Source organism: Tenebrio molitor, chromosome 3, assembly GCF_963966145.1.
Source record: "Tenebrio molitor chromosome 3, icTenMoli1.1, whole genome shotgun sequence".
NCBI classification, from domain to species: domain Eukaryota; kingdom Metazoa; phylum Arthropoda; class Insecta; order Coleoptera; family Tenebrionidae; genus Tenebrio; species Tenebrio molitor.
In genome coordinates this window covers 18,560,107-18,612,240 of record NC_091048.1, presented here as the reverse complement: position 1 = coordinate 18,612,240, position 52,134 = coordinate 18,560,107, and the positions used below count along the sequence as shown (strand labels likewise).

The window sequence follows — 52,134 nt, the reverse complement described above, 5'->3', positions numbered from 1 at the left end:
CAGGCAATGTAATCGTTGTATTTTGAATATTTTAAATATTTAACTTAGGTAATAATTTTGGAACTCCAGTAGTACATATTAAAATTTTCACTGGAATCTGCAGAACCGACTATTTCGAAAAATATTTTGTAGTGACCCAGTTTAAAATTTAAATTTAAATTTCCGGTACCGCCACAACAGCGCGCCAAATATGAAGGTACTAGCGGCTAGACTAGGAACTAGGAGCGGAAATATAGCGGGGATGAAGCGGTCTCTCGCGCGCGTGGTTGAAGTGGGGTAGGTCACTTTTTGTTTGGTTTTTCGAAACGAACAGACCTGGCGAAGAGCGATCCAATATTCCAAAAATCTGTAAGTTACATCTGAACCGATTACACTACCGTTCCGAGTAGATATTTTGTGTCTCCGTGAAGAATTCGACGTTTTTTAATTCACCTGGGTAATTTATCCCACTTTCGTTGCCTTTTTTTTGTGTTTTGTTTTGGGACCAGGACCACGTGGTAAGGGTATGTTGTAGTTTTCATTTTGTTGCATGCTGTTGCTTTAAGAAGCGCCCATTTGTTAATTTTAAGCGTTATCTTTCTTCCGGGAGGTTCATTTTTTTGCAATCTTGTAATTTCGAAAATTAGTAGCCGTCGTCCGGACCGCGTGCGTCCATTTTGTTTTTTCTTTCACTAACATTGTTTAACGGCACTCGACCCGCCATATTTTTGTTTAGTATTGCCAACGAGTATTGTATTCCTGTTTAAAGTGTTTTTATTTTATCGTTATTTAACTTCGCGCTTTGTTCTCCTTTATTTCCTCATTGCTTAATGTTGCGTTTTGTTTTGCTTATGTTATCCTTGTTTAATGTTGTGTTTGTTTTGCTTATTTTATCATTGTTTGATGTTGCGCTTTGTTTGCTGGATTTTCTCATCGTTTAATGTTACGCTTTGTTCGATAGAGTTAAACTCGGTTTTTTTTTCCTTCGTGTTGTTGCTAGATTTCGGAAGAGTTAAAGTAAAATGTTGTAAGTGCGCCCCTGTGGGAGCTAGGTGACAATCAGGAAGTCGTGGGGTAGTTTAGTAAATTTCTGTGGAAGCTACGGTTATTTGAAACCGTTAGCGGGGGCGGACCTGAGTCTTCGCTTATGCGGCGGCGGGATGTTTTCGTGAAGCTTCCGTCGAGGTTATAGAGATTTCGGGGGTTTGTCGGGAAACGGTTGGTTGGGGACGGTGGAGCTAAATATTCGCTTATGCTGTTTAGTGATGCTAATCGTACGACCCCGAGGCGCTCTGTCACTCTTGCTTGGTCGGCGAAATAGTCTGACGTTCATTAATACCCCGAATATCTATAAACGTCGCTTGATTTCAAGATGACTCAGATTATTCTTCTGAGTCCCCTCGCGGCCGAAAGTTTGTTACCTCCAGCTCTAGGCTACCGTTGGCGTACCTTGACCGCGTAGTTCCAAATTAAACATTGTTTGTCATTAATCGAATTGTAAAATATGAGTAATACCTGGGATACGGTTTTTGAAGAGGGTTTTTCATCCGTCCCTGTCTGTAATAACTGCACCATAATTTGTTTACTTGTTTTGCAAGCGTTAACTGTCATTTTGTCTGTCATGTGCCCGTTTTTCTGTTATGTTAAATATTGTTGCATTCATCTTGTCGTTTATCTTTGTGATGTACTCAACTAGTTAATTTCTTGTACTTCGTTAACTTAAGTTCTGTCCTTTGTATTCGTTTCAATTTCTTTTTCATCAAAGTTATTACAGACATTTTTAATAAAAAGTATTTTGCGTCCCTCACATGTGTGTTTTATTTGCGGCACTCTTCCAACTGGAACCCTCACCGTTTGCATTCCGAACCTTCCGCCAAAAGAAAATCACAACGTAGGGCTCCTCCGATTCGATGACGATCACGACCACATTTGTTACCGTTTTGCGCAGGTTCAAATATTTGGCGGAAAAAGTAATGTATTCAAATCATTACAATTTGAATCTCTGGACCAAAATAACATTGGTTGATTTCTTTTTTTTTATTCGATTCGCAGTTTGAATATTTCACTATGGAAACACCAGTAACAGAAAATATTTGCTTTTAATTTAGACCTCGATATGTACTATGGCGGCCAAAAAATTTTGGCCGTCACTTTCTTGACATTCAAGTAAAGTGTAAATAAGCCTTTAGGAATCGTAACCCCACTTTCGATTCTTGTCATTTTGACAATCAATTTCAACTGTTTGAAGCTCAGATATTCCAAAAATCCGACATGAATAAACAAAATTAGAGCAATCGTACATAGATAACCTGAGGTAAACGTTCTGTGTAGCAGAAATGACAAAATGATTTTGAGTTTTGAAATTTACCACCCAAAAAATAACGTTCATAATCAAGACGGTAATCATGATGACAATAAAGTACGGATTACAATTTTTTTTTTTGAATTGACAGACAATGACGGCCAACATTTTTTGGCCGGCATAGTATAATGATAATGAATCAGCAACTTTACTCCCTGATTGTAGGGAGTAAAGTGGTTCTTTTTTCTCCTTGGGCAAAAACACATAGCCAACTCAAGCTTTTATGTCAACTTTTTTTCTCACGGGTAAAAAAGCATAGGGCAACTCAACCTTTTATGATACATATTTATTTATTATTTCATATTAAATTTCTTTTTTATCTGAAGTGCAGTTTGTAGCCCGACGGCGAAGCCCGAGGGTCCTACAGAGCACCGAGGGTAACAATCATGCACTCCCGAGGTGCATATACTATCTTTTGCACGACCCAACAATTTTAATTGAACGTTGAGGACCTCATCTTCATTTGACATTTTGTTCATTCGAAATTTTTTTTTTTTCAGTAAACCTGACTTGTGTCAGTCAACGAGACATTTAAACTTAACTTGGCAGTTAAAGATAATTTACATATTTTCGGATTTTTTCAATTAAAATCGTTGGATCGTGCAAAAAATAGTATATGCACTAATCTACTATTGATTATTATCAGTATCGCCATTATAAACTTTAAATTATAAACACTGAATTCATAAAAAATAGTACCTATAGGTACAGTACACGCCAAGGAAATATCTTCAAATATGACCTCGTCAGCTAAAGTATCACTTTCTTGACTCTCCATTCAAATAAATTATATTACATACTCATAATAAGTACCTATATTAACTTGAAGTTTACATTAAATATCTGAAAGGGGTTAGAACAGTCTTTGAAAATATGTAGGTATTGTAGGTATATGAGTTATTTATAGACCAAGGGATGTAAGTGTAGGTAACTTTTTTTACCGAGAATGGTAAATAGCGAGCCGCAGGTATACAAAACCATTCGAGGTAAACAAACACACCTCGTTGCGAGGTCCCTAATAAAGAAATACTAATTTAAATTATTTCTGACGTTTGCTAGAATGTTGACAGTTCTGGCATTCCTTGACGTTTAATGCCAGTAAATAAAATGTTGTAATGTTCACCTAAAATGTTTATTACATTATAACTTTTCTTTTGTTTTACTTACCTTTCACGAATCTTTTTGTAATTTTTGCCATTTGGCCATGATTACAAGTGCATGCACCGTAAGTGATTCTTGCGTAGTTGGTTGCAAAAAAAAAAACGGAAAACGAAAATTTTCCTAATGTAAATTTGATTTTGTCAATTTGTCAATTAATTGTCTACTTGACAATACCTATCAAATAATTTAAATTCTAACCCAGGTATTTCTCGTAAGAAGGTTTCACACTATGAAAAAAATGGTAAAAATGTGTCAATTTTATTTTGACAGTTCCCGACCAACTGTACTATTTAGGAACCTCGTAGTATCGCTCCTATCACACCCATCTGTCGGTCAAAATGTTCTTGTTAAAAAATAATCCATCTCTTTCGCGCTTATGGTTTAACAGTAATTACTAAATTTAATTAGAATATACATTTTAACATACATACATTTTTCTCTGTGTTATGAACCCATTAAACAAACAGATGCAATGCATTTCAACGGGATGCCAACTTTATTTAACACTCAGATTAATTTTTTTTAATTACCAAGTAAGTGCATTATTTTGTTTTTATGAAGTATACCATTATCTGGTCACGCAAATGTTATTGCTCCCAATTTTTAATGCATAGTTTTATCCTGATGTAGATCTAACACGGCTCAACACTGTACATCAACTTTCGCTTTTAGATGTACAAAAAAAAGTACCTGTAATTACGACAACCGTAACAAATGCTTTTTTTTTATATTCGACTACACCTAAAATTCGTCCAAACTAAAAAAGACGAAACAATGTTTTTAGAATCTGCGTCTCTAACGGCCGTATTCACCAACGCCAGTTAATGTTAACTGTAGGTTAAAATGCTTCGTTACTTTAGTTACCTATTGTTGTAACAATGTTTTTGTATATTTTAACCTACAGTTAACTTTAACTGGCGTTGGTGAATACGGGCCTTATAGGTCTATTATTGTATTCCAAGAATCGTTTATGGCTATCTCTTAAAGCACTCGTAGTTTAATAATCTCTAAGAAAAATTTTATTAATATTTCAGTGTATTATTGTTATTTACACCAAGAAACTTCCAATATGTATTAATGTTCAAACTGTACTTTTTAACATATGTTGCAGATATAGTTGCATCCGTTACCTTGAATTACCAATTATGTAATACAAAATTCCCTAGAATTTGAAAATTTAATTTTTGTATTTAAAAATTAAAACAAGGGGGCAAATTCTAAAAAATAACAAAAAAAACTCGTTTTATAAGGGCATTGGCGCACTCGTCCCATACAATACTCCCCTACGGGTCGTTTTCTACACTTGGGACTCGTGTGCCAAATCAACCCTTATAAAACTCGTTCTTTAATATACTAGGTACACTGCCCCAAAAAAGTTAAGGATATTCTCGATATGTGAATGATAACGCTCGTCTGCACAGGATACGATTGGTTTTGGAAACCTTAGATTTGCAGGAAATTCAACATTTTCAGCTACCTCCACGATCTCCGGACTTCAACCCCATTGAGACCTTGGAAACACTCGCGCAGAATATTTGCCTTATCCAGAGAATATTCGGGAATTGAGTGATTTGTTTCCTATTTGTGGCAACAGATCTCCCAGTAAGATATTGACAACTTAATTCGTCGTATTAGAGAAGTTATACGGGTACGAGGACGAAATAGGTACCGATTATTTGAAATTAAAATAAAAACTATTTAATTCAATTTAATTTCAAAGTTTTTACTTTTTTTTTAGTTCCATTCTGTATTGATTTGACTGAAAATGAATGGAATTACACATGTGTATCGATTATGATCCCTGTCCTTAACTTTTTTGGGGCGGTGTATTAGTATCCTGTTAATGACTTATTTAAGAATTTCAAGTTACTGCTACTGCTGTGATTTTATTTCGTGTGATGTTGTCCTGCCCTATTTTGGAGGAGAAAATAACTTCTTTTCGTTGTAATATGCAAACCATCAATTTCATAATTTATTCGGCTTCTATTGTAAAACCACTGTTATAAATATTAATGGCTAGTAAAATATTCTATGAGAAATAAAATAATTTAATTTGCATATTTTTATTAAGTTTTAGACGGGTATCCACCTGTTTCCTTTCGTTCCAGTAGGTACTGACAGATTTCAAAACTTCATTTTACGAATATGCTTATAGGCGGTTATAAATTACTGTGGGTCAACAAGTCCAGATTTGTCAGTGTCCGGAGGTGCCCGTTCTACTCGTATATGTGTACCTATATCTCTTTGCTCCAGAAGAATTATAAAAAACCTAGGATACGTTTCATTTGTTAAGATAACGTATTGTGGCGATCATTTTAAAAGATTTATTGCATTCAACAGCTTCTCCCCAACGTTATATTGAACCAAACCAATTCATATTTCCGGCGAGCACCAAATGAAAATTTTATTCCCAACTCAACGTTTCCCTTCAGGTTTCTCCCTTTGAGTTTCATTACGGCTTCGACTTTCGGCGTCCTTCTTCACCATCATGTTAGATATATTTTTACCAAAACCATAAAACATGTAGGTATAAACACATTGATCCAATTAACACCAAAGTGTCAAGGTTACCAACTGACGCATCTCGTAAAATATTGAAGTTTTCTTTTCTGCGGAGCACAATTTTATTAGAGGGAAAGTTGCGGCGATGCGAGACGAAAAGTCTCGTTTCCACGGCGAATTCTGTGCCAAGATGTTTTCGTTGGAAATCCGCATCTGCGAATTTTCCATCAAAAATTGTGAAAAAGACGCAAAGCTAATTTGGATGGTGATCAACGATAAAATCGACACTATTCGATCGTTTGGTGGTGAATCATGTTCCCGGCGATGTACGTCGGTTTATCTATCGGCATTATAAATGGCTGCTTTATTCGTGAATTTATAAGCGGTTTTGCTCTAAATCGCCGGCCATTGGTGAGCACTCTGGCAAATGAGAATTATTCACTGATTTAAGGCGATATTGGCCATTTGCAATGCGGAAAAATAACCGTTGGCCAAACATTCGAAAAACAAACGAAATCGATAAAACCCTCGCTGTTTGATATAAGGGTAGACGTTTTCTCAGGAATCGTAGCGAATTAATCGAGTTACAGCGACGACGAAGAGATGCGAGGCAACATATTTTGTTCGTGGAAAATTCCGTGTTTCCGGGCAAAACGGCGGTGCATTATTAATGGTACACTATGATACAAAAGTAATCCGCCGAATCGTTTAACTCATTACTTACTTTCGTTAATCGCGTGAACGCCAATTTTTTGTTAGGTTCAATCACGCGATGACCCCGATAAGCATCTGAAAAAGGTTTATTACTAATTCTTTTATCACAGTCTTCATCGGCACGCACCAAACAAAATCATCCCGTGTCAAACTATGATACTGTGACGCAAACAATAGGAAAAAAACAGACTTGATATAAAGAGATTTATTATCATAATAACAGTAACATCAATATTTTAGTGAGGTCTAAACTCCTTCATTATTTTGAATCTACACATCAAAATCTTTCGAGAAAATTAAGTATTAGCACAACAATCGTAACCGATAAGTATATATTCTTTAAAATTATGACTCCATCTAGATCTAAAATACAAATTATCAGAGAGTTAGTCATCTTCTTGTGTAAATAATCGAATAAATCACTGCTAAACAAACCTTAAAAATTATTTTCGTTGTCTACATAAAATCTGTTATTTACAAAAGAAGACTGCAATCTATAAATATACTGACTAGGAACCAAAGACAAAAATAATCTTGTTAAAGGTACAACGTGCTCAAAAAATTTAACAATATCATTCCCACAAAACAAGAAGCGTCAACAATAATGGCGTAACAGGAATGTAAAGTAATACATGAATAATACTAGAATTAATACGGCGTGTTCATAAAATACATGCACTGTTCGGGCAAAGAGCAGAAATAAAAAATATTGTTAATTGTTCTGTATCTTCTTGTGGACTTTATTTCGTGCATGTGTTTCAGAAACTCGCTCAGATGACTATAACATGCCTAAAAACCAGATCTGCATAGTAATAAATAAATGTGGTAACGAAACCATTGTATACAAAAGCGCCCCCGGAGTTCGGAAACAGGACGTCGACTTGTATTTTAAAATTTGATTTTAGACGATCACGAAATAATGTGCAGTCTTTTTCGATTACTATAAAGTTAGTAACAATATTGGAATATGTGCAATTTAAATTTCGAAACCTGAAACGCTACTCATCGTCCTGATTTCTAGCGTAGTAAAAATTAACCGCCCTACAAAGATCGTAATCAGCGGCGAGAACAACCTGTACCAACTGTTCCCTCGGGGCAGTATCGCCTATTATGTCTCTCAATTGGCTGATGCAATTATCTAGCCTGCCGGTGTCTTGGGCGATTGGAAGATCTTCGATGGAACTGCTGTTCGACTGTTGATACTGCAAGAACGTGAGTGTTACTTTGCCAAAAAAGAAAAGGAAATTGGGCTTACGTCCGATTGAAAATTTTGACAGTCGGGGATTCGGTGTCGTTCTGATGTGCTCGAGTCGGGACTGGTGGGTGTAACCGACGAAGGCAGTAATTGTTCCATTGTCGTCGACTTGGCCGGGGGCGGTTGCGTCCAAACACAATCGAATATTTCGGCCTGCAATGCGATCGGCAATTCGAAGAATATCTCGCATTCGGTCAGTTCGTGATGTTGCGCTATGAAATTCAAGCAGAAATTCTGGAAGCACCGCAATCAATAACGGCCGCTAGGCGAATAAATATCACTTTACTTTTAAAATTCGAGCGTTGTACTGGTCGGCCATGTTGAAAAAATACAAAGCCGAGTCCAGATCTATGCTGTGTTGCAAGGCGTATTCGCAGGTCTGCTTCAAAGAGTCAACTTCGTATCGGTCGCTTAATAACAAAAGCTCGACCAGTTGCTCGATGGAGAGGGAGTCGTCTCTGAGACGACCGCTGTACAGATACTCCAGGAAAATGCGGAACAGGAACGGACTAGTATCGTGGATAATTATTTTCCTGGAAGCAAAAACATCAAACGTCGAATCGTTCGTGGAATGAGAGATGAAAAGCGCACACTGATATTTCACTGGCTTCGACATCGTTTCTGCACGGCTCATTAAAGCCAACCGAGAGATTCAAAGAAACAGAAATATAGAAAACACTATCTACGAGGGCTTATGCCCATTTCGCTGGATTACTTTTCTCCAAATGAACAAACGCTCGGTTATGTCTTGTAGTCTCTTTCTTGACATTTATAAACCTGAACTAATTTTTGGAAATTACGAAGTGTCAGGCCAAGGAGAAAACAACCACTCTCGTTTAGCGACAACAAAGTAATTAAAACAAGAACATGCAGAATCTTGAATTCACAATGGAGAGACTACATATTTAGGTGATTCAAACTTTCAGGTGGGTTACTGGGTTTACACAAACTTGCAAGAATTTAGCAAACTTTGTTTTCGAATCGTTCAAAGTTCTGTCTAGTTTTAGTTGGTTATACACGGTAATCATTTGGTTGGGTACTGCGGGAGCCTTTTAAGAAACATTGTTAAGCTCGTACCCATTTAACTTCGCTTATTGAAACATAATAACTGCACTGAATTGCAATTTCTCAATTGAAAGCTGTTATTGCAGTTTGCAACTAATGTAATTTGATGCCTTTCAAATGCCATTTGCAGAAACTGTCGAATTCATCGTGGAAAATATTAAATGAACAGTTATTACAGGAGACAGACGGAAATTTTAAAATTTTGTTATATGTATTATGCTTCAGTGTTCTAGCTTCATTTAATGTTATTACTTTACGTACCTAACAACATGTTAAAAATTGCTGCCATCACGTAATTTATTTGAAAATAGAGACTTTACAGCTGCTACTGGAACACCTATATCAATATGTAGTTAAAATAATACCAATGATAGCATATTCTTCACATCAAATGTGTGATTAGAGCCTTTTATGTCATATGGTTATTACACCAGTAGACATACAAGGTGATCAACAAGAAAACAAATCAAGAGTGCTACATAGGGTCATCAAGCAGTATGACAAGGAGAAATCAGCATTGGCGGAACACAAATTCGAAGATGGAGACCACACGTTCGACCTTGAAAAAACAGTAGTACTGGCTAAAACAACTAAATACCATCAAACATTAATAAGGGAAGCAATCGAGATTAGAAAAAATCCAAATAATTTCAACAGAGACCAAGGTGTTGAACTTTCTAGCACGTGGAATTCCGTTATTCGACCATGTACGCACCCCCCCACTAACTTCACTCACCGAGCCACGCCTACCACCCCCACCATCAATCCCACGGGGACCACTCCCACCACTAACCATATAAATAGTCCAACACGGAATAGACCAAACCAGTTTACTTACAAGCTACGAAGAAGATAGCAGCACAGCTATCGAAACGTCAGCTACCCAGCAATCCAGACCACCGCGGCACAACCCGGAAAACAATAACCCTATTGACAACGGCTGTGAAAACCTGCATTCGATTATGTTTTATCTTTAATGGTAAAACCCATTTTACCACTTATTCTGGGATAATTGTTGCTTACAATTACAAGAAACATGCGTAAACTGTACTGAAATCTAAAACTTTTTTTCAAGGTTAACGACAACACCGTTGACGTTTCTTCGACAGTTGAACTCAAAATCTGCTTACCAGTGGCATGGCGTTTGGCAACAAAGCGGGTAAATTACCCATTCTTACAAAATAATGTAAAATGTTGCTCTTGTTTATTTTATTTTCTCCATTATCAGATAATAATAGTAAAATGCATAATTATCTAAAATTCATGAGGTATGAATTATTATAAAGTACCGTTTGAGATCACAAATTGTCTACCCCCATGCATTGAACGCTTATTTGCATAGAATTCTGCTACGACATGCAATACCTGCTCTGATTTATTTTCTTTTTGATCACTTTGTATACAGTATGCCACGGATTGAGTTACAAAGAGGTATGAATGACAAAAAAAAATTGTTGATCACCTCACGAGAGCAAAGATCCCAGTACCATAACATTGAATTAAGTATGTTCTCTCTTGTCCAAATTTGCAAGATAAATGCCAATAAAAAAAGAACTGTAACAGCTAGCGAAAAAATGAAAACTACTTTAGGAGCCTGAAAACAAGCAGATCATTTAAAAAATTAAAATTAAATTAGAAATAAACTTTTTTTTCTCTTTGTAACTTAATCCGTGGACATACTGTATTATCCATTTGTCAACTAAATTAATTTTTTTTAATATTTATGATACAATAATTTCTTTTTAGTCTGCGATTGCCCTGACAGCGATGTTGATAAAAGAATGTTATTATCAGACATGTCATTTTTGGATGGTACAAAGTTCTGTCTTGCTTTGAAGTCACAACCAGATAAAAATAATTTCAGTCTGTTGTGTTCATATCTTTATTACATTTTATTGTCGTAACTTTTAGAAACATCATAATTTAATACAACAATGCTTCAGTTTGCTGAAAAATGTTTAAAAATTATTATCAAAGGCCGCGTTTTTAACTACTGCAACGTTTTTAAGTTTTAAATTATTGTGTTATCATAATTTTACTCGTGATACCAACACACTTTATGACTTTACTGATGGGTGGCAAATAGATAATACGCGCGTCAAAGGTGAAAGGAAAACATTTATTTCCCTTGCGACAGATTGAACTAGCAGTTCTAGCATAAGTGGAGTCACAGAGACCACGTTGGTTATCTAATTTTCCTGCATCTCTTTGTTCATTTATAATAATTTCTGATGCTTACGCCAGACAGTCTGTTTTCGAAATGGGAAAGAAGAACATGATACCTTTCCATCATCGCTGTTCATATGATTGAAGCTACGTTACACGTTTTCAGAATATTTGTTTTCCACAACCTTTCTTTCTCTATTCTTTTATTGATTCTATTCAATTTTCGAAAATTGTATGAAGTAGAGCAGTAATAACTGCGATTTATGTTTTTTACTGATCAAACATAATTTATAAATATGAAAGTACAAATAAATAATTTTTATTTTTAACTGTTGCTATTTATTAACATTTTTTTTTTGGTAGGTACATGTACAGAGTGACTTTGAAGATTGTGCGGATATTTTAACCTGTGATAGAACCCCACAAAAGGTAACGATTGAACCAATAATGCCTTATACAAATGTTGGTATTTTTCGAGAAAAGGGGACTAAAAGTTTTTCACAAAAAATTTGGGAGCCACTGAATTTTATGAAAAAATGGGTCAAAAAAAAAATCATAGGAAACTTTTTTTGTTGTGATTTAATTCAAAATTAAGTCACTTTGACAAGAACATCAATCTTAACCTCAATTTAAATCACAATAATGTTTTTCACCAACCTGGAGTAAACCGATATGGTTTTTGATCTATGGCGAAGCCCGTGGACATTCAGAGCTAGCACGGCAAATCTATGGTGAAAGATTTCCTCAAAGGATACATCGCTTGATACTTCCCAATGCATGAACTTTTGTAAACGTTGTGCAGCATCTTTGCGATTTCGAGCGTTTCGAAATGAATAAGCGTAATCTTGGCCGCCAACGAGAAGATCGAATTTTAGTTGGAGAAAAAGAAATTACTCACGAGTTGGGTTGGGATTGTTGAAAATCACCTCGCCGTTTGAATGACGGTTATCCCGAATTACTCGAGGAAATTCCTCTAGCAATTCGACGAAAAATGTGGTACCTGACGATGATGCACCGCCTCATTACGTTCAAAACGCCGCTCAGGAAATTCGTGAAAACAGAAGCATTCTGATAGAGTTCGGCTTTCTTGGACACGTCGTATTGTAAATGATGGCAGGCATTTCAAGCAACTTGTTTGATGTTTCATTTTATGCTTTTCCTCACAATTACAGTATTTTCACTTGTTTAAGCCTTTGTTGTTTTGTGAATAAGTTGCAGGCACTATTTTATCATCACCTTACAAATTTTATCAAAAATTCAGGACTTAAACTATAAAAGTCAAACATAACTTCGAATGACATAAAAATTACTTGACTTTTTAGGTTAATCGTTCGTCAAAACTGCCCGTCAAATTTGAAATGTTTCAGGGTTTCCCAAACAAAGTGATTTCTTTGATTTTCTTGTATAGGTACCATTAACATTTGTATAAGGCAAGTTGGGCTATAGGGTATTCATTTTAAACGTTGGGTAAAGTTGTAAACTCAAAACACCATAAATTACGAAAGCGGCAAATTTTCATTGTATCGGTACCGTAAAGAAGGAATCCCTCTGTTCATATAAAACTAGTACCACGTCGTACTTTCACCATCTTATCGACGAGCAAAAGAAAGAGACGTTAAAATATCCACAAGTAAAAAAAAATTAAAATACATTTTGTGATCAGTGACCAAAAAAATGTAAAGAGATTGTTGATTTTAAATAATGTATTTGACAAATAAGATTACTTAATAAAGAAATAAGAGTAATTAGTAAAGTATCCATTACATGTATCTTTTAAAGTGAAAAATAAATAATAAAATACGTAAACAAATAAAAAATTAATCGTCATCTGAATCAAATTCACTAGATTATTCACCAGTATTGGCAACAAATGTTAATGGTTTCACTTGGTCTTCTAAAAGTTGATCCCGATCCCACCATTCTTTAATTTTGGACCCGAATATATTGAACACAGTTTTAGATTCACTGAGTTTCGGACAAGTGTCAAAGCAGGCAAGTTTTATTACAAAACCCAACATTTAAAATGAATGCACTATATTTTGCCTTCTTTTAACACGTACTATAGGGCATTCATTTTAAACGTTGGGTAAAGTTGTAAACTCAAAACACCATAAATTACGAAAGCGGCAAATTTTCATTGTATCGGTACCGTAAAGTAGGAATCCCTCTGTTCATATAAAACTGGTACCACGTCGTACTTTCACCATCTTATCGACGAGCAAAAGAAAGAGACGTTAAAATATCCACAAGTAAAAAAAAAATTAAAACACATTTTGTGATCAGTGACCAAAAAAATGTAAAGAGATTGTTGATTTTAAATAATGTATTTGACAAATAAGATTACTTAATAAAGAAATAAGAGTAATTAGTAAAGTATCCATTACATGTATCTTTTAAAGTAAGTAAAAAATAAATAATAAAATACGTAAACAAATAAAAAATTAATCGTCATCTGAATCAAATTCACTAGATGATTCACCAGTATTGGCAACAAATGTTAATGGTTTCACTTGGTCTTCTAAAAGTTGATCTCGATCCCACCATTCTTTAATTTTGGACCCGAATATATTGAACACAGTTTTAGATTCACTGAGTTTCGGACAAGTGTCGAAGCAGGCAAGTTTTATTACAAAACCCAACATTTAAAATGAATGCACTATACTCAGGTTAAAATACTGTGCCTTCAAATAAATTCGGAATTAGAGTAGGCTATGATTTATATATTTTAATATTGGTAATAGACGAGACGTTTAACACGTGTACTGTGCTGTCCAAGGTCACTGCTGTGCCTTTATGAATTGCATGTTACCAACTTCATAATAATATCACAGCCAACTCTAATTCCGAATTTATTTGAAGGCACGGTATCTGCACAACGTTCAAAATCAGACTGCATACGTATCGGGTATTCATTTAACTTTGACCGGAAATTTAAATGAACACCCGATACATAAAGTATGTATGCATAGCGGGTGTGATGGAAGTCCACGTGATAAATTTAATCACCAATAGAACTCTTTGAAATAAACATTTTTACATATTGATCTTTTTTTAATCGAATATTTTTTTTAGATTTTTCTAACCGTTAATTTGACACTTCGCTCATGAGATAATCATCAACTGAAACGAAATAGTGAGTGAAAATGTTTTTGCGCGATAAAAACTTCACAGTTTTTACTTTTTTTTTTTCGAGTATAGTATTTTAATCGAGTAATTTTTTTTTTCGTGCTTCGTTATCAATGGATGTGTAAACATGAGCGGGTATGAATTTTAGGGCTCAAATTATATCTAATTTTAACTCTGTTTTGAAGGATTTGCGGAAAAAATGATCAATAATAGTACCATCGTGATCATTGAAAATTGGGACAGTATGTTACTGTAGACTGGCAGTTTTTTAAGTTTAATTGCCAGACAACAAAACTCGAATTATAAATGGCAAGTTTACTTCGACACACAAAAAAAGCTTGAGTGTAATTCGGTAAGACAATTTAATGAATACGTAAATCACTATGATGCAGACCTACTAGAATCAGACGCTTTCAAAAGTTAGGTTCCGTTTTGTCGCTGGAAAAGTTAGGGCAAACGTTTTTCGCTGTCATAATGACAAAAACACCGTTGCTTTTTAGTGTATGAATTAAATTGTCACTATAAATCAATTTGATTGGTCCAAATTTGAAAAATGCTGCAATTTGATTGGTTAAAAATTTTCGAGTTGGATTGTCGGCGTAGAATGCAGTGTTGGTGGATTTTTGATTTTGAAACAGATTATACAGTAGTACCTCGTTAATCCGGACTAATTAAAACAAGACTCATCCGGATTACTAAAAAATCCGGATAACTGGATCATTCGAGTAAATACAAAAGAATCGGTTATTAAGAACGTAAAATAATGTTTATTATTAAAATAAGAGTACCAACAAGTACAACCATGGAATACATAATTATGAATGATATACCGGTTGTTCTGGAAGTCCACGTTATAAATGGACATTATAAATGGACGTTATAAATAAGACACGTTAAAATGGACTTTTTATCATTTTTTCCGCAAATTCTTCAAAACAAAGTTAAAATTAAGTATAATTTGAACCGTAAAATTCATACCCGCTCATGTGTTTACACATTTGTTGACAACGAAGGACCAAAAAAAAAAAATTATTCGACTAAAATACTTGATCAAAAAACAGTAAAAACAACAGTGGTCGTTCTTTCTTTAAAAAAAAACTGTAAAGTTTTTATCACACAAAAATATATTCACTTACTCTTTCGTTTCAATTGATGATTATCCCGCAAGCGGAATGTGACATTAGGGGTTAGAAAAATGTAAAAAAGATTATTCGATTAAAAAAAGGTCAATATGTAAAAAAAAATTATTTTAAAGAGTTCTATTGGTGATTAAATTTATTACGTAGACTTCCATAACACACTACGTGCTTTCCCTTTGGAGCCATATTGCATTCTGCCTATTCCAGACAAGTTAAAACAAGTAAATTCCGATTATTCTAAATGAAGTGTGACAATCCGGATTACTGAAACTTGTCAGATCCGGACTACAAGGTACACAATGGAAAAAATAGGAGGTTCGATTTACTGGATCATCCGGATTATTGGATGTTCGGATTAACGAGGTATTACTGTACTAACAAAATCAATAATAAAAAATATAGGTTGTTTTTTAACAAAAGTCGATGATTTCATAACATGAAAAACAAATGACATAAGAAACTGAAAATATGCTGAAAATATTCGCTATACCCCTTCGAAATTTTTTCCAAAAAGTTCATATCAACGGAATTAGATACTGAATCTATGCGTTACTTAAGGCGGGGTTGTACCTAGCCGCGAACACAGAATCTTTGAATATGCAACCATGATAACGTTTTCGGGGTCTGAAGTGCGAGGAGGGTTGGTTAAGAAATCATGCAGAGACCAAGGCTGGAATGGAAATGTTCGGCACACGTTCGGCACATTTAGGATATGCTCGAACGTACCTATTTGTGATTATATTTATAATACACCGTAGTAAGTAAAATCGACCTCTGGGGTGTAACCAAGTGAACAATAATTGTTCAACAATATACGAAATGAATTATTGACGATTTTTTGAGTAGGACGGAAAGTCACTATGTATTTCCAAAAAGTAAAAATTTAAATTTTTTGTTGACAGATTTGTACATAACTATAATATATTATACACAAAAGCACAGAATATTTTTTCGTCTTGATCACATCATGATTTTTTCAATTTATAGAAGACAAAGAAAATTAAACAGAAAGAGGAGCAAAATCATATAAGATTCCATGAGATGACACAAGAATTTTATAAATCTTTGGTTTTTGTTATTATTTTTGCAGTCTATAACTTTACATAAGAAAAAGTCATACATATTATGATAATTGACTATAATCAATTAAAAAATAAATCGAGTCGGCGTGTTACCTATGGCAACCCATGCTATAGCAGGCTTATGAAGCTATTCCTTAAAAACTCACAAATATTTTAAACATTTATACCATGGACAAAACGTGCAATTTCGTCAAATGTGTAAAAGAAAGTTAAAAATGTTAGATATACATATGTATATGTATATAGAATGCAGAACGGAGATATAACAAAAATTGCACTAATTTTTCGAATGAAAATATGTTAGTACATATGTAATAATTACAGGAAATAGATAGTGGGAGGTAAATAGATAAATTTATTCAAGAGTAAATTTAATGAAAATGCAAATAAAATTAGGTACTCATATTAATGTTAGCAATTATTACTAATAATACTAAAGAAATAAAAACAGTACTCTGACAACAAAAATAAATTCTTGCAGTTAACAAAAAAGAGAAAAACCAAGTAAAAATATTATAACAGAAAACACAACTATTGCCTCCCCAGAGACACAAAAGAAACTTCAAAAAAACAAATTATTTATAGGTACCGCTTGTAGATTTTTTAATTCCACCAGTCCTAATACTTATAATTATTGTCTTTTGGCGTTTATCAATTCCGGTAATTGATATGTTAAATAAAAATGTTTAAGTTTTTCTTCCATTTTTTCATGCCAAAATTCGGGATCTCTAAGTATGTTTTCCGATGAAAAGCCATGAGGGGTCCAAACTATGAATATGCAATATTTTCTGTCGGTGACTTCAAGTTGTCCCTGTATTTGGTAATAATAAGGATGATTTTTTTTTAGAGATAGTTGATTGTTAGTGTCAACATTACAAAATTTAATGATTTTTTTACGAACTGCTTCAACAGGAGAAAGATGTTTTCCACTAAATGGACACTTAATTTCAACTATTCCCTCATTTCCTACTAAAGCATCAGGAGATGCACCTAAATAGGGCAATGTTTTGGTAACTCACAGTGGCTGTGTTGACATCCATATAAGATTCGTCTTTAGGCTCAGAAAAAAGTTTTTCTACCTTGTGGCACATATCACATTTGAACACCAACTCAAAACAACTTCCTCGTCTAATTTCTTTTTGAAAACTCATGTTGTTTCCACTACAACCAAATAAACCTTCTGAATGGTGTCCAAATGTTTTTAATTGTTCCACAAGGAACGCAACGTCGAAAATCCTTCTGCCTTCAATTGTAGCAGAAACAGCATGATCCGATTCTACTATTTCTGTATCATATGGCAAATCTAATAGTTCATTATCATTACTAAGGAGAGCCAAATTGTTATTTAAATGTTTATAATAACTTTTCCATCATACCTATTTTGAGAAGTAATACTTTCAACTTCTTCTTTTTTAGATTGAGAATCACTACTATTGTCTTGAAAATATGTCTCCATGAAATCATATCTGCTTTGAGTGCTATTGCTCTCGGAGTTGTTGCTAAAGTAATAAGACTTGTCCATGTGTATAAAGACAAATAGAAAACTTACTCATCACAATTTGTAAAACTTGAAAGCTCTCCTTGAGTCTCATTATTATTTTTACGGCTTTGAGATCTAATATGCAATTAGACAAATTAAACAAAAATTATTTTGTTTCAATTAACGTTTATTAATACAGGGTGTCCCAAAAATGGCGTACTAACGGTGCACTACGGTGTAGAAAAGATTACCGTAAACGTCAGAAAAATGTTAAAAAAATTCTAGTGGCACTTGTCAATTCTTTTGAAATATATGTATGAAATTGTAATGACAGTTACCTCTAATCGTACATATTATCACAAAGTACAAGATCACTCACTACCAATATTTAATCCTGCATAATAGAGAATTTAGAGCTTTGGAAATCGAAAAAAATATTTTAAATCCACTACGGTAACATTGCAAGGTAATGATGTACGAATATATCTTTTTCTAATTTTGACATATAAAGTGACACTTTTCAAAATTAATTGACATTTGGAAACGTCACACTTTTCGTAACTGGTTACGAAAAGTAAAATCTTTCCTAACTGGTTAGGAAAAATTTATTTTCTAATAAATTTTTCCTAACCAGTTAGTCATATTTTTTGTTTTTAAGCAAAATAACCGTGCCTACTTACCTACTTGATATTTTAACACAATAATAATTTATTATTCATTACTTCGTTTAACGTTTGAAGAAACATTTTTTTTTGTCAAAATTAGAAAAAATCTTGTATGTAACACGTCAGGAAATGCAATTTTGTGTAACTCGTGTGATTTTGCGGGATCTCGCTGCGCTCGTCCCGCAAGTATTCCACTCGTTACACAAAATAACGCATTTCCTAACTGGTTACATAAATAGCTATTGTTTACATTGTATTACCGTTAATAGTAATAATAAAAATAATTAATTTTTTTGTCGGAAACATTTTTTCCATATTTTTTTCATGTACATTTAAGCATCCTCGATAAGGTAGTAAGTAGTTTGTACGCCAATTTTGGGACACCTGTATATTATGTATAATAACTATTATTAATGATGTGATAACGTTTGAGTGAGAAGAAACATTATTAAGTTCGGATAAGGTATTTGGGCTTATAGATGATGTACAAACTGTTTTTGGGAGCAGAGATTATGTAGACATTATAGGCATATAGGTTTGTTTATTATTATTTCTAAAATAGTATATTATGTTATGAGGAGCAAAAATGAAGTTTTATGTGCTGCGGCTGGTAGATTGGCTGCCGAACGCAGTGAGGCAGACAAACCAGCCAAAGAATTTAAAATGATTTAGCTAGTTTACTTTACTGCCGCTCATCAGCGGAGATAATAACTTCACGGACGCTCTCAGCGGAGATAATAACTTCACGGACGCTGGTCAGCTCGTTAGATTCCATGACAATGAAGTGACACTTTAGCATTATCAATACAGCAGTGCAATGTCATACTTTACGGACGTTTGAAGAAAAAATTATTTTTATTGCAGTTGGTGAATATTTTTACCTGTATTGGCTTGCTCGTTTAGCACGATTTCGTTTCGAAAGTCTCTTTTTTGAGAGTCTTAAACGGCCCATTTTTATATTAATTTATTGGTTAGGCGAAAACGCGGGAAAAACCATTTATTCCACTACGATCGAGACTACGATTCACAAGAGATCTTTGCGAGTACACGACGGCGTGAGGCCCCTCTTGCGTCGCCCCTTCACCTAGCCCGAGTGAGGGTAAGCAAAGTTTGAGCGTGCAATTTCGGGCTGCAGAGTGTTGCAAAATTCCGTCTCATTACTTTATTTGCTCATCATTTGACAAAAATGATACATAGATATCTTCGTAAAAGATGAGAGATGGTACCGACGGTGTTATTATTTGAAAAAAAGCATCAGAAATCAACAATATTATACCGTGAAAGTGACAATTTTTCACCAACTTTGTATTTTTTTTTCAAATAAACTAATTTCAAAGCGCAAAAAAAAAACACCGTCGGTACCTCTTTTAAACTTTTGTCTGTGTCCACAAAAAAATTTGCTGCTGTAGGTGGAATAATAAGGCCACTAGGCGGTATTTTGGAAGTGCCTAAAACAGCCGGATTTTTCTAGGTACAACCTCGCCTTAATTTCCACACTGGATGTTTTGTTTTGTTGTTGTCGGGTATTAGTATTGATATCTAATTAGCCCAGAAGCAAATACGGTTGGTTTGGAAGCGAGTATGAACCAAGCTTGGAAGTAAAAAGTTTAACCGACTTCTTATTGTTAATCTTTACAGAAAATATGGCAGACACAAATTTAACAACAAAATATAAAGTTTTGCAAAGATTGTACCGAAAATAAATTTATACAGAAATATTATATGTATACATCGAAGGACAAATGTCCTTTTTGCGCCTATAAAATTGGGATGATGATTTTAAGCGGGAAAGAACAGAGGTGAGAGATAAACTCCGTGTTGGAAGACCCATTTCTGTATCCACTCTAAAAAATATCAATGTTGTGCGTGACACGACTTTAATGAATTCAGAAAATGAACACTTTTAACGTATCATATGGTGCATCATGATAAAATTATTTACGAATTGAATCCCTAAACCTGATCGCTATCGAAAAATTACTGACAATGAGAGGCAAAATCCAACAGCTGTTTTGAAGCTTCTTCTTACGTTTAGGGGCATATTGTAACTACGAAAGGAACGCGAATCCATCATTACGATCCAGAAAGAAAAAAACAGTAGAAGTAATGGCAACATTCTGGTTCCTTCCATTCAAAGACATTTCTTGTTCAGTCTTCTGTTTTTACGATAAAGATGGAATAATTCTGACAAATCACTTAGAAGAAAGTAAAACTACGACAGATGTATAGTATTCCTTATTTCTAAGAATAAGGAAAACAATGCAGTAATGTTTCCAAAGATGTGCTTTTCTTGGAGGAGGTTCCAAGTAGCAGTGAGGCAATTTCGGAGAATTCTGGCCCAAATTGTTGAAATAGAAGTTCATTGTGTCACAGAAAATGTAATTATTTTTTAGATGTTGTGTAAAATGCATTCACGTTGTTTTGGGATAATGGGAGGCTATGGAAATTTTGTATTTAATTTGGTAGTAAAGCTGTCTGTTGAATTAGGTTATGTTTTTCTAAGTTTGAGGTTATAAATAGCGTCAATGTCTAGTGCACTGTTGTCAGTTTTACTAGTTTGCAATAGAAGAATCCTCAGACATCGCGGAAATTCAGCAATAAAGTCCATTCAAAAATCAAAAAACCACCACCTGTTGCTTTAGGTTGGTAAAATTTAAAAAAACCCTAGGTAGATATTTTTTCATACTACGTTGGTAACTATAAATTATGACATTTATTTGATTCAAAATAAAATTCAATTACTTTGAATTTCGGTCATATTGTTTTATTAGCAGCACGTTTCATTTATTTATTGATTCTTATTATTTTTACTTAAACATGCCCAGAAAAACAAGACACTTAATAAACATTTAACCTCAAAATTACAAGTCTCACCAAATTTTACACTAGACAGCGTTGCCGATAGTAATTATCGAGGAAAATGCGACGTTGGTGGTTTTTTTATTTTTGAATGGACTTTATGTTATGTTATGTTCATTTTCATAGATCCGCATGCCGGGCACTTTAATGACGGAAATCAAACAGTGTGTCCAACGTTAAAAAAGTAAATTATGGCCTCCATTATGCCAAAACAACGTGAACGGTGTTAATGGTATATTTATAGTTATGTATAATATTAAAGTGTGTATTTCCTATTTGTCAGATAGTATTGAAATTTTGAAGAGCCACAATATGACGTTAAGTATTTTAATATGTGCTAAATATTTTTTTGATATTTGTACGGTTGGCTTCAAAAAAACGGGGTAATTGTTCACTTTAACTACTTCTGAATTTTTCGCCTCAGGGCGTCCTCCTAGATCGTGTCCCACCATTCAAACCTTGTGCAAATGCCTTTTTTCTCTCTCTTCAAGGTCGCGCCAAGTCTTAGTATAACTAAAGGGTAAGGAAAATTTTCATTTGCACAAGGTTTGACTGGTGGGAAACGATGTAGGAGGACGTCCTGAGGCTGTGTAGCCAGAAAAAACGCGAGAATTCCAGAAGTAGTTAAAGTGAACAATTACCAAAAACGGGAACTGTCAGAAAAAGTTCTGTCAGATTTTATTAAATTTTTATAGTTTGAAACGGCTTTTTAGAATTTAGGTTAAAAAACTGCACTTATGTGTCAGAAATACTACTGTCAAACAGACACAAATTGACATAAATTGAGAAATTAAATCTCCAATTCACATTAGGTCAAATTTCATTTCCCTTTTTTTTGAAGCCAACTGTATTATATCATAATTTAAAAAATCAATGTTAAAAATCATGTTTTTACCATGTCTTTAATAAAAAATAATTAACATGAATAAGCCTTATCATTATTATAATAAGGCAGAATATAGCCTAAGGGAGTCCGTTTCGGCTCAGGACGCGAGGGTCGCGGATTCGATTCCAACCCAGGGCGAAATTAAAAAAAGAAAAAAAAGGCTATATTCTGTCTCGTGATTCGGAAGTCACGTTAAGCCATTGGTCCCGGTCTATTGGGTTGGTCATCATGCCCCTCATAGATTTGTAAACCAGTCCTAGATTGTGTAACAAATTATTTTTTTTTTTGTTACAAAAAGGAGGCACGGCATCGAAGCGGGATTTATTTGTTATTACCGTAGAGGGTTATTACGGATATATCTATCAAGTAATGATAATTCGTATGAAAGCACTATTTATATTTGTATTAAATTTAAAAATTTTGGACTTAGAGAACACATTGGTGGTTGAAATTCAAAAAGGTATATTATTATACTCATGTCATATCGCGAGGAAATTCCTTAATATTGCACTACTACTTGATAGTATTATCCATAATAGTGTATGTACTCCGGCAAAATTGCCGTGCCGCCGGGTGGTGGAGGGTTAAGTTAATATGTATTTTTTTTTTTGTGCGCACACTCTTTACACGCTATCCAGGTCGGATTTTATTCATACGACATCACGGATTACAGACAACACTGAAATCAAGTTAAATAAAGCTATGAACTATTGAAGTTGAAAATATCACTCTCTGTTAGTATTATTATTTTTAGTTTAACGAACTGAATATAAATATGATGTGACTGCTGAATGAGGAAAATTTCACATGAACTTCAAAAAATTTGTGGGTGTACACATATCCAACGGTATATCGAAATACAGGGTGTTCCATTTAAAAAAATTGACTAAATAAAGAGTTTGCCATTGAAGCGCCCTCTACGTAATTAAGTAAAAATCTTAATGTTTTTCAACAAGGTAATAAAATTGACGATATTTACAATGTTCTAAAAAATCCTAATCTAAATAATTATTATCTGTTATAATTTTTTACAAATTTTCAAAGTTTGGTTTGTCCGGTCACAAAAGAGCGTATAGTTTACAAACAGTAGAAGTTAGACCCATCAAATGTGGTATCTTCCTATTTGTTTTGACGAGAGCTTTCCAAAAACGCAAAAAAATACTGGGTGTTCCATTTAAAAAAATATAAGTTTGTGTTGTCACCGATACACCAAACACCCTGTATAATCTAAAATATTTTTAAACCGTGCTCATAACTTGTATGTATAACATGAAATAATAACATTTTTCAAAGAACTTATATTAACTTAGTAAATCTACTTTGCCAAACCGTTGGAACACCCGGTATATACCGGGTGGGGCATCGTATACGCGCACGCGAGAAATCGCGACTTTTAATTAAATAAAATTGTCGAAATTTTTCAGACTTACCTGGCTATTGGTAAGGTACATTTCATAATTTTTTGATAATTTTTCACTTACAAACAAAGCCAAAAAAATTAAAATGTAAATTTCAACCAAAAAGTCAAATTCTGATTTTTATACTAACCTACCCAGATTCACTTCCTATAATTATTTACGAAATTACGGAAAAAAATACCAATTAGATTTTGAATTAAACGCAGTTTTACATTTCAACTTTCAAAATCATTTTTATTTATGACCTGCTACTTGTACTGTCGTAAATTTAGGTGACAATGGAAACTGTCAATTTTATGGCAAAAAGGTTTAAAACGGTCGGCTATACCTTTGTTGGGAAATTATAGAGTGCATTTCAACGAGAGGTACACAGGCGTGGCTACCGAGATGCGCCAGATGTAGGGGAAGGGCGACCCAAAATCGAGTGCATTGTCGTAGTCCAGTTTTATTTTTGTTTTTACTTTCACAACACAGGAAATATCAGATTTTCACAACCGGGATTAGAAATCAAGTTGTATCACATAAAAGAGAAGACGGTGAAGAACAATAACCTGACTGTGATTTGCGACAAAATGGCGAAAAATCAGCTGTTGAAATGAAATTAGAAAATTCCCTGGACAGTACAAACTAACGCCGCTACTGTCTAGGTAAGCCACGCCATCGTAGACCGAAACATATTTCTACGCAAGTTTATAGACGTGTACCTCTCGTTGAAACGCACTCTACCATTGTGCCGTAAATCACCCGTCTGGTTTACGTTTAAATAAAAAAGCGAATTATTTAGCTAACCAAGTCAAAATTTGTAATTGTGCCACCAGGGTTTGATGGGCTAGCAGATACAGATTCATTTAGTGTAAAAACTTTTTAGGTAAATTAACAGTTAATTTCAGAAAACTAATAAAACTGTTATGGCCTTATTTATTAACAAAAAAAATTTAAAAAATTCTCAAATACATATACCTTATCAATAATTAGTCAGGTATATAAAATTTCGCCAATTTTATTTAATTAGAAGTCGCGATTTCTGGCGTGCGCGTATCATGACCAACTTCATTCATATTCGCTTCGCTTCTATATGGCCGTCTCAATTTTGAATTTTACATGCAATCAAATGTTCCCGTTTGATGGACATCTACTAGCGACCTCCACTCAACAAACAACCAAACTACAAATTATGAATTTGACATTAACATCAAGGTCAATGACCTCATTTTTATGTTATTACTGTTATTAGCCCATTTAACGAAAACACGAAGACGAAAATGTTTGGTTTAATTTAACTACCTAGATGACAACACTAACAAAACACATTTTTAAAGGTAAGAGCAAAATTTATAACCATTTATAACTTCAACACTTTTCGGCTCAGTGGTTTACTGTTTAAGCTCAGAGTCTTCAAAGAATCCGTTTTTTCTACACAAATATTATTGAGGACTGGTTTCACAGCCGTTTTAATAATAATCTTGCAGACTGCAGCTTTGTGTTGTGAACAGGAAAACACAGAATTTTGAAAGAGGTGATCATATAGCAAGTCATGCAACTGAAGACATGGTTTCTCATACTGTAAAAATGGTAACAGTTTTTGTGCTATATTTGCAATTCTTTGAATAATGCCCACAAATGCATTATTGGGATATATCAATCGACCCCGATCTTGAAGGGCTATTAATCTTAATAATGGTCCTGGTATGGTGGTAGATAAGAGTGGAACAAGACATTCATCACAGTGAAATTGATCTTCTAACTTCTTATGTATCCTGAGAGAAATGCTACTGATGCAGAAAAAATATTACTTGCAGGTGTAATATTTTGGCTGAGACTGTGTATGCTGGTTCTAACATCAATAAGCAATATTAGTTCTTCAATATTTGTAGTCACACATTCTCCGTAAGTTTTAGAAGGAATCTTTGCTTGACTAATGAAATTAATGTTTTGAGCAGTATTTGCTGATGAAGATGCTTTTACAATTCCACAATGAAGAATTTGTTTAATAGTTCAAGCTTAGTCTTCAAAGAATCCATTTATTCTACACAAATATTACTAAGGACTGCTTTCGCAGCCATTTTAATAATAACATTGCATACTGCAGCTTTATGGTCTGCACAGGAAAACTCTGAATTTTGAAGGAGGTGATCATACAGCAAGTCATGCAAATGAATACATGGTTTCCCATATTGTAGAAATGGTACCTAACAGTTTTTGTACTATATTCGCAATTCTCAATAATGCCTACAAATGAATCACTGGGATACAGCAATTGACTCCGATTTTGAAGGGCTATTAATCTTAACAAAGATCCTAATATGGTGGTGGATAAAAGTGACATAAAAGATCACTTTGACAAATATGTATTGTATATGTATTGTTTTGCAGGGAAGAAGCAGGTTCATTTTCATCTAGGGACGGTCAGGATATGAATTCGTACAAACAACAACAGGGTTCTAAAATAACTAAAGAAAACATTTTGCATGTTGTACATTTGAGATCTGAATTCCTACAAATACGAATGGGACAGCATCTTTAGTGAGTGTCACTTTTTTTGAAGATGATCTGTAATTTTGTTGAGATTTATAATACCATTTAATAAATTACCTTCTATAAGAAATTTTATTATTCAAAAAATACTACAAAATCTTTTAAGAGACTAACAATTTGTTTCTCTGATCGGGATCGCTTGGAAATCGGAAAAAAGGTTTCAAATTTCCACAAATAAAACACTTTCTGCCCATTTTGTTAAAAAAACAACTTAACAGTCCCGAATTTATTTAAACTTTAGAATGAATAAGTTGTCAACTTGACGGAAGATGGCGACACATGATGCACGTTTCATGGACTACTTTGCAGGAACAAATTTTTGCTAAATTGAGACGGCCATATAGAAGCGAAGCGAATATGAATGAAGTTGGTCATGGCGCGTATACGATGCCCCACCCGGTACAGGTCGCACAACATAGCTTGATACCTACTTGGGAAATGGATGCGCAGTGAAATTATGGGAAGTAATGGGGAGGGACCCACTATGAACGAAGCCGTGGAAGGATTTTCGGTCTTTCTTGAAAGTCGGATTTCTCATTCTATCTGGGCATCTATCAAGCTACGTTTCGCGACCCGTATAGGTGTCCCTAAAAAAAAGACGAGTCCATAACTCCCTTATTTATCGGTGGATTTTAATTATTTATACACCAAATTAAATGGTGATGAATAGGCTACATAAGGACCTAATAAATTCACTCTAAGCGCTTCAAGGTGCTAAACTGTCAAAATATTTGTTTTCAAATGCGAACCCATACTTTTTTTTAGTAATTCTGATAGAGATTTTTATTCTGAAAATTGCAATGTAACATCACATAAGAAAAAAAAACACTAACTTTTGAAACAAATGACGAGCACCAAGTAAGAAGCTATCAAAATGCATTGCATTACAATGTAATAACCAAATTGAGTTATCTGGAAAAACAAATGACAAATAATAATAATAACATAATGGGATTGCGCAGAGATGCCGCCAATGTTTGGCGCAAAATGGAGTGCAGTTTCCATAGTAGCGTTTTTTACATTTCTTTTTGTTTGTATTTTTGGTATATACGGTTGGCTTCAGAAAAAACGGGAACTGTCAGAAAAAGTTCTGTCAGATTTTATTAAATTTTTATAGTTTGAAACGGCCTTTTAGAATTTAGGTTAAAAAACTGCACTTATGTGTCAGAAATACTATTGTCAAACAGACACAAATTGATAAATTAAATTTTCAGTTCACATTAGGTCAAATTTCATTTCCCGTTTTTTTTTGAAGCCAACTGTAAGTGTAGACTTGTGATACATTGTTGTTTTGTGTTTTCAGAATAAAAATATCTATCACAATTTTTTTCTGTTAACTGAACATTTCATTATTAATTATTATTTAATTTATCACAATTTGAAAAAAATAAATAATTTGACAGTTTAGCTTTGAAGCACTTATACGTGAATTTATTAGGCCCTTTTGTAGCCTATTTAATTTGATGTATAAATAATTTAAATCCTCCCATAAATAAGGGAGTTATGGACTCGTCTTCCTTTTTGGGGACACCTATATTAAAATAAAAAAATATATTAGTATGTACAGTCGATGGACAAATAAAACTGGGACAAAAATGACAATCACATAAGTCAAAATTTACAAATTTGCATCGTTTAATTACGGCCTTATCACAAATAGGTTAACTTTGGAATGACATATTGTATAGACACTGACAAATATATTGACAATTCAATGGTCTGATTTACACAGATTAAATTTTAAGTGTCCCAGTTTTATTTGTCCACCGACCGTACAATTGCGGAATTAAAATTTCGGGCAGTATTTTTCTGTCACTTCAACAAAATCTTTGTGAACCACCTTTTACTGTCATCATGACAGACATTCAAAAATTAAACTTTACCTGTGTCAGTCACGCAGTCAATTTTGAATTTTGAGTTAATTGCACTGAGTTTAATTAAATCATCGCATTAATATGTTGCCCACCCGTTATTATGCCACAAGTCACAATTTTTGAACGCTAAAAAGACAAAAACATAACAAGAGTAAAAAATGAGGTTATTAACGTAAAGGTTGTTTTAGAGTTTATATCATAACATTGACAATACTGCCCTAAATTTTAATTCCGCAACTGTACATTTCATCAAATTCAAATTTTAAAATGAACTTCACCAACTTTCTGACACATGGCTAAAAGGTATTCGGTTTGTGATTATTACCTGTGGCTCAATTTGTCGAATTTCGCATCTGCTTATTGTCTTTAAGTCGTTGATGTTATCTAAATCTAGTGATATCTTTTTGTTTTCATTGATCGATACAAAAAATGTTTTCACAATTTAACATTTAAAATCTTTGAGTTGTCTCCACTGGACGAATGCAAAAGTGTAAGTAATACACCAAAATATGATATCTATATATACAGGGCAAGTCACATAAGGTTTATTTCTGAATTTATTTTGTACGCAACCAAGAATACTAATTACGCTGACCACTTGATACACATTTATAATGTGGTTTTATTTAGTAATCCACGTAGGTATGTAATTTGGCTAAAAATGTCAAAATGACAGTTGATTAATTTAATTTTTGATTTCATTAATCAGAACAGGAAAACGTCATTGTGACATTTTTAGCCAAATTACATACCTACGTTGATTACTAAATTAAATCACATTATAAATGGTATCAAGTAGTCAGCGTCATTAGTATTTTTGGTTGCGTACAAAATAAATTCGGAAATAACCCTTATGTGACTTGCCCTGTATAAAACAAAGTCGGGTTAGTTACGCTATTTATAACTCAAGAACGGCTGGACAGATTTTTATGATCTTTATATTGTTGGATTTGTCTCCGCCCCGATTAGCAGAATAACTATTAAAACATCGAATAACTAACGAAAAAAAAATTATGAAGAAAATTCATTTTGAAAGGTTATGTCATATGTCACAATCTGTCATTGTGCGCGCATCGACAATTTGAACTTAATTGAGATTTAACGTCAGCTGAGTTTTAACACCAAGTGTGATCAATGGTGATCAACAACACCTACTTTTGCATTGTACAGGGTGCGACAACATAACTTCCTTTTTTTGAAATGGGCGCTATTCAGACTGTAGGGGTCGTAATGGGACGGGAGTGGTCTCATTCGGAAGCCGTGGTTTTCAAGATTTGTTCCCTACCCTGCCATCATGCGTTGGAAGAGTGGTAAGCCTGCGTTTGCCGTCGAGGTCTACTTTTCAAACTGATTTTCTGTAATCGGAACGCTTCCAAAATCGCTTCAATGTTGGGTCGTGTCCCGAACCAGAAATCAATTGTTACATGGGTCACTACGTTCAGACCATGATTTCAGACAAACCGGGAGTGCGACAGGACGAAGAACTGGAGTCTCACCTCAATAAGGGGCAATTTGTAGTAGAGAGCCCGCTCGCCGGATTTGTCCCCTTGCAATTTTGTTTGTGTTTTTTTTTTAATCTCGCGTTTATATCAACCATCAAAGGACCCTACAAGACCAACATCCGTACAGGAACATACCCGCTGCTATGTCATGGCTAATGCTAGAAATGGGCTTATTCACTTATTCAGTGTATCGCACCTGTATCTAACTAATTATGCATTTAAGTACGTCAACTGTCTGTAATTATTTAAATGCTACCCCAAGTAATGCTACGTCGCGGGGGAAGTTGTTTTAGGGTTGAACATTTATTGCTGTGCGGCATACCTAACCTTGAAACTATCAAACAAAAACAAGTGAACAGTGCGTCCAAACCATCAAACCAACAAACCAGTGGAACAAAATCTTCATCTACAAAATGTTTCCAACAAACACGCATATGCTTAGTAATTCTCTTCCCAATTTTTAATTTAATTTTCCATATTTTCTTCCCATCAGATGTTCACTGCATCCCAACCAAACTCATTAAAATATTCAATCCGTTTATGGTGATTGTTAATTCCGAATTATTTTTATACAGTGAATTTTTTTGTCAATGAACCATAGAGATTTACAAGTATAAACTTTATTTCGCGTCAATGGTGTTTCTATTGCTAATTTCAAAATTATTTTTCCGACATGAAATAAAGTTTACACCATGTCAATCCCTATGGTTCATTGATAAAAAATTCACTGCATAGTTAATTACAACTCGGGACACAGCAATTTGCTCTACTACTCATTATACTCTCACTTCTTGCAAACGAATTTACCGAAAAAACTTAATTTTTCAGTACTCAATGAATTGTCGTAAATTCATGGGAGTTTTCATTTTGATTATTCATTTTATCTTAATAAAAAAAATTCATTCAATTCAGCTAATAAGTTAACACAACATTTATTGATTCTGAGGCGGTACGAAGTTCGCCGGGTCAGCTAGTTTAGATATACAAATAGATTTGTCAGAAGATTTTTCCCAAAAATCAGGGGCATCCATTTAACGAATTTCATTTTTTACTTTACAATCGCAATGTTTATCAGCACTCGAAAATTTTCTTATCATTTTTTTTTTATTTTGCCATGTCAACCCTTTTTGTGTCTGTTGATATGTGGATGGGAAACAAGATAAAACGGCAGAAGTACGTCTCTCATATAACCTTAAGTAACTGTCCGCAATTACCAAACAATTGCTGCCTAGGGAGACATCTAGTTTTCATAGAGCTGTTGTTAACAAGTAACACAATGAAAACGGTATATGTATTCAGGAAAACTTTAGTAATAAACAAATACGAGTTGTAATCCCACTTTTGTTGATTTGGTAGTGCTCAGTGCGATATCCCTTGAGGGTAAAAATTTCGTTACTATACCTAAGTAATCAAATGGTTTTTTAATGATTATCGTGTACACGTACCAATCAATATACTGACCTAATATGATATTTTACTAATCGATATTAGACGTAATTACATAAATATGTAGTTTCTTCTGCTCAATTAAGCTGCACACATTAAATATTATCGTTGTGGGGAAAATAATGAACAAATAAAGAAAGACTTACTTGTCGATGGCTTCTCTCATTCCTGATAGTAGCGCTCTCCTAAACCAGTCACATCTAGCGGCTACGATAACTCTGTGGGCTTTAATAGTGCACTGTCCTTCTTCAGACGTCTCATTTTCAGGTTGTTCCGTACTGACTCCAGTTCCAACAATTTCGAATTCCATATCGGTATCGATTGCACTTTTAAACAATTGCAAAGAGAGTTTCGACAATAAACTGTTGTTGGAAGAAGGCGGAACACACATGGATTCTACTAAGTTCAGCTGAAAATAATTTTCTGAAGTATTTATCTGCTCAATTGTCGGCTATCAATTGATTACCTTGTAGCCGTGATGATGTTTGGGCGTTGAATAACACGAACTAGGAGACATTTTTTGACAATCGCTCGAGTGCGCCGCGGTGGAACTCGCTTCCAACAAACCTAAACTTTGTAAAGATTGATTAAAAGCATCTCTTTGGACTAGTTCGCAGAGTTGTAAAACAACGTCTTGTAACATGTCCCGGTGCGCTACTAGTTTTTGTAAAATTCCAGACTGGAAATTTTAATGAAAAAAAATCTCGGTCGATTTTTTTTTGAGTGGAAAACTCACGACTTTGCTAGTGCCAACTTTGAAACAAAACTTGAACTCCCTCCATTCAAGTTTTTCGTCAAAGGCCGAAGTGACGTCTTCTAAACGTAAAAGGAAAATAGGAAGCTCTTCAATGAGCTGTTCTAGATTTCGAGCGATCGAACGAACTTTCTGTGCAGTAGACATGTCATTGAAATTCTCTCTGAAAATTCAATCGATAAATTGAAATTTTCTCCGTATTTTCGACGTACTTCTTGTGAATCAAGAGTCCGAGGCTGCAGGTCAAGTGCTCGTGGAAATTTCGCAATTTCGTCAATTCTCTTATGTGTAGAACGTTGCGTAACGATTTGCCCAACATGTCTCCAACTCCTGACTTACTTCTCGAACTATCGTTGGGCGAAAGCACTTGAATGATTTGTTGTAAGGCTTTTTCCACTTGAACGAATAAAGTGGAAACTGTATCTAATATAATTTCAATCTGAAATATTCAAATTTAATTCGAGACATACAAAGTTGTAAGAAATACTTCAGGAACTAAGAAGGTCGCAACTTCAAACCGCTGAGCTACTGACATTGAACTGAAAGTTACTTTTAAAGCTTGCAGAAATCTTTGCAGTTGCATGAGGAATATGGGAAGCCTCGATTTCGCATAACATATTATTTCGTGTCTCTCTTCTCTAGTTAATTCGTTTTTACGCTTAGTAAACAAATCACAGAGCAGAAGCAATTTTGCACCAGCTACAAAAGGGTCTTTCAATAAAGTGTTCTCGACAATTTTATAAAGACTTTACCAACTGCTGCATCCCTGATTGATTGTTTGACCACAAAACAGAGTTTTGCAGGATTTGAGGTTATGTTTTCAGAAGACAAATGATTATTTCTTACGTTAAAGTGTTCGATAATTTGATTCATGCTTCCATGCATATCATTAACTAATCCAATTATTTCTAATGAGAAAAATCTTGTATTATAAAATTGCTTCTCTTTGTACAAGATACTTACGTTGCTTTAGTGCCATATTTTTCAAATACAAATTACATTTACTAACGAGCTTATTTAAACATGGGTATTGGGACACAGCATTTAAAACCTGATGAGCAGTAACTTCTGTCAGATTGTCTGGCAGGCATTCAGCATATAGAAAATGTAAAATTGTACCCAACACATCTTCAGGGAGATTATTAAAAGGGCAGAGGTCTGCAGACCAATCAATGCTAGAACCTTGTAATTTTAAAATTGAAGAATGAACCTTAAACTGCAACAAAAATAAATAAAATAAAAAAATAAACATATAAGGTTTAACCAACTTGTTTCTTATTTGAAGATGTGAGAGTTAGGTCTGAAAAGTATCCATCCTCCAAAGCAGGTAATAATGAAAATGGAACAGAATGGTATTTATGTGTTGATTCTTCATACACTCGTTTACAATGCAGCATACACCATGCCTCACAGGTCATACTGAGATTATCACGTGGTTCCATTTGATCACACTAAAAATGATGAGTTTACTAAAATGTACCAAGAGTAAAAACTAACATACTCGAAATTCCAACACATGGCCTGCATAGGCCCCAAATCGTAGTATTACTCCGGATATTGATGTGCTGTAAATTTCGTAAGTTTCACAGCTGAACAAAGGTATAGATTTAAGTTCTTCTGGGACTGTCCAAATGACATCTCCATTCTCATCTAACCGAAATCGAACACTGCAAGAGGTGATTTATTGTGGCTTCTTACAATAATCTTATTTACCCTTCCAATCCTCGATTGTCACTGTAAGTCCCATAGATGTATCCGCAACCGATTATCTGCAAATTTCATACGCAATTTTGTAAAATAAATAGGTATGACAGCTGTCAAAACAAACAAAACGTCAATATAAACAAAGCGTTAACATTCATTTTAACGCACAGTTCCTTTCAAAATAAAAAAACCTGTACGATGACATTGACTTTAAAATTTGTATTACGTAACTAATTGCAAAAATCCTACCTCCCAGGTTCCAATAAAAGCATGAAGAGCCATACCGATTTGACATTTGTGTCTATGCAATATGCATTTGTCGCTGATTAGGGATTTTGTTGCTAGCTAACCAGTGTTGGCAACATTGAATGAATTTTCACAACAGACTTAAAAAAAACTACACCTCTTCCCAGCGACGTAACTAATACCGAGCGATCATTTAAAAAATAAATCGAGTTTGCTTTGGAGCCTATGCTATAGCATGGGTTGCCATAGGTAACACGCCGACTCGATTTATTTTTTAATTGATCGCACCGTAGTATACTTCTTCATTTATTTTTATAAATATATACTCTCGTGTCGGAAATAACGTTTTTCATGTTATGTGTAACTAGAATTTTCAAAAGTAATGTTGAATGCCTAAGGTTGGTTACTTTGAATTGAGAGATTAAATCTAAATAAATATGCCGCCAGTAACCAAAATTGATTGTGAAACGAAAAATTATCTATCACTTAGAGAGAAATTAGTCATTTGTTACAGTTAACTTCCTGCCTTACATTTTTGGGATATCTTTTGTTTGTCACCAGAAACTACATAGCCTCCAACCTGACCAAATTTATGGCAACCTAGTAACGAATATCCCTAAATCCTAGGGAGTAATTTATTTTTGACACGAGAGTTTTTTTTTTAGTTGCATCCTCGCATCATGATTAAATTAATTGAAGAAAGAAAATGAAATAAAAATCTTGTGGAGAAATGCAAATACTTTATTGTTTGTAAGTTGTTAACACACTGTTAAAATGAAAAAAGTATTAGAATATTAAATTGGTATAATTTTAAAACACTTGTATCCTGTGGTTTTCTCGATCACACACCAAAATGTGTCCATTCGGCGTCATTGCAACGCCTTCCAATCCTTTAAACTCTCCTTTACTGATACCCCAGCATCCAAATGCTCTCAAGAAGGTTCCATCGGGATGGAAGATCTGTATCCTATTGTTTCCAGAATCCGCAACACAAATGTATCCTTGGTCATCAACGGCAACTCCTCTGGGAAATTTAAACTGACCATCCTCAGATCCTTCAATGCCGAAAGAACTGAGAACCTTGCCGTTCACATCAAAAATTTGTATTCTGTGATTGTTAGAATCTGAGACGACAACCCTATTTGTATTTGACACCGCAATGTAATGAGGATGTTCCAGTTGTCCTTCTTTACAGCCCATGGAACCGAATTTACCCACAAATGTGCCATCTGATTGGAAAACCTGAAACGAATAAATTATGTTGTTTGATAATAATTCAATAACGCTTTTATGATTATACCTGAACTCTATGGTTTTCTTTATCACAAACGTAGATGAAACCTAAAGCATCTGTGGTAATTCCCCACGGATAATTAAATCTTCCGTCAGCAGTTCCTTGACTACCGAAAGATCTCAAAAATCTTCCCGATGGATCAAATACTTGTATTCTATGATTATATCGATCCGCAATAATATATTGCCCTATTCTATTAACGGCGACTCCTGCAAGACAATCGAATTCTCCTTCGCCGTTGCCATATTGTCCGAATTCTTTCAGGAATCTGCCGTTTGCATCGAAAACTTGAACACGATGGTTTGAGGAATCTGCGACAACTATGGAGTTATCGGGACCAACGGCAACGCCGCGAGGCCACGTAAAACATCCGGCTTCGCTCCCCCGACTACCAATTTCGAACAGCTGTTGGCACTTCTGCAAGTATTGACTCCTAGGGGAGGTACCTGCTACTGCCACTGCGATACCTACAAATACACAAAGAAATAGAATATATCTTCAATCAGCGGTCACGCAGTTTACTGTATTAAACATACATAAGAGATCTTAAACGTATGAAAATTAAGACATCTCTTGGATAAGCTTAGTTTGCTCTGGCACCAGAGGAATGTCAACATAAGGTTTGTCAACATTATGTTGGACCAGTAAAGGTGCATTTTAACCAAATACACATACAATCTATCTAATAATGATACTCACCGGCCGCTGCCGTAGCTGCTGTAGGAGGGGTAGTGGGGGAGCCTTGCATGTTTTTTTGGTCGTCATCAGAGCTCCCTAATTCTGTTGAAGACCTCAGTGGGAGACCCAGGGAAAGTCTCCTCGCGGTTGTAGAACTACTCGACGATGGTGTCATCGAACTGGCACTAGAATCTTTATCTTTACCGCTATTCCTATTGCCGTACTTGTTCTTCAGGTATCTGGCCCAAGAACTGAGCGCTGCACCATCTTTCTCGGTTGTACTCGATCTATCCGGTGAATTGTCGCGCGATTTTAAGGCGTGCGAAGATCGACTTCTAGCAAGATCATGACCTGATGATGTTGTAGAGCCGTATCCTCTCGATGCCAAATACGCCGTTGGATTGGAAGAAGTCGGTGGTATTGGTTCATCGATGTCTTCTTCGTCACCGAATTGTTGACTACTTCTGCTTCTAGCTAAACGTTGTCTGCGTTCCTTCAGCGCCATGTACCTGGAACGACCGCTGGGATATTTGCTGTCCGAATCATCTCCCAGGGTTGATCCGTATTTGTGATCTTCTTCGTCAGGTGGTATCGCCGCGGAACTTTTACTTTTATTAAGGAAGCGACTGGTGTAGCCATATCGGGGTGGTTCTTCGTCTTGTACTGCCGATGTTCTTCTTCCGTATCTCCTAGGCGGAGATTCTTCTTTGGGGGCGGTATATCTTGATCTACTGTACGTCGTAGTGTCGTCACGACTACTTCTGCGTGCATTCTCAGCACTGCCATCTCTAGCGTGAGCACTACGTGCTAACAATGGACCAATATCAGTCTTGGCCATTTCTTTGGGCTCTGGTTTCTTCGTAGTGGTATTGTCTTCGGAGTCATCATCCGAATCAGATTCTTCTTCAGAAGTACTTTCAGTCTCTTCGTCGTCTTTGGGGGCTGGAGTTTGAGGCGTTGGAGTCTTGTTGTGAAGAAATCTACTTTGGAACGGTTTTTGAGGCTGCGCTTCTTTGTTCGATCCCGTTGAAGATACTCTCGTTCTCGTATCTGGAGGAGTGTCTACACTTCCTCTTGATAAATATTTCTGCTTGACTTCTTCTGTTGTGAAAGGAGCTCCTGTGTTACGTATGGCAGTCGACGAGGCCGTAGACGATTCTGTTGAAGTGTTCGAATCAGAGCTTGCCGAGCGCGTTGATTTTTTATGTCCCGCGTCTGAAGCTCTTCTGGTAGGTGCTGCAGTTTTACTGGCAGCAGTTTTTCGTTGCGTTTGTTGTAACGATGTAACAGATTCGTCTGATTCTTCAGGACTGGAGATGGCCTGAAGAAAACATTTTGTTAGGATCTTGAAAATTTATCTTCATGTTTCACACACAAAACACAAGGAAGAGTGGATAGTACACTTGTGGTAGTAGAGACATGCCAATGTGTAATCGAGTTTAAATGTGGACACAATCACAATGGACGGGAAACAAACAACACTTATTCTAGATTATGCTAAATTGATTTAATCAGGTACTTGTACATGAGGTTACGGCTCATCTAAACTCACCTCTGGAGCAGGCGTTTTTCTTTGAGTCGTAGAGTGCCTTTCTTCAGCAGCTGGTCGCGTTTCTGTTTCAGTTGAAGTAGTGGCACCTTTATTTTGTTTCTTAATTTTAGCGATTTCATCTTCTTCGCTTACTTGTCTGTTAGCCGGTGGAGGTGGTCTCTTTGGTACGATCTTTGGCTGAGTAGCCGGTTGAGGCGGAGGAGGCGCCTCCTTTTCCTTCTTTTTGCCACTTTCATTCTCTTGCAATTTTTTCATCACTCTAGGCGAATCTGCCAGTCTAGTTATGCCGCTAAGCGGGCCGCGAGCAACATCTTCAGTATCTAGAACCCTTTCTCTTTCGCTTTTTTGCTGCTCGGTGAATCTCACACCTCTTCCAGGTTGTTCAGTGTCCGAATCGTTGTCTTGATTGTGTCTACGAAATCTGCTGTATCTAGATCTCGCCGGGCGAGTCTCGTCGTAATCGTCTCCGTAATCAGTTCCTCCTCTGCCGTATCGATCACCGTACCTTTCTGTTTTAGGTCTTTCGCCGAATTTTCTGCCGCTAAGAAGCGACTCATCTTGGTTGTCGCCGTAACCTCTGTCGTAACCTCGTTCCTCCTGTTGTCTGAACTGCGTGGCCAGTCTGTGGTCACTTTTAGATCGCATCAAGCCAGGACCTGGCGGCTGCAACATTCCTGCGCTTTGACTCAGGTGTTGGTTTGCCAAGTTTAGATCTCCGTAACCGGCGACGTGCAGAACGAGTTGATTCGGGTCGTGGGCCAAAACCAGACGGATTCTCCTCGTGTAGTCGGTGTTTTCGTACTCAAAGTTGCGGATGAATTCGACGGTCTTCAAGAAAATTTCTTTGGCGTCCATCAGCTCGCAGTCGTCCCAGATGTCCACACTCTCGTTCATGTGTTTGTCGGCCAAGTCGCAGTTGCTCAGAATATTTGAGATTTCCAGTTCCAGATTCTCCTTCAGATTAGTCAAGCTTCTTAGTTCCGTTCCTAAGTAACGATCGATCTCCCCTCTTAAATATTCGGTACGGTCCTTGAGGGCTTTGGAAAGTCTCCTGTAAATCTCTTCGACTTCTTCGCTGACCGACGAGCAATTCGATTGAATATTTTGCGTATTTTTTTCGACTAGAGCTAAAGTATCTTGTAGTCTATGTAGTCCTCTGCGTATTTGATTGTTTATCCTGGAAATTTCCCTTCGGAGTATTTCCATGTGCGCGCCTTTGCATTCCTCGCAGATTTTCTTATCACAGTGAGAACAGAAGCTGCAATACGCCTTTTCCGAACAAACGTTGCATCTCTCCATGACTTGACCGCTTGTCGGATCCGGAAGTTCTCCCGTTATTTCGATGTGAAGTTCCAGGAATCTTTGAAGGGTGACGTTGGTCGGGAAGCCTTGCACCCCCTGATAGGGGATGCGGTGTTCCGCTCGACATTCCGGACACTTCACCTATAAACGACACAGTAATCACAGTTCGAATATGAAGTGGGCGTATATGCGTAAAAGCATATTTTCGAAATCGGTCGATATAAATACATATTATTGGCAACAGGAAAAGCGTAAATTTATTTTCAGGATTTTATGCGTATTTCATGAATTACTAACCTGCCTACGGACGTAATCCACGAGACCCTCCAGGCAAGGTTCCATGCAAAAACTGTGCTGACATGGCAGCAGCTTTGGATTCCGATAACGGTCCAGGCATATGGCACATGTTAAGAGCTGCTCGAATTGTTCCATTGTTCAGTCTGAAAAAACAACATCGTTTTCAGGTGGAATTCACGGTCCAAATGAAAAGCTGCTGAGATGCTGGCTCGTTGCGGAGAACAGCAAAGATTAATAAAACTAGACAAGAAGCTGTTTAAAAGCGACACAAAAAAGAAAGGTAGGTATGCAGTTGAAAGTTAGAAAATAATAAGAAAAAGAGAAAGACCTTCGGAGAAAAACAAAGGAAACAGTGACCAAGGACGGATGCTATTTCCGTTGTAAAAATAATTTTAAGACAAACAAGCGAAGTTTCCAGATGGGTCGTGCGGATGTTAAAAAAAGAACAAAGCCGCCAGAGGAAGTGAAAATAGACAATGCAGGAATGAAAGGAGGGAATTGAAGACAAAAGTGCAGCGAAAATAAGTTGAAACATGTTCGAATTTATGTAAAAAATAATGAGACGGGAAGGAGCAGATTTACGGAGAGCTCAATGAACTTTGCAGTGTGGAAATTAATAAATTTAAACCGCCACATCGTACAAAAGTCAAAATAATGTACGTCTATAAAAAAGTAGGTTTAAATTTAGAAGAAAAGGAAAAGCATTTAACGTGTTGTGTTCCGGGTTGGCCAAAGTGTGAAAGCTTTTTATAAACATGGTGCTTTGTCTCCTTTACATCGAAGTTGAAAATTTTCAAGAAAAACGGCCAAACAAGGCGAGCAACGTGACGAGAGTGCAGCTCGAAGCAAAAAAGGTAATGGCGACCATAAAACGTCATTTCTCTAATTCTCGGCCATTAGGAATTTGGAAAAGCTGCCAGCTTAAGTGGTATGGATGATCGCCGGCTGTTTTAGTACAACAAATGCTCCAGGGTTAATGAATCGGACCAATTTTTTCAGCATTCTGAAAACGATGTTTTCAGCAAAGCGTGCGTTCGGCACAATTTGGCAAAGGTCCACCTTTGAGAGCTGAAAATCGTGTACATGTAACTGCTAAATCCCTGAATATAGAGGCACACAAGGCGCACTTTAAATAACCGTGATGTGTCCGTGTGTGAGAGAGTGCGTGCCCTCTCATTGGGCGGAGATCGTACACTCTGGAATTCACGACGGGCGTCCCGACGCTGCCGTCGTCTAATGCTCATTCGCCCCGTGCTGACGTCAATATTTAAAATTAGACGCCGCAATGAGAGATTCATTATTATTACTTGCAGATTTTAACGTACCTACCTCCGATTATAGGCTCGAACGTCCACTAATTTACACGCAGTTCTGCGAGAATTTAGCTCTTCACTCGTTTAATTTGGCCCCAAGTTTTAAATGAAACGTGACGAACTTCTCAGCTAATTGCCACCGCGAAATTTCCTGTTAAACTGTTTCAATCCGAGTTGTCACTTTTAGTTTTTGATTAAGACGAGTACGAAAAATTGCGGCACTCGTTAATTATAATTATGTCTTCGAGGGCTGGCTGGGGATTTCAATGTCGCCGTTATTATTGGAATAATAAAGTTAGGAAACAAATACAAAAGCAGATTAAAACAACAAGTCCGTTTTGTGCAGTGTGGAAGAGAGCATATGAAAGCTTCCGTTATGGTATAAAAGCACAAAAAAGCTTGTTTTGTTACGCCAATGCGAGCTTTCGCAGTTTTGCACACTGACACTTCTAAGCTCGAGCTTATTCCGTTTCTCTCTCTACCTTATTGTCATTAACGATTTTGTTATTGTAAGATCACAGAGTCACAAGCATTACACTATCAGATTTATTATCAGTTAGTCTTCGACCGAGTTTATGAAAAAGTTTTTCGCGTGTTAACTATTCCGAACACTGGCGAAGTGTGTGTGCAGGAATACGCGATTGAAGGACTATATCTTATTTTAGACGATGTACACCGTATGATCTAGTTTCCCGAATTGAACACCGAACACCGATGCGTTTTAATGAGTTTGTTCTTTAGTTGGCACCAATATGTGTAGGATTTCTGCGTGGGCCTCGTGATTTTCGTGATGAAAAATAAAAGACCGTGACGTAGAAGAAAATTATGATATTAAGGTTATATTTAAGTTTTCCGGTGGTTTCGGGGGGAACACTGAGTCTGCGGTGGTGCCGCCGAAATAGGCGAGACGTGGATGATAAAAATGGTATTTCAAGTCCACGTCTCCGGACCGATTTCCTTATCACTCATGCCAAAAACCGTTCATTCGTTATTGGTAAAAAACACTTATAATGTCACGAACTCACGAAGTATTTTTTATCGTTCACTCGGACCCCCGATACCGCTTTCCACTAAGAGATTTTTCATTTATTTTTACATTTGTTGGCTGGTTTTATACTTCCGCTTCCAACATACTTTTGTCTATCCGCAATAAAATACACCGTATACCCTATACCCGGTAGACTCAAGGATTTTTTTACACTTGTCGTAAATAAAATGAACCGACAAACTCTAAAATGTGTAATAAAAGTTTTCTCATACACGCACATCCATAACGATTTCTCACCTTTTGTTGAACAACAAGATCAACGAATTTAGACGTCAATTCTTTTTACTTTTTAACACCGAACGACACAGTCGACGGGTTTATGGAAATTAAATATTTTTCGTTCGCAGACAAGATGGGTTCTTTTTATAACTTCCAATATAAATTTTAAGCAACTGATACGCCTTGGCCTATTTTTAAATAAATCCGTATTTATAGCTCAAGTTTAAAAATATTTGTCAATTGTTGTTTTGATACAAATATGTGAAAAATCGAGCGGGGGCAAAAAACTTTAAACGAATTCATAGATATGAACGACGTCAGATATGATTAATTTTTGAGTACTTGCAATGATGTTTCAAAAATTTTGTTTTCTAACATTTAAATAAAGAATAATTGCCTTCAAAACAGCTTGGCTGCGAGTCAAATTGTCGAGGTTGTTAAGTATCTTGGACCCTGTCAAGCTTAGTTATCAGAAAAACAATTTCTATTTTTTCTAAAATCAGGAATCGTGGATTTGAACGACCAATCAATACAATACTCAAGTTAAGAAATGTGCTGAAAACAAAAGAAAACAGCTAAGATGAGCTGGTAGTAGCTGTAAACTGTGTAAGGATGTTTAATATATTTTTTGTCTGGACAGCTGGATTGATATAAAATGCAGCTTAGTGCTAGATGGTTTTCAGGAAAAGAACTCCCTTCGTCGTTTTCCAGCACAAGAAAAGCCGGTAATTAGCACGAATTAGGCGGAGAGCCGAGATAACCATCTAATAGTCTGGTAAGACCGACACTTTTTTATTTGGTGTTTTCATAAGAAAAGAGGAGAGTAAGAAAAAGCTGAGAACTGGGGGGTGGGATATTGCTAAAGGCTGCAAACAAAACGTAATGGTTTTAAATGAAGGTCTAATTAATGAAAATTTTATTATCTGATTTAAGAAGAGGACTAAAAGGTTGTGGCCATCGCACAAAGTAAGGAAATTTTAATTGGTTTTTATCAGAGTTACATTAAAAGCTCGTTCCGTTAAAAACTCCATCGAGCATTTTGTTGGAATTTGTAACAACAAGAAATCTCGGGAGAAGAAAATATACGCAACGTGATGTGCAGATATGAGCGTACGTACTCGTATGCGTGCGCGTGTACATATGTAATGCTTAATTATGTAGTCGACCCTTTGATCATCTTAACTCAAATCTACCCGTGTTAGGGAAGCAGAATACATAGTAGGTAGGTTAATAAAGGGAACATGCTATACATATTTAAGAAAATTAGAAACAAAAAAAAAAGATTTTAACATACCAAAGAAATGTGAGTCATGAACTTGAGTACAAAGATGAGTCAACAGCCCCTACTGTGTTTTTATTTTTGTACGTCAGTTTGCCAACGCTGTGTTTTTAAAAAAGAGTCGTTTTAATTTTAAATTCCATTTGGAGATAATTTTAATACTTTACAGTTAGAGAATAAAATCTCTTTTAATCACTTCTGTCAAATGCTTATTACCTATATTTGCTATAATGTATTATGTATTCTGTGTTTTTTAATTTGATGTGGATCAGGATATATTTAGTTCGCCCAAATCACACAGTTTTTAAGTAAGGTGTTTACTTCTTCGTGAAATGTCGTCAGTCAATGAGCACTGACATTTTCTGGTCGTGGGCGCCATTTTAAGAACCTACACTTTATAATTTTGAACTTGTTTGTCAAGTAATAAATTGTGTTTGTTACAATTAACTGTAATTGTTCAAGCTTCGCAAGAGAATCGAATTAAATTCTAAGACGAACTTTTAATTTTTAAAAATGATTTCTGAAGTAAATATTTAAACAATATTTGAATAATAAAGGTTTAAAGATTGTTTATGATATCCGGTGTCTAAATAAAAATTTGATCAATAGTGCTTTGTCATACGCTCTGTTTATCTCCCATATGTTCTGGCTTATGAAACCTTGGTTCTCACTGTTGTTAAGTATCGGGTGTTCATTTAAATTTATCCTCAAAGTTGGCGTTGAAGAGTCGATGCTGAATGCACCACGGATTACAGGTCACGGACGAGGGCGTAGCAATGATTTTTTGCTGGGGTGGGCCAAATTTTAAACCACAGACAGATGATAGATAGATATTGCAGATGTATCTTGTTTTTAATGTGTTTTACTTTTATTCTGGGGTAGGCCAGAAGGATCCTGGGGTGGGCCGGGCCCACCTGCACCCCCCCCCCCCCTTTGCTACGCCCTTGGTCATGGATCAGCTGTTTAAATCTAAGCTCACTTTTTGAGTTGTTTGTGTTTTTACTCTGCAGACTGACGAGTGGTGCGTTCATAATTGACTCCTCAACGCCAACTTTGAGGATAAATTTAAATGAATATCCGATATAGCGTCTTTGTAACTACGTCACTTTCATGTCATATTTTTTTAATTGATAATTTTTCAGATTTACTGATATATGTACCTATCTAATATATCTTACAAAATATTTGAGAAAATAGTAAGTTAATTGTTTGTCACTTGGCTTAATGTAGCATACAAGGTGATCAACAAGAAAACAAATCAAGAGTGCTACCTCATCTTTTGTTTTATGGCAACATCTTTCTTAGCTTGATCGTACAGATAGGTATGTATACTCGCTATACACAGTTGTTTTATTAGTTGCCTACCTTTCGAAAAATCTATTATTAATAAATTATTTGTTAATAACTAAGGCTCTATCTTCATTGGTAAAACCCATTTTACCACTTATTCTGGGATAATAATTGTTGGTTACAATTACAGGAAACGTCCGTAAACTTTGCCGAAATCGAATTTTTTTTTCAAAATTAACGACAACACCGTTGCTTTAAAACTGACGTTTCTCTGACAGATGGTAAATTACCCATTCTTACGAATGCAAAATGTTGCTCTAGTTTATTTTATACATTTTCTTCATTTTCTGATAATAATAATAAAATGCACAATTATAATTCCAACGTCTAAAATTAATGACGTATGATTTTTTATAAAGTAGCGTTTGATTTTACAAATTGTCTACGCCCATCTATTGAATGCTTATTTGCATAGAATTCCGCTACGACATGACCGATAATTTGCAACGCTTGTTCTGATTTGTTTTCTTTTTAATCACTTTGTATGCTGGACATGCGTTTGTAAAATTTTTCAAAGCACTCTTGATCAGATCTTCATTTAGACACCCGTTATTATTTAATTTTATTAATTTCTTGGAAGGAAGAATATAGTTTAAGTAAAGGAATTGAGTTTTTGTTAGCTTTTCATTTGTAAGTAGTTTTTGTCGAAGTTCTTATAAAGACACAGAGAAGTCATCAAATGCAGCTCTCGATTTTTTTTGTGAGTAAATTTTGATGAAAAATATGCTAATAAATGTTTTTTTGTTCGACACTGTCAGAATTTGAGAATTTTCTCCTATGTGAACGGATTTTGATAAATGTCACAACTTGTCAAAACGAAACGTCAAGCTAATTTTAAAGGTTTTAAGTGATTTGGAGCCTTTAAGGGGCTCGTCGAACAAAAAAAAGTTGTATTCAACTCGTTCGTGTGTAAATTGGGCCTTTTTTTGGCACTCGTGGGCCTTTAAAACACTACAAACTCGTCAAATAAACTACTATTAACGATACAAACACACAAAATTTTTTCACTTTAACTCGAGTATATTCGTTTTTACAATTTTGTAACATGACCTGTAAATTTTACATTAGAATAATAATTGTTTTTTAATTGTAATTTTGTTTGTGGCTAGCTGTTAATAACAAAATTTTGGTTTTATTTTTAAAATAGAGCATAATTATATTGTTATTATATCTTTTTACCTAATTATAAAATAGAGAATTAACATTTTTTCTGCACTGTACTGCAGAATTTAATATTAACAAATAAATGTTTCGTTATCATGACAGTTACAGTTATTTACAATTTTAATCTAATTTTGGACAAGATAACATATATAAAAAACTTTTAATGTTGTGTCCAAATATGTACCAAAATTAAATTTTAACTTGCAATTTAGCGTTCAATAATACATAGTTGTAATGTAGCGATTCATTATCTGATACTGGTAGTTAAAAAAATGTCTCTATAGTCACATTATTTGCTAACTGTCTGTGATTGTATTTAATTCGTTGTCATAAAATCCCGATGAAAACATAATTTTACAATCAAGATTTAATATTTAACAGACTGTTTCATAATTCTTTGTTTTTGAGGAAAATGTTGCTTTTGTTTTAACTTAAATTATTCTAAAACTAATCCAAAGCAGCGTACAAATTTAAATGCTTGGATGGAGGTGGTCCTTTTACATTGAATAACATAACAATTGTGAGCAGAGAAGATTTCAGTTTTTGCCCAATTATCGTGTTTGTGAAAACTAGTAGAAGTTGCTGAGTGGCGAGCACAACAATTCCAACTGAATTCAGTGTCCTGAAAAATTACGAGAATTAAATAAAACTTTTTACAAATGCACAATTCCTGCCGCAACAGCTGAAAACGCATTCCCCCCACTCGGTTGCATTTTTGCCAAAATCAATATTAGTGAAGGGATATTAGGGCAACCGGTGACACCCTTGAAGTTTTAAATTAGGGATTCGTTCCTGCACGAGCGGCTACTAATCCTGTTGGAAGTTCTTGGAGAGACTATAACGTACCACTGACGTTTGGTAATTTCATTCTCTTTTAATTGATTGAAGTTTTCAAAATGAAAAAGAGTAGGCAACAGAGATGAAACATTTATTTAAATATCGCTTGGCTTGGAAGTGCGGACGGGCATGTATAAAAAGCGGCCGTAATTTGCTGAAAAAATAATATAAAGTATATGACCCTTGACGTTGCCGCCGTAACTCTTGAGATACTTTGTGTTTTGGGCTTACAAAGTAAGATAAAACAGATATTTGATTATATTAAAAATAATGGTGTCGCTGAAGGCCGGCGCTATTTAATTATGTACAACAGCCGTAAAATTTTAAATAATCATTTAAACAAGAAAGAATCCGAGAGAATATTAAAATTAAGGAAAATTGGAACAAAACCTTTTGTCTGTGAGCAGAGATGAGTTAGCACAATTTAAACAGTGTCATTTTCCGACGTCCTATTTTTACCTTTTATTGTTTCAGAAACAAACCCGTGAAAGAAACGTTTCGAGAACGAGAATTAATCTGTGGTGCTTTCTTTTGTTATCATAGACAGATGCCACGCAATTTCTTGATCTCGTGATGCACGATGTCTGTTACAAGACTGGTGTCTTTTAATTTCAATTTCACCACTATCTGGTTGAAATGTCTAGACTTATCCCCGGCATAAAGCGAAATCCGGCGGATTTTCAGCTTTTGTGTGTTTGTCGAATACCTATTTCAGGAGAGCAGTCCTCGACCAGGTAACGACACTTGAAAATACACGAACGAGGAGCAAATCTCGCCGTATTACATACACATTTGCATGGCCTAGGCTGTCCTATCAACTCTTATCAACTCCTCGTGAACTGAATCTCCAGCGAATCCACAAATTCATTGACCGACGAGGGCGTAGTTTTTCCAGCAAGTGATCTTCACCGGACCAACAAAACACGATCTAATCCACTTTAGAGAGCCTGGAGGCATCAATTAGCACCTGGTGGTGAGCCTTTTCCCAGTCGACCGGTATTAATCCGCTTTTCAGCCGGCAGATGGCTCCACTTGACAAGTGGCTGTATCGCTGAAACCTGAACTGTACGCGTATTTCAGGCCAGCGCGAGGATAATTATAGCACAGGGGTCAGAAACGGACATCACTCTTGGCTTGCTTCTATTCACGCTCTCTGAATTCATTTGACGCTATTTGTTAAATTTTTTCTTCGGCCGTGCTACTGGAAGCGCAAGGACAGTTCAGATGGCGCCTCGCGTCCTCCCAAAAATTACCATTTGAAATTTACCAGATCCGGGTGGTCAAAAACGACCGAAACGGCTTTTCCGAGTGCGTCAGTTTAGCAAAAAAGTGTTTCGTGTTAATTTTTCGGTGGCGAAACGAAAAGAAAAACAATAAATATGGCGCTGAAATGTGCGGTGTATTCGTTATTAGTTTTTTCCGAACGGGACGAATATGGTGATGCAAAAAGCCGTATTTCATGTTTAAAACATGAAAATAAATTGTGGTTTTATTCAAAAAAATTCAATAATGTTTATTCCACTTAACTATTCTGGTCGTTCTTTGTTAGGACAATTTTTTGTCGGTCTTACTCTTGAATGTGTTTCCATGCAAGAAAATTGTTAAAGTTTCCGAAATTTTATTTGTTTTTTTAACTTTTGCTTTAATAAAACTTGGTTATGATGCATAATCATGTTGCGATGGGATTTGTTAAGTTTCAGGGTTTCTCTCACTCGCGAGAACAAAACTTAAATAATTCTGTACATTCAAATCAAATTTTCTACTCGATACTTACGCTCTACATTAAAGATGCGTTTTTCTATTTCATTTTTGTAACATTACTTGTGTTTTTCACAAGATATCGACTGATAAAATAATATTAGAAGTGAAAACTCCTTCAGGCGCACCACGACGCGGTGAATTAGTTTCACCGTCACGGGTCACGCGTCACGTCGTGCGGTCTTCAGCACGCATTTTTTTTTAATTTCTAAAAACTAAATGATTTCAAAAGTCAATTGAAAACATTAGTGTTTAATCTTCAGATCGATTTTTGGACCTTATAATTCTCATATTATTACAAATTGTGCGTGCCGATAAACCGAAATAGTATATTACACCATAAGTGATGAAAGTGCCTAATTTTTCAACAAGCAATACATGATACACTCACGAGCACCAGCGAGTGAGGATAGTATTGGGAGTTGAAAAATCGCACTTTGATGACGAATTGTGTATACTATTTTTTCCAACGTCGCTTATGAAAATGAGTCTCAGTTTAAAATTTCTTTATAATTATTTTACTCCTCTATTTTTTGAATCTTCCGGATCTGGAGTTTCAATTAATGCAATAACAGTGTTTTAAATTTTTTATATTAATGAAAGTAAAAGTTGTTAAATAAATTTTTTTCCCTACCGGTTAGAAATGTAGGCTGTGGATACCTCATTTGAGGTGAGAAAATTCAACTTTCTCGCTAAGGTAAGAAAGTTAATTATGAAATGTTTATGGTAAAACTGTACCAAAATACAAATGTCAAAAGTGTCAAAAGTGAAATAAGTTATTGATAAATGAAAGTCAATTCAACAAAGCAAGTTGGTAGATCAATCATATAATCTGGAAAATAAACAGATAAGCTAGGTAGGTAGATTACTTTACCCTGTTTATATCAAATTTTCAAACAAACGTCAAATCTTCAAATGCGATGACAAATTAATTAAACAAATAACCCAGCCTACTATTCAATTCTCAAAATTGTCGTTTTAATCAGGAATATAACCATCTCTTTTTGACTTTTTTCAACGAAGTTGTGCCGGTAGGGAAAAAAATATTATTCAAACCTTGTTAAGAAAGTGCCCTTGCAGACCTTGGGCACTTATAAACCTCGCCTACGGCTCGGTTTATAATCTTTGCCTGCGGTCTGCAAGAAAGCATTTTCTTACCTTGGTTTGAAATATACTATTCCTCACTAGTGAGTTTACTTTCTCCATTTTCCTCACTAGTGATGCAAACGCCTATTTTTCTCATTAAATTGAGTGATGAAAGTATCATTTTCACAAGCGATGTTGGAAAAATAAATTTGAATAAGTGCAAATCGTTATAGTTTTAGTTGGTTCTTGTGAATGGGTATTTTCGCAAAACATTGTTGCAAATAAGTTAAAAAGTTTATTCATTGTAACCGTTGTGAGGCTTTGTAGATAGTTCCAAGAATTTGTCTGAATTTTGAAAGTTGTTGGCACGTGCAGTACTCCATCACATCATTAGGCGCTGCGACAGAGCATTTACTCGAAGAACCTAGTAATGTTAAGCATCCCACAAGGATTTATTCTGGCTTACATCAGTTCAATAGATCGAACAAGTATTAGTTAAAGCGGTGAATCGCAACCAACAACGAAAATAAATTAGAAGTGCTGCATAGCTTACCGTTTGATTTTTTGCGTTGGGCTACAAAGAGTTCATCCGAGGCCCCGGAGGGCCTTAACTATTAACTTGGTCCCTTTATGATAGTTTGGGAAGCCCTGAAATATAGTTATGAATAATTAAAAACAATTTGCTGCAATGAATAAAATTTAATATGACCCAAAGTGTGTGAGTCGGGTTTGTGGGAGTTTAGTCTCCTATGAATTTTAATAAATAGATTAAAGGTTAAACGTGTTGATTGCTCGGTTTTTACAAGGAAAGTCGTATTTTAAGATATATTGTTCGCGAGATCCGCGGCAGCTGGAAATTATCCTATTTAATCACGAGATATTTAAAATCGGTTTTTTAATACAGAAAATTCTTGGCACGGATTCAGCCGAAAAATATATTTAATGACAGCCGTTTATGTAACATTGGTGTAGTGTAATTTTGTGTTAATAACGGCGAGTCTTTACTATTGGAAATTTCAGGGAGACGGGAAATAAATCCTGAGAGAGCTTAGAGCGGATATAAAAAGTGCTTTCAGCGATTTTATAGGGAACATTTAAATTTCCATCGTGATAATATAATTATAGTGTTTTTTAAGATTGACTATAGAGAAAAAAGTGTTTTTTATTCACGTTTTAGGAGCAGTAAAATTCGGATTGCAGTAATGAATCAATATCAATAGTCGTGAACTGGAAAGAGAGCTTTATTTCGGCAATAAAAATTGTTTTAATCTCAAGTGACTCTTTCAGGATTCGAAGTTGGCATAAACTAAAAACACAATTAAGGCTGCAGAGTTACATAAACTCGAGTTTATCTCTTCTGGGCTTGAGCACTCCACATGACCGGATTATTTTTGGTCTAGTTGTTATTTCGTGAAATTCTGAAATGTAAAACATCTGCTTGGACTATTACAGTTTCATCGAAAAGTAATTATTTGTCAGTTTAACGGAACTCTTGTACACTTTGTTTCGTTGTTTCTGTTCACTCGTTTAATTATTGAACTGGAAGCTGCACAACGAGCTGTTGGAAATTGGACTGGGCAAATGGAATTAATAATAAATTCTTTGATAACTCACACTAAGTTCCACTGTATGTCGAATGATTCACTTATGGCTAGTATGGTGAAAGTTTTATTGTATTTTTTGATTGCACTTGTTGTGGCCGTTGGCAATTGCCGGCCGGCACTAGATGGACTGCAGGTGATTTCGCAGCGAGACTCTCTTACGAATTCTCTGCCAACTCCACTCTAAGCTTGTCTAAATAGATTCGGGATGACTTTAGGATAAAAATGCACAACGTGTATATTTGTCTCGACGAAGCTTTTTTCAAACATACCGTAAGTCTCAAAAAAAAAAACACACACACAAGTCTTATCAAATCTGAAATTTGGGTCACCGGAGAAATGCCAAACACCGACAATTGAGAGTGGTTCATTTGGCTAATCCTCTGTTGCTCGGGCTTCAAGGACTCCACAATTTAAGAATCTATCGTAAACAAGATTCAAAGAATGTAGATACAAAAATTCAGTAATAAATAAATAACATTAGCCACAAACTTGATTTCCGTTTGTAAGTTGTAAAGTGATAATTTTGTAGCATTGTAGCATCGGTGGTGTTATTACTTATTTATGGCATATTAAGTCGTTCTGTTGTCAACAGTTGACACTATTTCCGCAAAGACATTATTATTTTATCAGTTGTCTAACCCTACGTGTGCTGCTTCCAAAATTGGTTTCACGGTGCTTAAAGGAATCGATGCGATAAATAAATCACGTTTATTGCTTTTAGGGTTTTAAAATTTTTAACACCTTCACAAAAAATAAACTGATGGCTTTTAATTTCGATTTTCGTTTTGTCTTTTTATCGGTAATTCAAATGAAATTTCGTAAGCATTTTCTAAGTGTTTATTAGTGTGTAATTTAAAACTTCAGTTTTCTAGAGTTCTGATATATTGGTTAGAAATATTTTACAAAGCTTACGTTCGTTTTAGCGATGATTACCATTAATATGGTAACGTTGTTCAAAACATTCCTGGTCAAACGGCCTGATGCTTGTTTTTGTGTCCGTTAAAACGTATGGCGTAGCTTCATCAGCTGTCAAATATTTCGTAAAACAGGAAGTGTAGAATAAAAGAATGGAAGTGAACGACCATCAATACGAATTTTACAAACTCTTGAAAGGAGAAAGGGAATAATGTAAGATGAACCCCCAATAATTTTAATTTCTTATCTATCGCTACAAATGAAAGTATAATCAAGATAAAATTAGGCAGAAGACAACTAAAAAGGGGGTCTATGTTTGGAAAAGACTTGACCATACATTTATTTGAACACTGGTTATATTGCAAATATTATCTATGAGGATTTTTCATCATTCATAACCTCTGATATAGGAGGAAGAGACGAACGGAATCCAAACAATTTTGCCTAATCACTTGAAACATTTTGGTATAACACAAGTGCTTTTAGCCTTCGGAAAGAAAGATTTTTTTATGCTTCGA

The 52,134-nt window shown here is 35.4% G+C and overlaps 2 protein-coding genes and 1 long non-coding RNA gene across 9 annotated transcripts; 1 reads left to right on the top strand and 2 right to left on the bottom strand.

Annotated features, from left to right (window-relative positions):
* Nucleotides 1–6,908: 6,908 nt before the first annotated feature.
* On the bottom strand, nt 6,909–34,042 carry LOC138127324 (uncharacterized). The gene is made up of 14 exons (XM_069043299.1): nt 33,924–34,042; nt 33,684–33,739; nt 33,472–33,637; nt 33,239–33,421; nt 32,934–33,186; nt 32,723–32,878; nt 32,458–32,669; nt 32,183–32,409; nt 31,953–32,133; nt 31,683–31,895; nt 31,363–31,625; nt 8,260–8,506; nt 7,974–8,207; nt 6,909–7,920 (listed from the first exon to the last, which is right to left on the bottom strand). The coding sequence occupies exons 1-14, from the start codon at nt 33,954–33,956 to the stop codon at nt 7,717–7,719; spliced, it is 2,628 nt and encodes an 875-aa protein (XP_068899400.1). The 5' UTR covers nt 33,957–34,042; the 3' UTR covers nt 6,909–7,716.
* On the top strand, nt 24,210–26,766 carry LOC138127325 (uncharacterized). Of its 4 annotated transcripts, none has more exons than XR_011158190.1 (3): nt 24,920–25,178; nt 25,229–26,382; nt 26,704–26,766. It is a non-coding gene; the product is annotated as an uncharacterized lncRNA (long non-coding RNA). The 4 variants fall into 4 exon arrangements; XR_011158191.1 differs by lacking the exon at nt 26,704–26,766 and adding an exon at nt 26,636–26,659; XR_011158189.1 differs by lacking the exon at nt 26,704–26,766 and having other exon boundaries at nt 24,210–25,178; nt 25,329–26,464.
* Nucleotides 34,043–34,640: 598 nt separating the features above from the next.
* Nucleotides 34,641–50,871, bottom strand: tn (tripartite motif containing protein thin). 4 transcript variants are annotated; one of them, XM_069043295.1, is made up of 7 exons: nt 50,712–50,871; nt 49,651–49,745; nt 39,044–39,186; nt 37,445–38,887; nt 35,914–37,213; nt 35,221–35,681; nt 34,641–35,162 (listed from the first exon to the last, which is right to left on the bottom strand). In XM_069043295.1, the coding sequence occupies exons 3-7, from the start codon at nt 39,176–39,178 to the stop codon at nt 34,731–34,733; spliced, it is 3,771 nt and encodes a 1,256-aa protein (XP_068899396.1). In that variant the 5' UTR covers nt 39,179–39,186; nt 49,651–49,745; nt 50,712–50,871; the 3' UTR covers nt 34,641–34,730. The 4 variants fall into 4 exon arrangements, with proteins under 4 accessions (XP_068899396.1, XP_068899399.1, XP_068899397.1 ...); XM_069043298.1 differs by lacking the exons at nt 49,651–49,745; nt 50,712–50,871 and adding an exon at nt 41,642–41,666; XM_069043296.1 differs by lacking the exons at nt 49,651–49,745; nt 50,712–50,871 and adding an exon at nt 40,839–41,078.
* Nucleotides 50,872–52,134: the final 1,263 nt, after the last annotated feature.

Excerpts from the sequence above, each read along its gene's own strand:
- LOC138127324 (XM_069043299.1), bottom strand. The coding sequence starts at position 33,956 with ATGGCTCTTCATGCTTTTATTGGAACCTGGGAG. Across the intron at positions 33,422-33,471 it reads GCCATGTGTTGGAATTTCGA|TGTGATCAAATGGAACCACG; the intron begins GTATGTTAGTTT and ends CATCATTTTTAG. Across the intron at positions 32,879-32,933 it reads AAATATGGCACTAAAGCAAC|AAATAATTGGATTAGTTAAT; the intron begins GTAAGTATCTTG and ends TTTTCTCATTAG.
- tn (XM_069043295.1), bottom strand. The coding sequence starts at position 39,178 with ATGGAACAATTCGAGCAGCTCTTAACATGTGCCATATGCCTGGACCGT. Across the intron at positions 37,214-37,444 it reads GAAAAACGCCTGCTCCAGAG|GCCATCTCCAGTCCTGAAGA; the intron begins GTGAGTTTAGAT and ends TGTTTTCTTCAG. Across the intron at positions 35,682-35,913 it reads AGCAGCTACGGCAGCGGCCG|GTATCGCAGTGGCAGTAGCA; the intron begins GTGAGTATCATT and ends GTGTATTTGTAG.